Source organism: Aegilops tauschii, chromosome 6 (genome assembly GCF_002575655.3).
Source record: "Aegilops tauschii subsp. strangulata cultivar AL8/78 chromosome 6, Aet v6.0, whole genome shotgun sequence".
NCBI classification, from domain to species: Eukaryota; Viridiplantae; Streptophyta; class Magnoliopsida; order Poales; family Poaceae; genus Aegilops; species Aegilops tauschii.
In genome coordinates, this window is record NC_053040.3 from 108316442 (window position 1) to 108388530 (window position 72089).

The window sequence follows — 72089 nt, forward strand, 5'->3', positions numbered from 1 at the left end:
AGACGAGATACGCGCGGCTACTATCAGGGTGTCGACACACCGGGAGGCTTTGCTGGATTAGTTTTACCATTGTTGAAATGTCTTGTGCACCGGGATTCCGAGTCTGATCTGAGGGTCCCGCGATGGAGGATTGTCTCCGCGGATCGTGAGCTTGTCATGGGCTAAGTTGGGACACCCCTGCAGGGTTTAATCTTTCGAAAGCCGTGCCCGTGGTTACGTGGCAGATGGAAATTTGTTAATATCCGGTTATAGAGGACTTGAAGTAAACTCAACTAAAATACACCAACCGCGTGCGTAACTGTGACTGTCTCTTTTCGGGGATGTTCGAGAGGAGAACACGGTTGGGTTATGTTTGAACGTAAGTAGTTCAGGATCACTTATTGATCATTACTAGTTTGCGGCCGTTGCGTAGTTCTCATCTTACTCTTGTACTCGTAAGTTAGCCACCATACATTGCTTAGTCGCTGCTGCACCCTCACCACTTATCCATCCCATACCCATTAAGCTTTGCTAGTCTTGATACCCATGGTAATGGGATTGCTGAGTCCTCGTGGCTCACAGATTACTACAACCACAGTTGCAGGTGCAGGTAATGCGATGATCATGACGTGAGAGCGATGTTTACATGTTTTGGAGTGCTTCTTCTTCTTCGTCGATCTTGGGATAGGTTCCTGGTCGGCAGCTTGGACTAGCAGGGTGGATGTCGTTTGAGTTTCTGTTTGTGTTTCATTTGTAGTCGGATGTTATTCTCATGTATGATGTTTGATGTATTCATGTGGCATTTGTGTGCCTTTGTATGTATCCCCAACTATTATGCAATGGTACGATGTAATGATATCCACCTTGCAAAAGTGTGTCAATATGCGGTTCTATCCTTGGTGGGACCTTCGAGTTCCTTTAGGATAGAGTCGCATATTGGGCGCGACACCCGAGGTATTTGGTTTTACCCGTAGCTTGACCTATCCGGAAATGGCCTGAGACGAGATACGCGCAGCTACTATTAGGGTGTCGACACGCCGGGAGGCTTTGCTGGATTAGTTTTATCATTATCGAAATGTCTTGTGCACCGGGATTCCGAGTCTGATCGGAGGGTCCCGCGATGGAGGTTTGTCTCCGCGGATCGTGAGCTTGTCATGGGCTAAGTTGGGACACCCCTGCAGGGTTTAAACTTTCGAGAGCCGTGCCCGTGGTTATGTGGCAGATGGGAATGTGTTAATATCCGGTTGTAGAGATCTTGAAGTAAACTCAATTAAAATACACCAACCGCGTGCGTAACCGTAATTGTCTCTTTTCGGGGAAGTTCGAGAGGAGAACACGGTTGGGTTATGTTTGAACGTAAGTAGTTCAGGATCACTTCTTGATCATTAATAGTTGGCGACCGTTTGCGTAGTTTCTCATCTTACCCTTGTACTCGTAAGTTAGCCACCCTACAATGCTGAGTCGCTTGCTGCAACCTCACCACTTATCCATTCCATACCCATTCAGCTTTGCTAGTCTTGATACCCATGGTAATGGGATTGCTGAGTCCTCGTGGCTCACAGATTACTACAACAACAGTTGCATGTACAGCTAATGCGATGATCATGACGTGAGAGTGATGTTTACTTGTTTTGGAGTTCTTCTTCTTCGTCGATCTTGGGTTAGGTTCCTGGTCGGCAGCCTGGGCTAGCAGGGTGGATGTCGTTTGAGTTTCTGTTTGTGTTTCATCCGTAGTCGGATGTTGTTCTCATGTATGATGTTTGATGTATTCTTGCGGCATTTGTATGCCTTGTATGTATCCCCAACTATTATGTAATGGTACGATGTAATGATATCCACCTTGCAAAAGCGTGTCAATATGCGGTTCTATCCTTGGTGGGACCTTCGAGCTCCTTTAGGATAGAGTCACATATTGGGCGTGACAAAGTATCTTAAGATTTTCTCACTAACCCTGTCCAGGTTAACATTGGGAACAATGATCAGCTGGTTGCAAATAAGTCAATCACTCAGGTAATAAAAAATGAATTTTTCTGCAAGGAAAAAATGCTATTTTCTTGATTGAGGTATATTTTGCTTCATTGTTCAGAAGCACTCCTAGTTTGTTACACTTTGCGGTATGTGGAAGTTGCCACACCTATCGAGAAAGGGAGGCATCTTGATCATGTCTTGAGATCACAGGAGCCTGGATTGAAGGTCATTATAGTTTGCTCCACGAAGAGGATGTGTGATCAGCTGTCTTGAACCCTATCACAGCAGTATGGTACTTCTGCTATTCATGGTGATAAATCAAAGGGTGAGAGGGACTCTGTGCTGAGTGAATTTCTAACCGCCAGGTGCCCAATACACATTTTAGTAATCTGCAGTTTTTAAATGTGATCTCATCTTTCATGGTACGGAAGATAGTAGGAGAATTTCCAGGGTTGGTCTCAATTCACTGAAATGATTTTCACATTCTGTAGACAAAATATCATGATTACTGTTGTTGATGATATTTGGTATCCACATCAATCAATTATTATGCCACAGCTCCATGTTTTCAAGGTGTGCCAAACTGGTATGATATGGAATGTGTAGGACCAATCTCTTGATTCAGACTAAACAACATATTTTTTCTTTCATAGTCACGTTTTACTTTGCGGATGTCGATAAAGTTCCACATGTTGTGATAAAAAAAGGAATACAAGTGTAAGTCTACAAATTTGAGCTTGCCTTGGTCACTCCATTTTGAAGGCGAGATTTGAGTACTAATCAATTGGTTCACAATGATTCTGATATCATCAGACCAATTTATTTCATTTATGTCATGACTCCCATCTGTCTGTGCGTATACCTTTAGAAAATGCCCACTATTCAGATAATGCCATATTTATATTTGAAGTTCTGCCTTATTCACTTTATGATTAATGAAATTATAAATTTATTATGACGGCTCTCGTATTCATTTTCAGTTATGGAAGGAAGAAGTGATAGGAGGTGAAAGCACAAGTGCTCCCTAGGTGATTTTGGTAATTAATGTCAACATATCTCTTGTTGGACTAATATTTTTTCATCTAGTATATTTCAGATGAGTTCAACAGTGGAGTGGCAGGACAGGAGGATGTGGAACCCCTTCAAAATGCTAAGGACACATATTGGCAAAAGCTCAAGACTCTACATTTTCATTTTAGTGATCCAAGATCACATTGAGTCCATAGGAAAAGCCAATACTATTAAAAGGGGACGAGGTGTTGCTTAATGGCTTGCTTGCTCAAAGTGCTTAGTGATATGCTCCAAAGCCCTCAACCACTTTCTCAATTCCAAATATGTCCTAAACCTAAAGTCAAACTCGGCCCCACCGATTTGATCTATCCGGCGCCAGCGAGTTCACTTGACATAGCCACTGCCAGAAACCCTAATCAGTTCGATCTCGCCGATGGGATCTCGGTCTCACCGAGATGGCCCTGCAAACTCTCTGTTACCTATTGCAGTTACTTTGATCTCATCGAGATACGCAGTCGGTACCTGATGTCTACTACACAACCTTCTTCTTGTAGACGTCACTACTAGGAAAAGGGCTATAGATGGAATGGCCACTAATGGCGCACCAGACATGTGGTGCGCCATTGCTATATAGCAATGGCGCACCATGTGCTGGTGCGCCATTAGTGTGAAAGACACTAATGGCGCACCAGACAAACGGTGCGCCATTAGTAACAATTTTTTTTTATTTTGCCAGACATACTAATGGCGCACCAGGACGTAGTGCGCCATTACTAGTTGTAACTAGTAATGGCGCACCAGTAACATAGTGCGCCACTAAAATAATTTTTTTATTTTTTACTTTTTTGCAAAACTACTAATGGCGCACCTGGTGCAGTGCGCCATTACTAGTTTAAGCTAGTAATGGCGCACTGCTCCCCGTGCGCCATTAGTGTTTTTTTGCAAAACTACTAATGGCGCACCACCAGCAGGTGCGCCTTTAGTAACCAGGGTTACTAATGGCGCATTTTGTGGTGGTGCGCCATTAGTAACCTGGGACGAGCTAGATATTTTGGACAGCCACACCTACCCACTCACTTTCCCCACTTCATTCTCTCCTCCCTCCTCCAAGCTTGTCTCGGCTGCCTCCTCCTCCTCACCTCATTTGCACCATAAATTCATCCAAATTACGTGGTTAAAGCCCCTTTTTTTATAGGTAAGTAAGGGGGAAGCTATCTTTATGTTGTTCTCCCTCCAACAACGTGCACATGCACTTTTTATGTCCTAGCTAGATCTATGTATGTTTGTGGTGTTGCATATGTTTGTGGTGTTGCATATATGTTTGTGTTTGCAGGTACCGGTATTTGAAATGCGATAGTTGCCAATATTTTGCCGGAATGTTGATTCATTTCCGTTTCGGCGAGAATTTTGGCACTATGCATTCTTTTTGGTCCTATTTTTAGGGAAAGTCATGCCAAATTTTTTCTTGGTTCTAAAATATCGTTTTGCTCTACCTCGCAGGTGACCATGGTCCGCACGATGACCGAAGGCATCGTGAATAGGTTTTTGAGCTCCGCGAAGGCCGAGATGCTTGAAAAGAACGAGACGGAGATAAGATGTCCATGTCGAAGATGCAAGCTGAAGAGCCTTATTGCGGACCCGGATTCCGGGCAGGTGCGGGACCACCTGCTCTTGCGTGGTTTCATGGATGGCTATCGGTGGCAAGGTGATGAAGATGACTATGAAGTCGTCCATGGGGGTTGGGCAAGAAATGAGGATGGGCAGCAAGACAACCACCGCGGCTCGGGTGGGCGAGAAGACGAAGAATCTCCAGGACATGATCACGACGGTGATGCTGTACACAGTCATCATGTAGAAGATGCCGGACATGATGATGAGGAAGATGCGGGAGCAGACGAAGGGCATGATCATGAAGATGAAGATGCCGGCGGAGCAGACGACGATGGACCATCGATGGGCTGGGTGCAGGACCCTCATATTCAAGAGCTGCTTCTCAAGCAGACGGATAACGCAAGAGCTGCCGCCCGAGAGAAAGCCAAGCTGGATCAACTGGAGATAGACGCGGTTACTCCATTGTATGAAGGATGCAGGCCCGAGGATACCCGCCTGAAAGTAACGCTCATGGCTCTGGAGATGAAGGTAAAGCACAAAATGACCGACGCATGCTTCGACGAGAACATGTCATTCTGGCACGAACGTCTTCCCAAGGGGAACAAGTGCCCGACCAGTTTCGAGGAGGCGAAGAAAATCGTGTGTCCTCTGGATTTACCGCACGTGAAATACCATGTGTGCATGAACAATTGCATCATTTATCGGGATGAGCACACGGAGTCTACCATATGTCCGGTGTGCGGCGTCACTCGATACAAGAAGAGGAAGAAAGCTCCTCGAAAAGTGGTGTGGTACTTTCCGATCACTCCTCGTCTGCAGCGGTATTTCGCGGACCCTAAGGTAGCAAAGCTCCTGCGTTGGCACGCGGATAGGGAGGAGAAGAAGCGAGAAGATGACGCAAATGATCCGGAGATAAATATAAAAGACAAGATGCTGAGTCACCCTAAGGATGGGAGCCAGTGGCAAGCGTTGAACTTCGAACACCCAGAATTTGGGAACGATCCAAGGAACATCGTGGTGGGCGCGAGCACCGATGGAGTCAATCCGTTTGGCAGCCAGAGAAGCACACATAGCACCTGGCCTGTGTTTGTGTGGATGTACAACCTTCCCCCCTGGTTGTGCATGAAGAGGAAGTACATTCACATGAGTATGCTAATTGAAGGGCCGAAACAACCAGGGAACGACATCAATCTGTATCTGGGCCTGCTGGAAGAGGAGCTAGACACGCTGTGGAAAACGCTAGCCAATACGTGGGACGCCGCAGAGAAAGAATATTTCCCTATGAGAGCCGCACTGCTCACGACGGTGCACGACTATCTCGGTTTCGGATATCTCGCGGGGCAGGTGGTCCACGGATTTTCTGGATGTGTCAGGTGCATGGATGACACAACGTATCGCCAGCTAGATAGAGATCCTGGGTCTTCAAAAACCGTGTTCATGGGACATCGAAGGTGGCTTCGCGGCGATGACCCGTGGAGGAAACGCAAGGATCTGTTCGATGGTGAAACCGAACCCCGAAGACGCCCGCGTACGAGGAGCGGCGAGGAAATAGACGAGCTGTTGAAAAATTGGAAAGATTGCCCACTGCCGGGAAAGAAGCAAAAGGCGCCAGATCCGGGAAAGAAGCGAAAGGCGCCAGAGCCACTGCTGAAGGTATGGAAAACGAGGTCTGTTTTCTGGGACTTGCCATACTGGAAGATCCACCATGTGCCTCACAGCCTTGATGTCATGCATATCACGAAGAACGTGTGCGAGAGTCTGCTTGGTACCCTGCTCAACATGCCAGAGAGGACCAAAGATGGGGCGAAAGCAAGGGCAGACTTGAAATCAATGGGCATCAGGGAGGAGCTTCACGCTAATGATGATGATGATGATGATGAGGCGAAGCAGGACACGGAAAGTCGTCGCAAAGGCAAAAAGGCCAAGAAGATCGGAAATGACTTCCCTCCCGCGTGCTTCACTCTAAGTCAGGAGGAGATCGATCAGTTTTTCACCTGCCTCGTAGGAGTAAAACTTCCTTACGGTTACGCTGGGAAGATAAGCAGATACCTAGACTCAGTGAAGCAGAAGTTCAGCGGGATGAAGTCTCATGACTGTCACGTGCTGATGGCACAGATACTTCCAGTTGCAATCCGTGGGATCATGGACGCGCACGTCCGTGAAACGCTATTTGGCCTATGCAACTTTTTCGACGTCATCTCTCGGAAGTCGGTTGGCGTGAGGCAACTCAGAAGGCTACAGGAAGAGATCGTGGTGATACTATGCGAGCTTGAGATGTCCTTCCCTCCCGCATTCTTCGACGTTATGGTGCATCTGCTGGTCCATATCGTGGAGGATATCATCCAACTCGGGCCGACGTTCCTGCACAGCATGATGCCGTTCGAAAGGATGAATGGTGTCATCAAAGGATACGTTCGCAACATGTCACGTCCAGAGGGAAGCATAGCCAGGGGCTTTCTGACCGAAGAGTGCATCTCCTACTGCACGAATTATCTAGGCATCGAGAACCCCGTTGGTCTGCCCGTCAACAGGCACCTCGGCAGGCTCGCTGGATGGGGTCACCGTGAGGGTCGCCGCGAAATGCATGTCGACTTCGATGGTCGACTCGCCGACTTTGAAAGAGCAAACCTAGTCGCGCTACAACACATAGACGTGGTCGATCCTTGGGTGGTAGAGCACAAAACGTTTATTGAGAAGACGTACAATGACCGAGGCCAACAGAGGACAGACGGAGATATAATCAAAGAGCACAACTCATGTTTCACGCGTTGGTTCAAGCAGAAGCTTCTGTCGTACCCTTTACATGAGGATTCTTCCGCGGAAGAACAACTCATATTCGCCTTGTCAGAACCTGATGACATATGAGGCGTACGATATCAACGGCTACACATTCTACACCGAGGACAAGGACATGAAGAGCGATGGTTATCAGAACTCCGGGGTAATGATGGAATCCTACACCGGTAACGACAAGGATAGATACTACGGAAGGATCGAGGAGATCTGGGAGCTGAGCTACGCTGGAGAGAAGGTCCCGATGTTCCGTGTCAGATGGGCCAAGAGCGTCATAAAAGAAGACCGGTATTTCACCACCATGGTTATACCCGAAGCCAAATCCAAGACCGCAGGCGCGAACGTCACCGCGAAAAATGAGCCATGGGTACTGGCTTCCCAAGTGGACCAATGCTTCTTCATTACCGACCCATCAAAGCCTAGTCGTGTTGTCGTGAGGAGAGGCAAAAGGAAGATCATCGGAATGGATGGAGTCGCCAATGAGCAAGACTTCGACAAGTACGGCGACCCGAAGATGGAACATGACGACGACGATGAAGTATTAGCATACACCACAAGAAGAAGCAGGACCACCCTACCTAAAGGACGTCCGTTCAAGAGAAGAACTCCATTTACGAAAAATAAGGGCAAGAAGATTGTGAACAGATAGCTAGCTAAGATCGATTGTATTTAAATTGTAGCCTTCATTTCTCGATTGTATTTCATGGGCACTTTTTGAACTCATGAATGTTTTTAAATTTCATGGACACTCGATTGTATTTCTCGATTGTAGCCGACCCCCCGCACCCTCCCCCGCTCCACCGGCCGCCGCCGCCGACCCCCGGCCCCCGGCCCGCACCCTCCCCCACTCCACCGTCGCCGACGACCCACCGCACCCTCCCCCGCTCCACCGGCCGTCGCCGACGACCCCCCGCACCCTCCCCGGCCCGCTCCACCGTCACAAATGAATGCAACTAAATTTGCAAAAAAAAGCATAAAAAATTATTACTGTTATGATTTAAACAAGTTTGAACATATTTAAACACAAATAAATATCAAACAGCATTTTAAATGCATAAAAATAAAAATTGGGGAGCCTGGGAATCGAACCCAGGACCTCCTAGTGTGTGTGCTGCGTGCTGACCAGTCGGGCTAGTGGGCGTGTTCTGATGGAGATAGGGTTAGGTGGGATATAACCTGACCAGTCGGGCTAGTAAGTAAAACCAAATTCTAATGGCGCACCAGGGGGAGGTGCGCCATTAGAATAGACATACTTGTTCCCTGGCCTCGCACTGTCGCCTCCCTCCCTCCCTCGCTCGCCAGATCCCCCACTCCTCGACCCCAACCGTACGCCGCCGCCCCCTTGCTCCGCCCCCTCCGTCCGCCGCGCCTGCACGCCGTCCACCGGTGTGCTCTTGCGCTGCCTCAACGCCGCCGCCCCGACCCCCGCGGGACTCCACCCCCGCCGCCCCCGCGCCCCCCGAACGGGATCGGCCGAGCGCGCGCCGCCCGCTCCTCTCCTCTCCTCCTCCCTCCGACGAGTGAGGGCCTCCTCCGGCCCCTGCAGCAGCCGGCGAGCGCGGCCCTGACGCGCCCATCCCGCCTGCCCCTGTCGTCCTCCGCCACCGGCCCCTGCTCTCCTTCGACCGCGGCCCCGACCCCGACCCCTCCGGCGACCAGGTACCTCTCCTCCTTCCTCCTTCCTCTGTCACCATCATTCAACACTCTGCTTGCTTGATGTAGTATTAGCCTAGAAAACAATTGTTGGTGTAGTATTAGCAAATCTGGGTCACTAGATCAAAAAAATAAACGGTCCAAAATAACTTGTTGTACTGTAAAAGGTCTCTTTTTTATGCCTAGAAAACAATTTTTCTTTCCTTTTCTTTTACAAGATGGAACATACTGCTAGGAGAATATACTTTACACTACTCTGTCATCATCACTGTTATAGGAAGTAACTCCAAATTTAGCAAAAAGTGTATATTGTTATTTTCTTGTCATATTCTTTAGTTTGTATGCAATTTTTTTTAGCAAAATTACTGCCAACTTATACTCTAGTTATTTTCTTGTCATATTCTTTAGTTGTATTGGCAGGGGTCACCGAAATTATTATTTTTCTGTCTTAAAATTAATTTTCATTTATATTATATCCTATAACACTATCAAGTAGCTGAGCACTTAGATCTTCATCTCATATGTTGGAAAATGAACTAGACATTCACAGAGGCCAGTTGGTCTAGAATTATCCAAATTATGTCAGTTTTTAGATGCCAAAGGAAAATTCAGTTATGGCATCTAGAATTATGTCAGTTTTGTTTTGTAACTAGAAGACCAAAGTGTTAGGAATTCTGTCCAAACTGTAGTTTTCAGTATTCTATCCAAACTGAAAACTGTTAAAAAGACCATGTGTTTTTTGGTCAAAATCTGCATATATATGGGTGAAACTTCACTTGTTTTTAGGCTAGTGCAGGGTGTTGCTTTATTGTGATGCCTCTGAATTACTTGTGACATGAGTATTTGGCCTTCCCATCATGTTTTGTCTCCGACCATTGTGTCGTGATGAATTTGCAGGTACCCCGAGAGGCCCTTGAGTTTGCTGGAATGTCGATTAACTTCCGTTCCGGCAAATTCGGGTACTCCATATGTCCTATTTTCAGCAAAGGTCATGCTGAAATTTTCCCTATGAGATTTAGCATGACTTTGCTAAAAATAGGACATATGGGGTACTTGCGACTAATGCATGGGCCGGGGTATCTTAGTACTTAGTTAAGTAGGATCGACTGCCCCGCCATTCTTGCTGCATTAAACCATAGGTGGCAATAGAGCCAAGTGATTACGCCCAACTTAGAATTCTCCTTAACATCGATAAACCCTAGATGATAAACCCAACATAGGTGGCAATAGAGCCAAGTGATTAGTGCCAAGTGATTAGCCCCAACCTAGGGTGCCTCGGCATCGATAAACCCTAAATGATGAAAACTTAACTTAACATTTAGGGTGCCTCGGCGTCGACAAACCCTAAATGATGAAACCTTGGCTTCTATAGGGTGCCTCGGTGTCGATGAGAACCTAAATGATGTATGCTTAGGCTTTTAGGGTGCCTCGGCGTCGACAAACCCTAAATGATAAAAGATTAGCTTTTAGGATGCCTCGGTCTCGACAAACCCTAAATGATGAGACCATGATCTTGTTCCTTGACAATAACCAACTTTTTGACCAAACTTTTTTCCTATTTAGAGCGAAACATGGCCCACAACGATGAGGCCGGCGGTTCGGGCGGCAAGCAATTCTGGGAGCTGTCCCAGGAGATGGAGGAAGAACCTCACCGCTATCGAGACGATGCCGCGGAAGACACCGATCCTAACTACACAACCCCTAGTGGGGTCGGGGATGACACCACTGATGGTGCCGCCGAGGATGCCACCACTGATGATGGCGGCGCACACACAGATGGCAGCCAACCGAAGAGGCAACGGAAGGACCGGCGCCCGAACATGCTCGGCACCGTCAAGGAGGAATTTACTAAAGTGAACTCCGACGGGCATCCAACGGCGCCCAAACATGTAGTCAAGGGGTACTCGGTTCAGCTCGGGTGCATTCTCCGGAGCACCGTCTCGATCAACACCGAGAACCTAAGGCATAAGGATCGAGGGAATTTGCGCTGCCTCCTCTTCACGAAGCTGCACGAACGATACAAGTTCCCCAATGAGTTTGCAAACACACGCCTCTCAGGGAATAAAGTGAACAGTGCCGCCCTCACGAGGATGAGCACGGCCCTGTCTACATGGAGAAGCACGGTGAAGGCAATGATTGAAAAAGGTGATAGTTATGAGAAGATCGAGGTGAAATATCCTTTGATGAGCGAAGATGACTACAAGGAGTTCAAGATCAAGTGCGAGAGCAGCGCAACCTCCGAATCAAGTCAGTGGGGGAAAGAAATGCGGCAGTTGAACTTAGGGGTCCACCAACTCGGTCCCGGCGGTTATAGAGTGGCGGAGCCTATATGGGACAAGGAGGACGCGGAGCGTGCCGAGCAAGGCCTACCGCCCCGCTTCGAGAAATTCCCTGACAAGCAGACCAGGAACTTTGTCAGGGCCCGGTACAAGGAGGACCCGGTAACAAAGGAGCTTACCACGGATCCGAAGACCAAGGCACTTGAGAAAGTTCTGGTAAGGAATACACCCCCGCGTAATTAGCTACATATATGGTTGCATTCTAGTTAATGAAGCCAAATTTCTAAATGGTTCACATTCCTTCCGCAGGAGGCTGAAAGCAGTAGCGCGGGGTCATCTCAGAGCTCCCCTTTTGACACCCCTTTAAATAGGGCGTTGAACGTAATGAAAAACAAGGATAAGCTCAGTAAGCCGTCGTCAGCTGGTCGTGTGGCCGGCAAAGGCTTGTCCACAAAATGGTCGTCATACTATACCGCTGGTGGGCGAAAGGAGAAAAAGACCAGCTCGGAAAGCCAGTCGTGCGAGGTTCAAGAACTCAAGGCACAAGTGGCGCGGATTCCGGAGATTGTCCAAGAGCAAGTGCAACAACAACTGGGAACGACGCTCACCGCCATTGTGCCTACCTTGATCCAGGGGCTGACGACGTGGATTGCGGGCGGCCAACAGGGGCCTCCCCCGGTTCCCAGCTTCACGGCCAGCAACTCGCACAACGCGCAGGCGGCGCCATTGGTGTCTCCGGCGGAGGCGGTATTCGTGTCTCCGGCGCCGGCACGGGCATTGGAGCTTAATGCACCTGGGTGTACGCCGGCCGGCACCTCGCCAGCAAGCGGCCCCTCCGTCAGTTGCACGCGCACGCCCGCCGTTGGCGGTGCCTCGACATTAGCCGAGCTCGACGGCATCACGGTAACTAAGCCTCTCGGCCGATGACTTCATCTCCTTGCCTTTGACTGGGCATCCCTGACGCCCTACATGTTTTCGCAGGGCGCCACCGATGTTCCTTGCACTCTCCTGCACTTCGTGGGCGGCGAGTTGGTCGATGTCGCCAAGGGCAGAATCGTTCAACCGGGCAACCACGTGTTCCACGGTAATCCGATGCCACCCACCTTCTATAGGGTTGAACTGGTTCGGGTACTACCAGGCTGCGACGAGTTGTTACCTTCGATTCGACCCGCTGGGGCCGACGAAGATGATATGATGACCCTCAGCGCCTGTGTAAGCTGGCCCCTGCTTTGGCCGAAGAGCCAGATTCGTTTGGGGGCAGGGGACACCACCCCACAGACAAGACCGCCAGTCGTGCCAGCGCCAAGCCATGGCAAGAACGCCGCAACGCTACCGGACCTGCCGGACATCCCTATGGCACAGGATCCGAACATGCATATGGCACAGGATCCGGACGACGACGACAACGACGACGGTACATTTACCAACGTCGATAAGTACTTTGCCGAGCATGGGTACGGTGACGAGTTCTGCGGGCCTCCTTCTCAAGAACCCAACCCTCAAAAAGACGACCGCGATCTAGCTGGTACGACGGAGAAACCCAATTGTAACAGGCATCGTCTGGCGTTCAGTTCTCAGGAGACGCCTCCAGCTGCCGCCTTCACCGAGCCTCAGATAGCTGAGGTGCCAAATATTATCAGCCCCAACACGCTCAAGAAGGCGGTCTGTGAGCAGAACTCGATCCCATTACAGCAGATCAAGAAGAAGGGACGGAAACGAAAGACTAACAAGGGCGCCAGTGCGAGCCAACCGGCACCGAGTACGATCCGTGCTCAGGACGGACCACCTTCACCTAAGGATATCTCGAGGAGGGTGCATGTGGCGGGTAGGCCGATGCTACCGACAAATATGCTCAATGCTGCAACCGGTGCTATGCGGAGTCTGCATGACAGTGTTCTTTCTTTGGAGAAGCGGCATCTCAGAGAGACTGATGTGGCATACCCGGTTTTCGTGGCCAAGGTGCCAGAGGGCAAGGGCTTTGTGGATAGCGCCGTCGGGGGTACGATCGTCCTGCGATTTGATGACATCTTTGCTATGCTTAACCTTCATCCGCTGCACTACACCTTCGTTCGGCTGTTTTCGCTGAGTATGGAGATGCAGATCACTAGAGACAAGACCCCGGACATTGTGATAGTCGACCCCTTCTACATGTGTGCCAAGATCTTGGGCAGCGCTGCGGACCGGCAAGTCGCGAGTTCACACATCGAAGGCGTCATTCTGGCAAACCCAGATAAGGATAACTTCCTCGTGCCTTACTTTCCTGAGTAAGTCATCTCCTAACCGCCCCGTAACATATGATTTCTTAGATTTCGATCGTTCTTTTTTTTCTAACATTCCGTGTTCTGTGCAGTGACACACATTGCACACTCATCCTCTTAAGCCCGAAATATTCCATGGCCACGTATCTCGACCCGGACCGTGACTCCAAGATAGACTACACAAATATCAAGAAAGTTCTTGATGATGCTCTCCCCGGCTACGCCGCATCTGGAGGCACCTTTAAGAGGCCAGTTCGTAGGTACGGCAGGCACGTGTTCACCCACAATACGACGTTCCCCTGCGTCAAGCAGCCGCCTGGCGGTCAGAAGGATGCCTACTACGCCCTCCATCACATGCGGGCGATCGTGCGGGACCATAATCACCTTCTGCTACCAAATAATCTCAAAGATTGGGCCGCAAGCTTGGCGGCAATCCAGGACGCGGACATCCGACAAGAATTCTTTCGCATCCAGTCGGAGTTTGCAGAAATCATCCATCAAGATGTCCTTCGTACCTCGGGGCAGTTCTACCTCAAATTTCAACCGTCCAACAGCGAGATAGACACAACGCTACAAATGCAGGCTGACAACGCCCGCGACTTCATGACCATCACGACAGACGGCAGCTTCATCCACGCTCCGGTCCCATGAGTCGAGTCGAAAGTTGTGATGCTATGTGTAGTTCTGAAACATTCATTAGCTCATGTTGTAATTAAACTCTAGTGAACTTGTTTGTCTCTTTGGTTTGGACAGTCGTTCAACTTAGATGTAATCGATGCTATTTGTTAGTAGGACCATGAATCGTGCTATGGATGTCTTGCTTTTCTCTTCCGATCCTTTTGTTGCATACTTATATATTGCTTATGTATTGTCTGTTGTTTGGCTTGTGCATAGAGATGTCGTCGTATGTCGTGTACAAGGGTAAGGTTCCCGGAGTCTACGACGACTGGGAGGAGTGTCGGAGACAGGTTCACCGTTTCAGCGGTAACAGTTACAAAGGGTACACCACTAGGGCGGAGGCGGAATCTAGATACGCGCGCTATCTAGCGGGAGAGAGGAGGGAGCGTTGGAGGAACCGGATGAAGACCAGTTTCATCGCGATGATGCTCATCGTGATGACCACATCTCTCTTCTATGTGATGGTAGTTTAGATGATCGATATCGACTTGTAATGTGAAGACAAACTCGCTACTCGCGGTCTCGAGACTTGTAATGTTCTATCTTCGTTCGGTCTTTTGAATTCGGAGACTAATATGATGAATTGTATTCGGAGACTAATCTTCTATTGTATTCGATGAATCTGCTGTTGCTGTGTCCTGCTGCTTAATTTCTGTCCAATAATATATTTTGTAATCTGTGCAAAAATCAGAACAGAAAAAAATAATAATCCCTAATATACATACTAATGGCGCATCACGCCAACGTGCGCCATTAGTATGCCAAAGGATACTAATGGCGCATCCCAGAGCAGTGCACCATTAGTATGCCAGAGGGTACTAATGGCGCATCACCCAGCAGTGCGCCATTAGTATGCCGAAGGATACTAATGGCGCATCACACTGCAGTGCGCCATTAGTATGGCAAAGCACATGGGTATATATGGCCCCCTGGGAGGCATACTAATGGCGCACCGTGGCCTATACTAATGGCGCACTGCTCGGTGCGCCATTAGAGTACCTGATACTAACGGCGCACCAGCGGTGCGCCATTAGTAAAAATTACTAGTGGCGTGATGCTAGTGGCGCACCAGTAGTGCGCCATTAGTAGGCAAAACTGGTGCGCCACTAGTAAGCCTTTTTCTAGTAGTGCGTTGTTGGGCCTCCAAGTGCAGAGGTTTGTAGGACAGTAGCAAATTTCCCTCAAGTGGATGACCTAAGGTTTATCAATTCATGGGAGGCGTAGGATGAAGATGGTCTCTCTCAAGCAACCCTGCAACCAAATAGCAAAGAGTCTCTTGTGTTCCCAACAAACCCAATACAATGGTAAATTGTATAGGTGCACTAGTTCGGCAAAGAGATGGTGAGACAAGTGCAATATGGATGGTAGATATAGGTTTTTGTAATCTGAAAATATAAAAACAGCAAGGTAACTATTGATGAAAGTGAGCACAAACGGTATTGCAATGCGTTGAAACAAGGCCTAGGGTTCATACTTTCACTAGTGCAAGTTCTCTCAACAATAATAACATAATTGGATCATATAACTATCCCTCAACAAGCAACAAAGAGTCACTCCAAAGTCACTAATAGCGGAGTGATACGTCTCCAACGTATCTATAATTTATGAAGTATTCATGCTATTATATTGTCCTTCTAGGATGTTTTATATGCATTTATATGCTATTTTATATGATTTTTGGGACTAACCTATTAACCTAGAGCCCAGTGCCAGTTTCTGTTTTTTCCTTGTTTTTGAGTTTTACAGAAAAGGAATACCAAACGGAGTCCAATTGACATGCCAATTTTTGATGATTTTTATGGACCAAAAGAAGCCTCCAGAGCAAAAGAGTTGGGCCAGAAGAGTCCCGAGCTGTCCACGAGGGTGGAGGGCGCGCCCACCCCCCTGGGTGTGGGCCCCTGCCTCGTGGACGGCTTGGAGACCCCCCTGACGTGAGACCTATGCCAAAAATTCCTATAAATACAGAAACCTCCAGAAAATAACCTAGATCGGGAGTTCCGCCGCCGCAAGCCTCTGTAGCCACCAAAAACCAATCGGGACCCTGTTCTGGCACCCTGCCGGAGGGGGGGGTCCCTCACCGGTGGCCATCTTCATCATCCTGGCGCTCTCCATGATGAGGAGGGAGTAGTTCACCCTCGGGCTGAGGGTATGTACCAGTAGCTATGTGTTTGATCTCTCTCTCTCGTGTTCTTGATGTGGCACGATCTTGATGTATCGCGAGCTTTGCTATTATAGTTGGATCTTATGATGTTTCCCCCCTCTACTCTCTTGTAATAGATTGAGTTTTCCCTTTGAAGTTATCTTATCGGATTGAGTCTTTAAGGATTTGAGAACACTTGATGTATGTCTTGCATGTGCTTATCTGTGGTGACAATGGGATATTCACGTGATCCACTTGATGTATGTATTGGTGATCAACTTGTGGGTTCCGTTTGTGAACTTATGCATAGGGGTTGGCACACGTTTTCATCTTGACTCTTCAGTAGAAACTTTGGGGCAATCTTTGAAGTACTTTGTGTTGGTTGAATAGATGAATTTGAGATTGTGTGATGCATATCGTATAATCATACCCACAGATACTTGAGGTGACATTGGAGTATCTAGGTGACATTAGGGTTTTGGTTGATTTGCGTCTTAAGGTGTTATTTTAGTATGAACTCTATGATAGATCAAACGGAAAGAATAGCTTCGTGTTATTTTACTATGAACTCTTGAATAGATCGATCAGAAAGAATAACTTTGAGGTGGTTTCGTACCCTACAATAATCTCTTCGTTTGTTCTCCGCTATTAGTGACTTTGGAGTGACTATTTGTTGCATGTTGAGGGATAGTTATATGATCCAATTATGTTATTATTGTTGAGAGAACTTGCACTAGTGAAAGTATGAACCCTATGCCTTGTTTCCTAGCATTGCAATACCGCTTACGCTCACTTTTATCATTAGTTACCTTGCTGTTTTTATATTTTCAGATTACAAATACTCATATCTATCATTGATATTGCACTTGTATCACCATCTCTTCGCCGAACTAGAGCACCTATACAATTTACCATTGTATTGGGTGTGTTGGGGACACAAGAGACTCTTTGTTATTTGGTTGCAGGGTTGCTTGAGAGAGACCATCTTCATCCTACGCCTCCCATGGATTGATAAACCTGAGGTCATCCACTTGAGGGAAATTTGCTACTGTCCTACAAACCTCTGCACTTGGAGGCCCAACAACGTCTACAAGAAGAAGGTTGCGAAGTAGACATCAAGATCTTTTCTGGCGTCGTTGCCAGGGAGGTGAGTGCTTGAAGGTATATCTTTAGATCTTGCAATCGAATCTTTTAGTTTCTTGTTTTATCACTAGTTTAGTCTATAAAAGAAAAACTACAAAAAAATGGAATTAAGGGTGCCTCATATGCTTCTTCTTTTTAATGTCTTTCGTGAAAATGATGGGAAGGAAAATTTTGCTCAAGTACTAGAAGAAGAATTACATAGAATGCTTGGCATAAAATATGTGAATGATGAGCATGATTGCAATGTTGTTAGTATGAATTCCTTGAATATCTATGATGCTAATGATATGCAAAGCCACAAGCTTGGGGAAGCTATGTTTGATGAAGATGATATTTTTTGTCCCCCAAGTTTTGATGATCAAATTTATTATGATGAAAGTGGATTTGGAGAGGTCATGACTTTATTTAGTGATGAATCCACTATTTCAGAAGAGGTTCCAATTGATTATGATAACAAAGTTGCTATTTATGATGATTATTGTGATGACATGTATGCTATTAAGAATAATGATAACCATGAAACTTGTCATCATGATTTTAGTTTTCAATTGGATTATGCTTCACATGATAGTTATTTTGTTGAGTTTGCTCCCACTATTCCGAATGAGAAGAATTTTGCTTATGTGGAGAGTAATAAATTTTCTATGCTTGTAGATCATGAAAAGAATGCTTTATGTTCTGGTTATATTGTTGAATTTATTCATGATGCTACTGAAAATTATTATGAGGGAGGAATATATGCTTGTAGGAATTGCAATAATAACAAGTTTCCTCTCTATGTGCTTAAAGTTTTAAAGTTATGCTTGTTTTGCCTTCCTATGCTAGCTGATTATTGTTCCCATAAGTTGTTTGCTCACAAAATCCCTATGCATAGGAAGTGGGTTAGACTTAAATGTGCTAGTCATATTCTTCATGATGCTCTCTTTGTGTTTCAATTCTTAACTTTTATGTGAGCATCATTGAAATCATCATGCCTAGCTAGGGGCGTTAAACGTTAGCGCTTGTTGGGAGGAAACCCAATTTTATATTTGTTCTTTGCTTTTTTCTCCTTATTAGTAATAAATAATTCATCTAGCCTCTGGTTATATGTGGTTTTATGTTTTAATTAGTGTTTGTGCCAAGTAAGACCTATAGGATCTTCTTGGATGATAATTATTTGATCTTGCTGAAAAAGACAGAAACTTTCTGCTCACGAAAACAATTGTTAAAAATCACCAGAAAGTGATAAAATACTGATTCCAATTGCAGTAGATCAATAATCAAATTATATAGGTCTTCCTATTTTGGCAGATTTTTATGAGTTCCAGAAGTTTGCGTTTGATACAGATTACTACAGACTGTTCTGTTTTTGACAGATTATGTTTTCTATGTGTTGTTTGCTTATTTTGATGAATCTATGAGTAGTATTGGAGGGTATGAACCATAGATAAGTTGGAATACAGTAGATATTACACTAATATGAATTTAGAATGAGTTCATAACAGTACCAAAAGTGGTTTTATTTTCTTATACTAACGGAGCTTACGAGTTTTCTGTTGAGTTTTGTGTTGTGAAGTTTTCAAGTTTTGGGTAAAGATTCGATGGAATATGGAATAAGGAGTGGAAAGAGCCTAAGCTTGGGGATTCCCAAGGCACCACAAGGTAATATTCAAGGACAACCAAGAGCCTAAGCTTGGGGATGCCCCGGATGGCATCCCCTCTTTCGTCTTCGTTCATCGGTAACTTTACTTGGAGCTATATTTTTATTCACCACATGATATGTGTTTTGCTTGGAGCGTCATTTTATTTTGTTAGTATTTGCTTGCTGTTATTTAGAATAATGTTTTGCATCTCTATTTTCAATAAAAATGTCAAGGATAGCCTTTACCATGCTTATTTTGCAAGTATACATGTTGCTGTTTCAAAACAGAAAGTTTACCGATGTTGCAAAAAATCCCTAGAAAAGTCAGAATATGATAAAATGTTGAAACTTTTTGCATATTGAGCTCTGATAAATTTTCTACAGTGTGGTAGAATTTCATAATGTTTGGAGTTAGGGAAGTATGATGAATCTTGCATTCTTTACAGAATGTACTGTTTTGGCAGATTGCTGTTATGTTTGCATTGTTTGCATATGTTTGCTTTGTTTAATGATTCGATTTGAGGATAGGAGTATTAAATATGCAGAGGAATTTAGTATGCAATGTTGAATAATAATTTTAGTGATTTGTTACAGTAGAAAATGATAAGGTTTTTTGCATTGGTTTATACTAACTTATCTCACGAGTTCTTGTTGAGTTTGGTGTGGATGAAGCTTTCGAGATTTAGGAAACCGTGATATGAGAGGAATTAAGGAGACACAAAAGCTCAAGATTGGGGTTGCCCAAGGCACCCCAAGATAATATTTCAAGAAGTCTCAAGCATCTAAGCTTGGGGATGCCCCGGTAGGCATCCCACCTTTCTTCTTCAACAATTATCGGTTAGTATCGGTTGAGCCTAAGATTTTGCTTCTTCACATGATGAGTGCTATCCTTGAAATGTCGTTTTATTTTGTTTTGCTTGCTGTTTTGAATAATATCCCAAGATCTGAAATTCTTAAATGAGACAGAGTCTTCACATAGCTACATAATTATTTAACTACTCATTGATCTTCACTTATATCTTTTTAGAGTAGTTTGTCATTTACTCGTGTGCTTCACTTATATCCTATGAGTAAATGGTTGAATGATTTGAATGTCATAAATCTGAAATTATATATGTTTCATATGTCTTTCCCATGGGGAGTAATGCCTTCACATATAAGAAGTAGAGGTGGTAAATTTATTGAAGGTTAGCAAACATTGTATTGGTCACTTGAACAATTCATGAAAGAATATTGAAGGAAGAGAGATTTCACATATAAATATACTATCTTGGACATCTTCTATGATTGTGAGCCCCATTAATTATTTTCAAACCTGAGCAAATTAGTTGAAGTTGGACAAGGAAGACAACATAATGAGTTATGCTTGGGTATATTTGTATAGAAGTTATATTGTTATGGATCCTCTAACATGTGGTGCTTGCTATTTAGAATCCTTTGCTAGCCAAAATGTCTGTACTAAGCGGGAATACTGCTTGTGCATCCAAATTACTTGAACCAAGTTTTTTCCATGAGTGTCCATCATATCTACCTATATGCGGTATTTACCTGCCGTTCCAAGTAAATTTGCATGTGCCAAACTCTAAACCTTCAAATAATAATCTGTTTTGTATGCCCGAATTGCTCGTGTAGCGACTAGGGGCTATCAGTATCTTCCATGCTAGGTGGGTTATTCTCACGATGAGTGTGACTCCGCTCATCATTCACGAGAAAATGGCTGGTAACTGGGATGCCCAGTCCCATGATCAATAGATCAAAAACAAAATCGCAAATAATTTAAACAAAACTCCCCCAGGATTGTTGATAGTTGGACGGCACCCGTTGTTTCGGACAAGCCGTGGAGTGTGATTGTTGGTGGAGGGGGAGTAAAATCTTTACCTTTCTGTTTGGGAACCGCCTATAATGTATCTTGTATGGAAGACATTGGGAACTCTTGGTCGTTATGTTGACAATGAAAGCATACCTATCAAAATTATTTTCATCTCTGTTTTAGCTTCGAGCTCTGGCACCTCTGCAAATCCCTGCTTCCCTCTGCGAAGGGTCTATCTTTTACTTTTATGCAAGAGTCAGTAGTATTCCTTCTCATTCCAACCTACTCTTTAGTTGGCAAGCATCATGTGGTGGAGAAAGATCTAAGCATATATGGCCATTCAAATATATTTGATCATGAATTATTATTGTTGACAATTATCTATATGATAAATAAGTTGGGAGGCGAAACATTAAGCCTCTATCTTTCTCTGTGTTCGATGGATGCTATTTGTTCTAAGAATATGCTTTGAGTGGTAGCAATCATGGAAGACTATATGATGGTTGAGTATGTGGGATTTGCTAAATCAAAGCTCTTACATAGACCCTTCCTGAAAATAAGATGAATTGCAATTGTTTGATGACTGAGAACATAGTTTGTTAGTTTTCAAGAAAGTTTATGGTCTATGCTTTAACATGTGAATAGCTTGTTACTTGATCATGAAAAGTTTTATGAGTTGAGCTACTGTTATGACATATAATGATGCTAGAAAAGGTGATTGAAATTATCATTGATCAAACTTGTGCACCTGCTAGAATTCACACTTCATAAATTATTTCTTTTATCATTTACCTACTCGAGGAAGAGTAGGAATTCAGCTTGGGGATGCTGATACGTCTCCAACGTATCTATAATTTATGAAGTATTCATGCTATTATATTGTCCTTCTAGGATGTTTTATATGCATTTATATGCTATTTTATATGATTTTTGGGACTAACCTATTAACCTAGAGCCAGTGCCAGTTTCTGTTTTTTCCTTGTTTTTGAGTTTTACAGAAAAGGAATACCAAATGGAGTCCAATTGACGTGCCAATTTTTGATGATTTTTTATGGACCAAAAGAAGCCTCCAGAGCAAAAGAGTTGGGCCAGGAGAGTCCCGAGCTGTCCACGAGGGTGGAGGGCGTGCCCACCCCCCTAGGTGTAGGCCCCTGCCTCGTGGACGGCTCGGAGACCCCCCTGACGTGAGACCTACGCCAAAAATTCCTATAAATACATAAACCTCCAGAAAATAACCTAGATCGGGAGTTCCGCCGCCGCAAGCCTCTGTAGCCACCAAAAACCAATCGGGACCCTGTTCTAGCACCCTGCCGGAGGGGGGATCCCTCACCGGTGGCCATCTTCATCATCCCGGCGCTCTCCATGACGAGGAGGGAGTAGTTCACCCTCGGGCTGAGGGTATGTACCAGTAGCTATGTGTTTGATCTCTCTCTTGTGTTCTTGATGTGGCACGATCTTGATGTATCGCGAGCTTTGCTATTATAGTTGGATCTTATGATGTTTCTCCCCCTCTACTCTCTTGTAATGGATTGAGTTTTCCCTTTGAAGTTATCTTATCGGATTGAGTCTTTAAGGATTTGAGAACACTTGATGTATGTCTTGCATGTGCTTATCTGTGGTGAAAATGGGATATTCACGTGATCCACTTGATGTATGTTTTGGTGATCAACTTGCGGGTTCCGTTTGTGAACTTATGCATAGGGGTTGGCACACGTTTTCGTCTTGACTCTTCCGTAGAAACTTTGGGGCACTCTTTGAAGTACTTTGTGTTGGTTGAATAGATGAATTTGAGATTGTGTGATGCATATCGTATAATCATACCCACGGATACTTGAGGTGACACTGGAGTATCTAGGTGACATTAGGGTTTTGGTTGATTTGTGTCTTAAGGTGTTATTCTAGTACGAACTCTATGATAGATCGAACGGAAAGAATAGCTTCGTGTTATTTTACTACGGACTCTTGAATAGATCGATCAGAAAGGATAACTTTGAGGTGGTTTCGTACCCTACAATAATCTCTTCGTTTGTTCTCCGCTATTAGTGACTTTGAAGTGACTCTTTGTTGCATGTTGAGGGATATTTATATGATCCAATTATGTTATTATTGTTGAGAGAACTTGCACTAGTGAAAGTATGAACCCTAGGCCTTGTTTCCTAGCATTGCAATACCGCTTACGCTCACTTTTATCATTAGTTACCTTGCTGTTTTTATATTTTCAGATTACAAATACTCATATCTATCATTGATATTGCACTTGTATCACCATCTCTTCGCCGAACTAGAGCACCTATACAATTTACCATTGTATTGGGTGTGTTGGGGACACAAGAGACTCTTTGTTATTTGGTTGCAGGGTTGCTTGAGAGAGACCATCTTCATCCTACGCCTCCCATGGATTGATAAACCTGAGGTCATCCACTTGAGGGAAATTTGCTACTGTCCTACAAACCTCTGCACTTGGAGGCCCAACAACGTCTACAAGAAGAAGGTTGCGAAGTAGACATCACAGAGAACAAAAGAAGAGATTATTGTAGGGTATGAAACCACCTCAAAGTTATCCTTTTTGATCGATCTATTCAAGAGTCCATAGTAAAATAACACGAAGCTATTCTTTCCGTTTGATCTATCCTAGAGTTCGTACTAGAATAACAGCTTAAGACACAAATCAACCAAAACCCTAATGTCACCTAGATACTCCAATGTCACCTCAAGTATCCACGGGTATGATTATACGATATGCATCACACAATCTCAGATTCATCTATTCAACCAACACAAAAGAACTTCAAAGAGTGCCCCAAAGTTTCTACCGGAGAGTCAAGACAAAAACATGCGCCAACCCCTATGCATAGATTCCCAAGGTCACGGAACCCGCAAGTTGATCACCAAAACATACATCAAGTGAATCAATAGAATACCCCATTGTCACCACGGGTATCCCACGCAAGACATACATCAAGTGTTCTCAAATCCTTAAAGACTCAATCCGATAAGATAACTTCAAAGGGAAAACTCAATCCATTACAAGAGAGTAGAGGGGGAGAAACATAATAAGATCCAACTATAATAGCAAAGCTCGCGATACATGAAGATCGTGCCGAATCAAGAACACGAGAGAGAGAGATCAAACACATAGCTACTGGTACATACCCTCAGCCCCGAGGGTGAACTACTCCCTTCTCATCATGGAGAGCGCCGGGATGATGAAGATGGCCACCGGTGAGGGATCCCCCCTCCGGCAGGGTGCCGGAACAGGGTCCCGATTGGTTTTTGGTGGCTACAGAGGCTTGCGGCGGAGGAACTCCCGATCTAGGTTATTTTCTGGAGGTTTCTGTATTTATAGGAATTTTTGGCGTCGGGAACAAGTCAGGGGGGTCCCCGAGTCGTCCACGAGATAGGGCGGCGCGCCCCGGGGGCTTCTTTTGGTCCATAAAAAATCATCAAAAATTGTCATGTCAATTGGACTCCGTTTGGTATTCCTTTTCTGTAAAACTCAAAACAAGGAAAAAAACAGAAACTAGCACTAGGCTCTAGGTTAATAGGTTAGTCCCAAAAATCATATAAAATAGCATATAAATGCATATAAAACATCCTAGATGGATAATATAACAGCATGGAACAATTAAAAATTATAGATACGTTGGAGACATATCAGTACCACTGAGTTTGCTTGACCAAGTCTCTGTTTGCTTATTGCTGAAATCGGTCTCACCGAGTTCATGCAATCGGTCTCACCGAGATGAGGTTTGCCCTAACCCTAGCACATCGGTCCCACTCAGTTGACCTTGTCGTCCCACCGAAAAGCCTAATGTTCACATTTTGAACCAGGTCGGTCTCACCGAGTTTTACTATTCGGTCTCACCGAGTTTCACTATTCGGTCCCACCGAGTTTGGTAAATTGTGTGTAACTGTTAGATTTTGTGTGGCCCCTCCACCCCCTTCTCCATTTGAGAGAGAGCCATCAGAACGTGCCTACACTTCCACTACTCATTTTCTGAGAGAGAACCACCTACTCATGTGTTGAGATCAAGACATTCCAATCCAACCACAAGAATCTTGATCTCTAGCCTTCCCCAAGTTGCTTTCCACTCAAATCATCTTTGCACCATATCCAAATCTGTGAGAGAGAATTGAGTGTTCGGGAGACTATCATTTGAAGCACAAGAGCAAGGAGTTCATCATCAACACACCATCTATTACCTTTTGGAGAGTGGTGTCTCCTAGATTGGTTAGGTGTCACTTGGGAGCCTCCGTCAAGATTGTGGAGTTGAACCAAGGAGTTTGTAAGGGCAAGGAGATCGCCTACTTCGTGAAGATCTACCCAAGTGAGGCAAGTCCTTTGTGGGCGATGGCCATGGTGGGATAAACAAGGTTGCTTCTCCGTGGACCCTTCGTGGGTGGAGCCCTCCGTGGATTCGCGCAACCGTTACCCTTCGTGGGTTGAAGTCTCCATCAACGTGGATGTACGAAGCACCACCTATCAGAACCACGCAAAAAATCTCCGTGTTTCCTATTGCATTTGCACACTCCAATCCCATTCCTTTACTTTCTTGCAACTTGCATGCTTTACTTTCCGCTGCTCATATATTCTTGCCATGCTTGCTTGAAATGTATTGTGAATGTTTAAACTTGTACTAAAACTCCACCTTAACTTGAAGAAATTAAAAACTGCTACTTTTCTTTGTTGAGGGTCTAATCACCCCCTCTAGACATCTTTTCTCGATCCTTTCAATTGGTATCAGAGCTTTGGTCTCCATTGCTTTGGTTTTAATCACCATTGAAGGAAGATGAATGAGTCTACGATGGGGAGTCTTAGACATAGAGTGCCCATACTTGATGGAGAGTTCTTTAATGCTTGGAAAAATGAGATGCTTGAGATTTTCAATGAATATCAATTGAACAAGTACATTACTAGCCCTTGTGCGCCCCTTGTTGATCCTTTGCATCCTACCCCCGACGAGTCTCTCGACATGATTCGCAATCTTAGAACTGTCAATCTTATTACTAGAGGTTTGCCTAGAAATTTGATAGCATGCTTGCCTACTCTTGATTGTGAATATACCATGTGGATATTCCTTGAGGAACGCTTTCCAGACTATTTCTTGAAAAATCTAGATGTGATTCTTCAAAAGTCCACTGCTTTAAATAAGATGAATTCTAAAGATCCTATGTTTGGTGATTGTCTATTTGAGCTTCGTGATCTTATGCGTGCCAAAGGAGATGTTGGAATCATTAGTAATATCATCTCGGAAGTCATTAGAATTCATAAAGATGAACATTGTCATGATCATAAATCTAATGAATCACTCTTTCTAGATGATGATCAATTACAAGACGATGTCGAACATGGATACTATGATGTCGAACATGGACACAGGGATACTTTTTTTTGAGACACGGTAATGTTGAGTACCGAAAAAGGCTTTCGCCTCGCTTTATATATAAAGCAAAGATCACCAACAACCCAGTACAACACACGCCACCAAAACACACGCACACACCCAAGGCAGGATACATAGGTGCTGAGCGCAGCAACACCACCCCTAGCACTACAAGAGCCACCGGGGGCCTCAACCGTGAACACGCCACCGCGAAGAGAAGAAGCTACATACGACGCACCGTGGGCTCCAAGGCGGTGCCTACAGGAAGGTTACGACACCAAAGTGCCGCCACCGCCCGACCCAAGGATCAGAGTTTCCCCCGGAGCAACACGACGGGCAGCGAGAGTCGCGGCGACGCCTTCAAGAAGGGAACGAGCTTCGCCGTCGCCGGTCAATCCGAAGATAGAACATGTTTTCACCCCGACCAATATTCACCGCCACCGAACGCCACACCCTGGCTACCACGCCGCCCACACGGCCATGGCCACCAGGCAGCATCAAGTCGCGGGCTTTGCCCAGGAGCACCGCGACACCACCACCAGGGCCGCCGCCCCAGCATCCAGGACCTTGACGCCACCTCACCCGCCGCCCACCGCTACCCCAATCAAAGAGACGAATGAAAAGGAACCGCCTTTCTCACTCCTGAGTAGTCCCCAGCGTCGAGACCCGATAGACCGGCCAAAACTGGCCACCATCGACCTGTCCTGCTGCCGGGCGCGAGACGAGTCCGATCCTGCTGCCGGGCGCGAAACGAGTCCAGTCCTGCTGCCGGGCGCGAGACGAGCTCGGTCTTGCCGCCGGGCGCGAGACGGGCGATGGGCGCCGCTGGGAGAGGGCCAACCCTCCGATGAAGGTAGCGCCCGAACGACAGGGAGAGGAATCGAAGGTCGCCAAGACCGCTCACCGATAAGCAGACGCCGAAGAAGTCCAGCCGCCGCCGTGAAGCGACCCAGACCACCGCCATGGGCCACCACCACGCCGTGGCAGCCCACATCCACGTCGGGACCCCGAGGGGCAGCCCCGAACCATCGCCACCACCCTCGCCGCCAACAGCCGCCACACGCAAGGTCGGCCGAAGCCCACACCGCCGCCAGCGCCACCACCAGCACGAACCACCACCTCCACCACCACGCTGCCACTTCACCTATCACCGCAGAGATGGCCGACCGCGGCCCAAGCTGCCCACAGAGACCCAGCCCACGCCGCCCGCCAGATGTGGCAGCCGCTGCATCCGCCGCCGCCAGCGCAAGGACGGGCACGCTACCGCCGGCGCCGCTGACCAAGCCCCTGCGCCAGATCGAGCAGATCTGGGCAGAGCCTCGCCCGCGCGCCGCCTCCCGAGCCGGAGCACCGCAGCGCTGCGCTTCACCATGACGCGTCGCCGACGCGCCGCCTCCGACCGCCGCACCACGCGCTCGCCGCCGCGCCGCAGGGCCCCGCAGCAGCCCCGCGCCGCCACCAGGAGCCGCCGTCCTGCGCCGGCCACTCCGAGCAGAGGAGAAGAAGGGGCCCCGCCGCCGCCGCGCCACCCGGGCTTTGCCCGTCAGCACCAGCCGGCGGCGGCGGGGGAGGAGGGGGAGAGGTGGGGATGAGGGGACCGGCGGCTAGGGTTCCCCCCCCCCCCCGGCGCTCGCAGGAGCGTCGCGGGAGGGGAGGAGGGAGGGGTCTCGTTGGATTCTTTTCTCATCGGTAATGTTGAGTACTGGATCGATGTTTGGTGTCCGGCAGCGTGTCCATTTGGGCCCAGACGCTGCAGCCCAGCCCAGACTCCTTTCTCTCCCTCACCCAGCCCTTGCCTTGTCTCAAAAGAAAAAAAAACAGCCCTTGCTCACGTATCGCTTCGCGAGGCAGGAAGTAACGCCGCCGCCATGAAAACTGGTCGCCGCCGCCATGGAATCTTCTCGCCGCCGGAGGATAGGTAGGCGGGGCCGCGGGGGTTGCTCTTCCGCCGCTGGAGACCCGGGACGGCCTCCTGGCTCTCCCCGGTGGTGGATCCGCCACTGCGTCCTCGTGCGGTGGCCGGAGACCAAGCACGCAGGTGTTCGACGCAGGCCCGACCGGCGCATCCCGCGACCCTTGATTGCTGGTCTGCTCCCGAATTTCGAGGTAAATGAATCGAAACAATCTCCTGGGGAAATCACGGAGCAGCTGCCTAACTCGTGCGCCATTGTAGTGCACTAGTGCTATCTAGCATCTCCGTTTGATAATTTCGTGGACATTTCTGAATTTTCCTCTCAGCGCATGTTGTTTGATCCTGGATTGGGTTTGAGTTAGATGCAACTCCATCGAGCTCTAGGATTCCATCTTGTTTTGCCTATGCTTAATTATAATCTATCAATGCACAATCTGCTTAATTGGTTAAATCTCAATTTCATGCTAATTACAGTAGTTTGCTAAACTGCAAATTGCCAATGGTTGTATGGTTCCGGTGTCAGTGTCGGTTTTGCGTGTTTTGTATCCAACCCTGACTCCCTGAGCCTAGGAAAAGCAGTCTATCACTCCTCGAATATGTATCTTAGTAATACTGAACAAATAGTTACACACTGTTGACCTTTCTCACTCACTAATTATTTCATTTACATGGAATACAGATTAAACTTCAATAACTAGAGATGCCAGGCTTGCCAGGGATGTTGATTTTGCCGAAGCTGGAGACACAGACTTATTCATCTGAATTGAGAACCACTTTAGATTATGTCACAGTTCATGGCAGTGATAACAATTGCCATGGTTTAGCCAAAATATCTAGCTAAAACCATCTGATCATATAGCACTCCGACTCCAAAGAAAACACCAAAAGAGATCGCGAAGATGACCTTACATCTGAACTCTTTTCTGTAGGAAGTGGAGGTTGGACCTGCTCCTGCTGAGCCACAGCGGCTTAGAGTCATAGGACCACACAGTTTTGAGTTTCCATCAAAGCTCGAATCCGGAAACGTGCTAAGCTGGCCCCCGGTTGGAATAGGGCCTTCTAGGTCATTATTAGAAATGTCAAACTCAGAAAGGAAGTTCAGATTGTTTAGTGCTGCTGGAATTACACCAGTAAGATGGTTAACAGATAAGTCGAGCACCTGCAGGTTCCTGAGGTTGCAGATTGCTTGAGGGATCTCTCCAGATAACTCATTTGAGCTTAAATTGAGTGCGACGAGTCCTTTTAACTGACCGATCTCCTCCGGAATCACACCAGTGAAATTATTGATGGCTAGATTAAGCACCTTAGGAAAAGCACTGAGCATGAGGTATTGCATAAATGTGTTCTTGTTCCAAACAGGCAGCTCAAAGAAGACCTTTGGTGCAGTCTTATCTGATTCTAGCATTGGCATCTCCATTAAGGCACTCGGAATTTCCCCTGTAAGGCTGTTGTTTGATATATCTAGATGGAAGAGCAAGTGTAGGTTGCTGACCCAGTCAGGTATTGGTCCAGTTAGTTGGTTGTTTTTGCAAAAATAGCATCCCCAAATTAGCGAGCTTTGATAACCAGTCAGGTATTGTTCCAGACAATGAACAATCATTCACGGAAAGAACCTGGAGATTCTCAAAACCATCAATGTTGTCATCCTCTGGCATGATCTCATGCAGGAAGTTGAACCCAATATAAAGGATGGTGAGGCTCCTAGAACTCCTAAGGATCTGAAGTGTTCTTGTGATATTTGTAAGAGAGCAATGAGCAAGTGATAAGAATGAGAGGGACTTCAGATCGCCTATTTTTTCTGACAGTTGAACATTAAAATGATTGTAAGATAGCCTTAGTGCAGTCAGCTTGCTGCAGGAGTATATGCTTTCTGGAATTGTGCCGGTGAAGTCGTTGAAAAGAAGATCTATTTTTTTTTAGTTTGGGCAGGCTTATGAAGTTGACCTTGGTAAGTTTTCCACTGAAGTGGTTGCTCTTGAGGTCAATTGTTACAAGATTTGTGCAGTTGCTTAGAGCTGTTGGCAGCTCCCCTGACATGTTGTTGTGGTCCAAATGCAGCTCCTCCAATCTCTTCAGATCACCTATAGACTCTGGAATATTGCCGATGAACTCATTCCCCCCAAGATCAAGGGTGACCAGATTTGTGAGCTTGCTGATGCCATTGAGATCTCCTTCTAACCAATTGCTATGTAAAGAGAGGTGCTCTAACGAGCTAACATTGAAAAGCTCATCTGGAAGATATCCACTGAGATTGTTGTAGCCAACGCTGAGCAATTTCAGCATGGAGCAATTACTGAGCCCCTGAGGGATGTTTCCACTTAATTGGTTAAAACTGAGTTCAAGCACAGCAAAAGATGGCGCAGTAACACAGGGGGTAGTTGGTATCTGTCCAGTAAAACTGTTGGTGCTGGCATTGAGTGAGACCAGGCTCTTCATCACCTCCCATATAGTGGATGGAAACCTTCCTGTAAACAAATTGCTTGAGATGTTCAGTACCTGCAGAGGCTGTGGAGGGGTTGAAGATGGCAGCTCACTCAGACCTCCTGTCAGGCGGTTGAAGCTGACATCAATAACAAGGATGCTGCTGGATGACACCAATTTCAATGGCAAGCCACCGGACAGCGAGTTGCGCGACAGGTTGATGTGTAAGAGGCCAGTGAGGTTGCCAAGGAACGGCGAGATGAACCCCTCAAGGCCTTGAGAAGCCAGCAAAACATCGGTGACCTTCCTATCTTGGTTGCAGGTGATCCCTTTCCATGTGCAGCAATCGGTGTTGTGCTGCCACGACACCGTGAGGCCACCGTCCCGCGAGAGCCCAGCGAGAAACTGGAGAAGCGAGCTCTTCTCGTGCTCCGTGCTAGAGCTGGTGTGAGAAGCCAAGGAGACCAGTAGCACAATAACCAAACCAAAGAAAGGTATGGGAAATCTAATCCAGCTTGAGCGACTGAGTAGCTGCATGGTGTTCTCAAGAAATTAGCATGAAAACCAGAGGCTTAAGCTTTGGTCTGCCAGATAAAGCACTAGTTTCTTGTGAAAGAAAGCTCTGGTCTCCGTTTCATCATGATGAAAACAAGGGTCAAGGATTAGTTTTTTTTTTTGAGGGAATGGGTCAAGGATTAGCTGGTATTGGTGAATTGCATATGCACTGTAATTTATTCATGGGTCTGACTTCCAAGCACAAATTGGTGTGTTAATACTTAATCTGACTTCTTCTACTACCAGTTTTACAATTACATTCCATCATTGATGTTAGCATCAATTTGAGTCAAGAATTAGTTGGTATTGGCGTATTGTATATCCACTGTAATTTATTTGTGAGCATGACTTCCAAGCACAAATTGGTGTGTTAATGTTTAATCTGACCTCTTCTAACCAGTTTTACAATTACATTCTACCATCAATGTCAGGGTCGATACACGTACATGATTTGGACAAGAGCATGTGGAGGTATGTGAAGGGGTTCTTATTGAACATTGTATGCAGTTTTTTACAATTTAGGTTATCATGTCGATGGAATAGGTGCAACCACAGTAAAAAATGCTTCCTCTGTAACTTAATATAAGACGTTTTTTATACCATCATGGACTCTAAAAACGTCTTAGAGCAAGTACAACAAGCTTATGTAAGCAGGCTATAAGAGTTAAAATATTATTTTTCTGTTGACATGGAGGGGAGAAAATAGGAGAGAGAAGAGGAGCGGCTACAGAATAAGAGCCAGCTGTAGCACGTGCTCCTAGGCACTATGTGAGGATGAAAGGTGGGCCATGTATTTATAAAGTAGCACATCTTTATATCTAACTATTGTACTTGCCGGCTATAAGGTTGGCTACAGATGACATGGCAACATCATATAGCCATCAGGTGGTTGTACTATTAACATGCTCTTATGAAAAGTTACAGGAGGGAGTAGCTATCAGCAGTGAGTGGTCATTGCACATAGTTTCTTGTAACTATGATCTGCAAGTGACCAGTGCAGTTGGTTGATGGCATAATGGGTTATAACTATCTCCATATGGCCTTGCGCAGCCTGTTTATGCTGCTCAAAACCTAGTTCTTCTTCTCGGCATCCGGACTACCATCACTTCTATTTGCAGGGTAGATGCCATGCAAGCTAGCTTGATCACATGATTTCCCCAGAAGTCCTGTCCTAGCTTTCTAATTTCATCTAGTCAGTGTCATTTCGTTATATTTTAACACATGTATAAAGACAATGCTGAAGCTATGCACACCTACCCACAACATCAACATCAGGTATATTGTTGGGGTTAATTGGGTTTGACTTGTTCTGGCCTGAACTTTTTCTAACCTATTTAATGAGAGTTACATCTTTTTTCTTAAACACAAACAATAGCATCCAGTAGTTGCAACTGAATCTGCTGGAGGTTAAATTTCTGCGCCATCTATCTAATTCTGTATAATAAACAAGTGGTGTCATACTTTTTTTTTTTAGATTGAATGAGAAGCAGCCTCATCTATTCTAATCCATGATAAGGACAAGACATACTCCTAGTGTTTTCTTTAGATTATAATCATACAAATGAAATAACCAGCATAGGAAAATTTCCTATGGGTTTAAATTGCTTTCAAGTGTTTTGGTTGATAATGTTTTGATGCTCTTTAGTATGTGTAGCGTCACTTCAATTCATTTCTAGTTGTTAATTAGCACAGAGGTATATGCAGTTAACCCCATCAAATATTTTTCTCTTTGCCTGGAACTCGACGGGCAGGGCCGGACCTGACATTTCGACGGCCCAGGTGTCGTTGCTAAAACCGGCGAATCTCGGGTAGGGGGTCCCAAGCTGAAGATCTAAGCTAGATAGTAACAGGAAGAAGGGGGACACGGTGTTTATCCAGGTTCGGGCCCTCTCAAAGAGGTAAAACCTTACGTCATGCTCTTGTTATATTGATTGTGATGGGTACAAAGTACAGTATGATCTACCTCGAGATCGTATGAATGAGTTCCTAGCTCTAAGACCTTGAAATCGTGCCTCTACAGACTGAACCCCACGGTTTATATAGCCACCGAGGGTATCTAGGGTTTACACATGGTCGGTTACCATCTAGGAATAAACATTCCTTTTATTTAAATACGCCTTCAAGTGTACGCCAGGTCTTCGGAGAACTCCATCTTGATCACGCCGAGGGCCAGGGTACACGGGCCCATTCTTCAGTTCTTGATGGGTCCTCGGCCCAGCCCATGAATGACGGGCCGACGTGGTGTGCACCCCTTAATCCGGGACACCAACAGTAGCCCCTGAACTAGTCTTCAAGCCGAGGACATTTGGTTTCTTCCATGGAACAACTTCATCATTTTAAGTCTTCGGCTTAGTGGACGAGTTATGTCTCTTACCTCGGCTTCCGATTCCAAGGACATGCTTGGTTTCGAGGTCCTTCTGGCTTTCTCTATTGTAACTATGTGTTTTTATGTGACAATTGACCCTGGAAAATAGGGGATATCAAGAGCCTCCTTGACCTAACTTATCATTCAACGGGATGGAAGTCTCCGTTAGCTTAGCCAACAAGAACGCCTTAATCCACGTGCGCATATACTACATGATGTATTGGGAACTGGCGATTTTTTTGCGAGGCAGGGCGACCCTTGGCCTTTTACTGACCTATATAGAGGGAGAGGGTAATTGATTCCATTTACGCTTCCATTCTCCTCTCCACCGCCCAAGCCTCTCGAGAGCTCAAACGTTCCAAGATTCGCCCGAGGAGTGCCTGGTAGCCACTTCAAAAGGGTGCTACTTCGAAGATTAACTCCTCACTGCGAGAGTTCTCGGCATGCTGGATACTACCTCCAATGTAATGCTTCCCAAGCCGCGTGCCTCCACTCCCAGCATGATACCTTTAAATATGGTACTATTGGGTTTGATGCTTGTCGGATCGATATGCATTTCCTTGAGGATGTCGGCATAGATCATATTGAGGCTGCTGCCGCAATCCATCAGGACATGGGTTAAATGAAACCCGTCCACAATGAGATCCAGTACCAATGCGGCCATGCCTTGCTGATGGGGGCTTGCCAAGTGGTCTCGTTGGTCAAATGTGATAGGAGTTTCGACCATTTGCTATGCCTAAGCAGTGCTGACTTGATGTAGCGGGGTGACCATACCCTTCCCTTTTTGACATGAGTACAATATATCATGTTGAGTATAATATACTTGTTACCGCTTTCATCACGTACCTCGGAGGTTCCTTGATTGCCAGTGTGGTTGCTTCGACGAGCCAGCCAGTTGTCCTCACCTGCGCAAAATCGAGTCATCAGGTGTGCGAGGGCTGCCATCAACCGAGGCTTTTCTTGCCCGAGCTCTCTAGCGAGCCGCTTATCGCGGATGCTGTGCTTGAAGGCAGCTATTGCTTTCGTGTCCGGGTAGTTGACTATTTGGTTTTCCTTGGTCAAGAACCGTTTCTAGAATTTTCTGGCTGACTCCCCTGGCTCCTGTACGACATGACCGAGGTCATCGGCATCTGGAGGTTGGACATAGGTCCACTGAAAGTTAGCTCGAAAAGCATCATCAAGGTCCTCCCATCTGCCAATCGAGTTGTCAGGTGGATGGTTAAGCCAATGCCGAGCCGATCCTTTAAGCTTCAGGTGTAAGTATTTGACGGGGTGGAGGTCATCGCCTCGGCCATGAGGAAGTCCTCAATCCATATCGCTGGGTCTGTAGTTCTGTCGCACTGCTCGATGTTGATGGGTTTAAACCCATCTGGGAACTGGTGCTGCATCACCTCGTCTGTGAAGCACATGGGATGGGCTGCTCCTTGGATCTGAGCGGTAGCATGCCGAACGTCAGATGTCGTCGTGGTTCGATTTCGTATATAATCACGCGGGTTACTGTATTTAGCCAACCAAGGCAGATATTGTGCCTGTTCGGCTGGTGGACGCTTCTTTGATCTGTAGATGGATCGGGGCAGGGTGGCTGGCATTGGTGCTGATTTCTTCTGTGAATCATACCGAGGCGGAAGTGGATCCTTGTCGTGACGGCGAGGTATCTCGCGCGGGGGGGGGGGGGGGGGGGGGGAGGATATCCACCAGTTGGCCTGGCTTGGCCCCGAGGAGGACGGTCGAGATTTTTGGCCCAACCATGCGTTGACAGCGGGCTTCCAGTGACCTCGTCGAATTCTTGGAGCAACACCCTTCGCGGAGCATATTGATTATTCCCTCCTAACATTTCCTTGAGCTCTTGCTTGCCATTGAGGACCTCGGTCCATTTTTCATTCAGTTTGTTTTGTTAGGCTTGAAGCTTCTGGGACTTTTGCTTCATGCTTTTGGCGGTGCTAATTAGCCGCTGGCGGAAAGCCTGGAGCCAGGATTATCTAGTGGTTCCTCGAGGATATCAAATTCATCGGTCTGAGGCTTAATTCTTCCTCGGACTCGGGATAGTAGTCGTAGTCCTCGGCATCATCATCGTCCCCGTTGGATGTGGCGCCGTCGACGGGACCATCGTCGGTGTCGTCGCTTGCGTTCTGATCTTTAGTGCCGTCTGGGGTGGCACTGTTATCGGTGGTGTCCCCGTTGTCAGTAGCTCCATGGCTAGTGGCCCCGTTGCCCATGCCTTTATTATGACTTCGACGTCGGCGTTTGGGGGGCTCTTCATCTTTTTGATCATCCTTAGGAGTATCTAGCATGCAGACGTCGTGGGTGGAAGTAGCCGCCCAGTTGCCGGTATAACCGGTTGGTAAGGGTGATGCCTGTATGACATATCATCGGCATCCTCGTCCATGTCATGGCCTCCTCGGAGGTGTAGTCCAATACGTCGGTTAAGTCTTCGACTGTAGCGACTAGGTGGGTGGGACGAAAGTTTCCGCACCTCCGGATTTACATCCGATCTGCTCGTCTGAGGTGCCAAGGCTCTGGATTCGATCCAGCATCTCGTTCAGAGCGGTGAGGTCGGCTTTGCCCATCTCTTGACAGTAGGCGGGGCTGACTTGGAGTTTAGTCGAAGTACTGCCTGACGCGGCCTCGGGGTTTACGCTGGTAGGGCTTAATGCTTGAGCCAGCGAGGTAGTATTTAGATCCGAGCATGAGGCCGAATTCGAGGTACAGATTGCATCATGAACCTGCTCTGAGATCAAATCTGGTGCTCGGTCGACGACATAATGCTTGAGCCAGCGAGGTAGTATTTGGATCCGAGCTTGAGGCCGAATCCGAGGTACAGATTGCATCATGAACCTGCTCTGAGATCAAATCTGGTGCATGGTCGACGGCATCAGTGGAGTTCTCAGGTAGGTCTGCCAGCCATCCTGAGAAGGCGAGCTCGCCGCATGGATCCGCGACGTACTCGATATTGCCGAACCGGATAATATGGCCCGGGGCGAGGTTCTCAAGTTGGCCCAGATGGCCAGTCCAGTCGGCGTGTAGCAAGATGCTGCCAAAGGCGAAAAGCTGGTCGGGGACGAAGATATCCCCACAGCCAATGCTATCATTGATCCGAAGATTCAGTATCGAGCTCTTATGATCGCACAGCAGGACCTGCATGGGCCGCTAATGTCGGTGCTAAAACCGGCGGATCTCGGGTAGGGGGTCCCTAGCTGATGATCTAAGCTAGATGGTAATAGGAAGAAGGGGAACACGGTGTTTGCCCAGGTTCGGGCCCTCTCAAAGAGGTAAAACCCTACGTCCTGCTCTTATTTATTGATTGTGATGGGCTACCAAGTACAATATGATCTACCTCGAGATCGTATGAATGAGTTCTAAGCTCTAAGACCTTGAAACGTGACTCTACGGACTAAACCCCACGGTTTATATAGGCACCGGGGGTATCTAGGGTTTACACATGGTCGGTTACCATCTAGGGATAAACATGCCTTTTATTTAAATATGCCTTGAAGTGTACGCCAAGTCTTTGGAGAACTCCATCTTGATCACGCCGAGTGCCAGGGCACACGGGGCCCATTCTTCAGTTACTGATGGGTCCTCGGCCTGGCCCATGAATGACGGGCCGACGTGGTGTGCATCCCTTAATCCGGGACACCAACACCAGGGTGAAACTAGAAACACAGGTCCCCTTAATATGAACATCAAAATAATAATCTTACTGATTATGAAGCAATTGTAAACTATCGCAAAGCTACAAAGTTAATGAATCGACTCAATAAAATTTTACTTATTATCACGCCAAACTCACAAATCCGAATAATATCCACACTAAACAATGTCCAATCAGTGACCCAATTGCAATGATGAAGACTCAATATTAATTGTCATTTATAAATATTTATCAATTGTCGTAGCAAAATCACATAGGAGTTAAGCTACCTATAGATACAGACATACCTCTAGTTCTCCCTTCTTCCTAATCGGCTAATCCTATTCCTTTCAACAATGAACGACCAAAGAGCAATGGCCTGGAATCACACCTTCATGGGGCAGAGCCAGGATTTTGACCTTGAGGGGGGCAAAGAAAACAATGCTCACGCAACGACATAGAATATACTATAACACAAGAATATAGTGTCTTAAATACATCATCTATATTAAATAAATATGTTAATGTACAAAATTAATGGCGTCTTTCTCTTAATTCTCGAAGCACTTTTTTGAAAAGAAAATAGATATTACTTCCAGTTAATTGCTTGCTTCTGCCTCATTCAAATTTATGGTAGTATGCAGACCAAAATATAAGTTGTAGTCGATCTAATAACTAATTAGTAGTCTATATAAAACTCATTGACGTTGAAGGTGAGTGGCATGCCCAGCTGATAATAGATTAGGGTTAATAATATAAATCTCATTGACGTTGATGTTGAAGGTTGATTAGTCCACTGGTATAATGCAGTCCGAGCAGATCAATAAATTAGGGTGGACCAGGTGATAATTATCTTGTCAAATCTGGGCTTACTTCCTACCTGCTCTTCTGTCAGTGATCAGTGTACAATGACAAAGAAAGAGGAATATCACTGTACACATGGCTACTAATGTTTCATTTATGGTTGAGAAAAAAATATGTCCGTGCATATTTGGCTAATAATATTTCTGTTCTGATTGAGAGAAGCTTCAAGTGGGTGGCACTCTGTTCCTTGTGAGTACACTGAGTAGGACCCACAAAACTGAACTGACATGAAGATGGCAGAGTATTATCTGCCAATATTTTTGAACTCCATTATCCAAAGTGTTACAGGTCCATTAAGTTCTTGAAGTTCAATCCCTGCAAACCCAAAGAAGCCGCGTCACTCAGTGAAAAGAGAAACAGAAGTCACATAGTTGGACTACATGATGTATTGTCATTTGCTTTGATTTCTTTACCGTCGATGCAACTCAGATGATTGCATGATACTCCCTCCCGTCCCGAATTACTTGTTGCGGAAATTGATAGAAATGGATGTGTCTAAAACTACAAATATGTCTGCGACAAGTAATTCCGGACGGAGGGAGTACTAAGCTGAATTACATATTACAGAAAGTAAACTTGTGGCTGAATTAGAAACATCGAATAAAGAGTTGCAGAATCTCTGAAACTGATAATCATTACACAGTGCTGAAGTTGCCCACCTTCTAATCAATTCCCAAGTATCTAGTTAAAGATTATTTCCACCTATCCACCGATTGGTCCATCGCTTCAGTTCGTTCCAATTTCTACTTTTTTTTATTAAGTCCAGAGGTTAGACCGAAGGTTGGTCACGGAACAAGGACTCAGGAGATCAAGTTTGTCAGGGATCTTGATCTTGCTGCGGTCTTTCTCAAGTGATCTCAACTATTTATCATCATATTTTTAATTTTCTGTGCAATTTTTTCCTTTCTGAAATTTGCCATGCAGTATTGTTAGTACAGCTTTTGGCATGAAAGGTTGGTCATGAAATTTGCTGTCCATGATGTTTGATATTATTTCTTCATGTTGCTTCATTCCACGTCACTAAATTACATGGAAGTGTCGGTATGTGTTTCGGCACAATATAAAATAAATAAATAGTGTTGCCTTTTTTTTCTAAGAATAAATGGCGTTGTCTTTGTAGAGTTCAAAAGGAAAAACGGAAACAGTGGTCTTGGCCCATATTCATGGCTCGGCTCACTTCCTGTCACACGAAGATGAAGCAGAATCCCCTTGGGAAAAAAGATGAAGACGAAGAAGAGGCAAATCCTCGCACGCGGCAACCCAGTGCGGCGGCTTGGCGACATCGGCGCTCCAGCATCATTGGCCGGAGACTGGGCAGGCCGATGGCCAGGCGGCACATCCCGTGACCCGGCTGCTTTCCTCTTGGCTTCCGAGGTAAATGCCTCTAATTAAGCTCTTGTACAAATTACTGAGCAACATTGTGTACCAATTCGAGCATCTCTGTTTGATAACTTTGTGTAAATTTTTGAAATTTTCTCTCAGCGTGTGTTGTTTGAGTTCGATGGCAGCTGTATTGAGTTATAGGGTTCCACCCTGTTTTTTCCATGATAAATTAATTAATCTATTAAATTGCCAGTCTGCTTAATTGGTTAAGTCTCAACTGCATGTTAGTATGCTAAACTGCAATTTTCTCATGGTTGTATGCTGTCCCTGGCGATTTTGCATGATATGTATTCATCACTGATCCTGGATGAACATCCAATCACCTTTAACAAAGTAAATAGTGAAAGACTGGTTATATATTCTCTACAAAAAATAGTAGGATTACACACTCTTGATATTTCCTAACTCGCTAACTATTTTCATTTACATGCTGTACAGATTGAATGCCTGTAACTCGAGATACCGGATTTACCAGGGATGTTGATCTTGCTGGGGCAGGAGCCACAGACATCGTCTTGCTGAACTGAGAACCACTTGAGCTCACACGGTTTGGGCAGTGAGAACAAATTACAAGGCTTTAGCCAAAATATCTGGCTAAGACTATCTGATCATATAGGACTCCTACACCAAAGAAAATACCAAAGGCGATCGCAAAGATAACCTCATTACCAATGTGTTTTGTGGAGACCGGACCTGCTTCTGCTGAACCACAATGGTTTGTGATCATAGGGCTACACAGTTTCGGGTTTCCACCAAAGCTAGAATCCGGAAATGTGCTAAACTGGCCCACGTTTGGAATAGGGCCTTCCAGGTCATTATTAGAAACATTGAATCTGGAAAGGAAATGCAGATTCTTCAGTGCAGCTGGAATTGTACCAGTGAGTTGATTGCCAGACAAGTCAAGCACCTGGAGGTTCGTGAGGTTGCAGATCTGTTCTGGCATCTCTCCAGATAATCTATTAGAGCTCAGGTTCAGTGAAATGAGTCCTTTTAACTGTCCGATCTCCTCTGGGATCACACCAGTGAAATTATTGATGGCTAGATTAAGCACCTTAGGAAAAGCACTGAGCATGAGGTACTGCATAAATGTGTTCTCGTTCCAAACAAGCAGCTCAAAGAAGACCTTTGGTGGAGTCTTGTCTGATCTTAGCATTGGCATCTCCATTAAAGCAGGTGGAATTTCCCCTGTAAAGCTGTTGTTTGATATGTCTAGATAGAAAAGCAAGTTCAGGCTGCTGATCCAGTCTGGTACCCGTCCAGTTAGTTGATTGCTTTGCAAAAATAGCATCCCTAAATTTTTGAGCTTTGATAACCAATCAGGTATTGTTCCAGACAATGAACACTCGCTCATGGAAAGAACCTGAAGATTCTCAAAACCATCAATGCTGTCATCCTGTGGCATGGTCTCATCCAGGAAGTTGCAACCAATATAAAGGGTGGTGAGGCTCTTGGAACTACTAAGGATCTGAAGTGTTCTTGTGATATTTGTAAGCGAGTTATTAGAAAGTGATAGGAATGAGAGGTACTTCAGATTGCTTATTTTCTCTGACAATTGACCATGGAATCGGTTGTAAGATAGCCGTAGTGCAGTCAGATTGGTGCAGGAGTATATGCTTTCTGGAATTGTGCCGGTGAAGTCGTTGAAGAGAAGATCTAATTTTCTTAGGTTGGACAGGCTCGCGAACTTGACCTTGTTAAGTTCTCCACTGAAGCGGTTGGTGTTGAGGTCAATTGTTACGAGATTTGTGCAGTTGCTTAGAGCTGTTGGTAGCTCCCCTGACATATTGTTGTGTTCCAATTGCAGCTCCTCCAATCTCTTCAGATCACCTATAGACTCTGGAATGTTGCCAGTGAAACCATTCTCCCCAAGATCAAGGGTGACCAGATTTGTGAGCTTGCCGATGCCATTGACCGCTCCGTCTAACCAATTGTTAGGCAAAGAGAGGTGCTCTAATGAGGTAATATTGAAGAGCTCGCCTGGAAGAGTCCCACAGAGGTTGTTGTAGCCAGCGCTGAGCATCTTCAGCACAGAGCAATTACCGAACCCTGGAGGGATATTTCCACTGAATTTGTTAAAACTGAGTTCAAGCACGGCCAAAGATGGCGCGCTCGCACATGGCGTCGTTGGTATCTGCCCAGTAAAGCTGTTGTTACTGGCATTGAGTGCGACCAAATTCTCCATTGCTTTCCATGTGGTGGATGGGAACTGTCCTGTAAATAAGTTGCTTGAGATGTTGAGTACCTGCAGAGGCCGCGCAGGGGTTGAAGATGGCAGCTCATGCAGCGCTCCTGCCAGGCGGTTGAAGCTGACGTCAAGGACGATTATGCTGCTGGACGACACCAACTCCAGCGGCAAGGCGCCGGACAGCGAGTTGCGCGACAGGTTGAGGCGCAAGAGGCCGGTGAGGTTGCCGAGGGACGGCGAGATGGACCCCTCAAGGCCTCGAGAAGCCAGCGAAACGTCGGTGACCTTCCTATCTTGGTTGCAGGTGATCCCTTCCCATGTGCAGCAGTCGGTGTTGCTCCGCCACGACGTGGCGAGGCCGCCATCCCTCGAGAGCCCGGCGAGGAGCTGGAGAAGGGAACTCTTCTCATGCTCTGAGCAGGAGGAGCTGGCCGGAGAGATCAAAGAGGCGAGCAGCATAAGAGCCAAGCCAAGGGAAGGCATGTGGAATTTCTTGGTGTGATTGCTGTGTGGAGAAGTAGAACAGAGTTGGCTGCGGTGTGGTGTGGTGAAAGCTAGCGTGGAAACCGGATTCTTGCTGTGCGGTGAGGTCTAATGAAGAAGGAAGAGCATGACAAGTTGAGAACGGGAGTGCCATAGATTTTCTGATCCAATCAAACCTCTATCGTGGGCAAAGGGAACTTGCCATTTCTGTTGAATAGATTATTCTTCGGTGATGTCGTCTTTGTGGTGGTCGTGCCCCAGCAAAGTCGCGCGGTACCCAGGCAGGAAAGTCGCGCGTGGGTGGGTGGGTGTGGATCACGTGCAGATGGCTTTGCTGCTAGCCTCCTTCCTACTCGGATGCGATCTTCTATTTGAAGATTGCAGCTGCTCACCTACCACTCACACTCACTGTCATCGTTCCATTTTAGGATTTTTTGGAGGTCTCAGGTTCCTCGTTATCTGAGAGCTACCGAGCTACTCCAAATCTTCTTGTTTGTTTTCTATGAAAAGTCCACCTCGCGCTTTCCCACTTGGCCACTTGGATGGAGTCATGGAGACGATCCTCAGTTGACGGGCTCCTACTTCTCTCCGTGGCCGCAAAGTCACTTTGCGAGGTAACGTTACTTTTTTTTGCGCGGTGACATTACCTAGCGGTACATCTTCATTCATTTTCTCTAAGATCTGTGCGATTAGGGTCCACTGCGTTTGTACATACTCCCTCCGTTCCTAAATAGATGGCTCAACTTAGTACAAAATTAGTACAAACTTGGGTCATCTATTTTGGAACGGAGGGAGTATAAGTCTTTCTAGAGATTTCAATATAAACTACATACGGATGTATATGAACATAGTTTAGAGTGTTGATTCACTCATTTTGCTTCGTATGTAGTCCATATTGAAATCTTTAGAAAGACTTATATTTAGGACCGGAGGGAGTATATGTTTGCACATTTCACCTTTTACGTATTTCAAGTCAAATCACTGCGCAACTTCTACCATAGTCAAGAAAAAGGACACATGTATAGTACACATTTTTCTCCATTTTCTGACTGAAGCACAGACTCCCCCTCTGTAAAATCCATCACTTTAATTTTTCTCTCTCCATATTTTGGATGATTCATATCTCTTAAACAAAAAATATTTCTATTTTTTAATAAATTTGAACTCCATGCGCCAAGACCTTCAGAACAAGATCAATCCTTGATACATTGAAACACATTTACTTTTTGACATTTCACATTCCATATGTGAAACAAACCTATATTTCACTAGAAAAATGTGAAACAAACCTATTTCACTAGAAAAATGTGAAACAAACCTATTTCTCTAGAAAAATGTGAAACCAACTGATTTCACTCGAAACCTATTTACCCCAAATATGAAACTCAAATGTCAATTTGTGAAATTGATTATTTGAAAATGTGTAACAGTTTTTTTCAAAAGAGTGAAATATGTTATTTTAAAAATGTGCAACTGAAATAGGTGTGATTTTTGTGAAATAAGCAGTGCAAAGTGAAATGTGGGTTCTTAAAATGAAAACAATATGAAACTGAAATATCAACTTGTGAAAGTGATTATTTTAAAATGTGTAGAAGTTTATTTGAAAAGAGTGAAATATGCCATTTCAAAAATATGTAATTGAAATAGATGCGATTTTTGTGAAACAAGTCAGTGAAAAGTGAGATATGTCTTCAGAAAATAAAAATAATATGAGATTAAAATGTTTACTTGTGAAACTGATTATTTGGAAATGTGTAACAATTCATTTTAAAAGAGTGAAATATGTTATTTCCAAAATGAGAAATTGAAATAGATCTGATTTTTGTGAAACAAACAATGAAAAGTGAAATGTGGCTTCTAAAAATGAAAACAATATGAAACTGAAATGTCAACTTCTGCAACAGATTATTTGAAAATGTGTAACAGTTTATTTTAAAATATTGAAATATGTTTTTTCAAAAATGTGGAATTGAAATAGATATGATTTTTCTGAAATATGTGTCATGATTTTTTTAAACATGAGACATTAAGCATAGATGGTGGGAGTACTTCGATAAGCTATTCAATGGGGAGAATGAGTTCTACTATTCAACTGGACGACTTCTTTGATGATACCGGCTGGAATTTTGTGAGGCGGATTCAGGAGTCTAAGGTCAATGAGACTTTAGAAAGGATGAAAGGAGGCAAGGCGATGGGCCCTGATTGTATCCTCATTGAGGTATGAAAAGGCCTCGGGGACATAGAGATAGTATGGCTAACCAAGCTTTTCAACCTCATTTTTTGGGCAAACAAGGTGCCAGAAGAATGGAGACGAACTATAATAATACCAATTTTCAAAAACAATGGGATGTTCAGAGTTGTACTCCCTCCTTCCCAATATCTTGGGCGTATTAGGTTCTGGCACGAAAATTAACGTAGGTCGTTTGTTACTTCAGGCGTACAGGACGCATGGAGGGAGGCATGCACGATCTAATTTGATCAGGTCTTGTTTGGTTGAAACTGGGCGCCCTACTATGTGGGATTGCATGCCAATGTTGATTTTAAAAATTTTCCTGCGCTCACGCAAAATCTATCTACGAGATGCATAGCAACGAGAAGGGGAGAGTGTGTCCATGTACCCTCGTAGACCAAAAGCGGAAGCGTTAGGTTAACGCGGTTGATGTAGTCGAACGTCTTCACGATTCAACTGATCTAGTACCGAACGTACGACACCTCTGAGTTCAGCACACGTTCAGCTCGATGACGTCCCTCGAACTCTTATCCAGCAGAGGGTCGAGGGAGAGTTCCGTCAGCATGATGGCGTGGTGACGGTGATGGTGATGTGATCCGCGCCAGGCTTCGCCTAAGCACTACGACGCTATGACCGGAGTAAACTGTGGAGGGGGGCACCGCACACGGCTAAGAGAACAATTGATGTGCCTTTGGGGTGCCCCCCACCCCCGTATATAAAGGAGGAGAGGGGAGGCCGGCCGGCCCTAGGGGCGCGCCAAGTGGGGGGAGTCCCACTAGGACTCCTAGTCCTAGTCGGCTCCCCCCTTCCTTCCAACGGAGAGGGGGAAAGGGGAAAGAGAGGGAGAGGGAGAAGGAAAGGGGGGCAGCGCCCCCCACCCCTTGTCCAATTCGGACTGCCATTGGGGGGGGCGCCACCTCTTGTGGCCTGCCTCCTTCTCTCCACTATGGCCCATGAGGCCCATTAACTTTTCCGGGGGTTCCGGTAACCTCCCGGTACTCCGAAAAATCCTCGAACCTTTTCGGAACCATTCCGGTGTCCGTACATAACCTTCCAATATATCAATCTTTACCTCTCGACCATTTCGAGACTCCTCGTCATGTCCGTGATCTCATCCGGAACTCCGAACAAACTCCGGTCACCAAAACACATAACTCATAATACAAATCGTCATCGAACGTTAAGCGTGCGGACCCTACGGGTTCAAGAACTATGTAGACATGACCGAGACACATCTCCGATCAATAACCAATAGCAGAACCTGGATTCTCATATTGGTTCCTACATATTCTACGAAGATCTTTATCTGTCAAACCGCATGACAACATACATTATTCTCTTTGTCATCAGTATGTTACTTGCCCGAGATTCGATCATCGGTATCCTCATACCTAGTTCAATCTTGTTACCGGCAAGTCTCTTTACTCGTTCCGTAATGCATCATCCCGCAACTAACTCATTAGTCACATTGCTTGCAAGGCTTATCATGATGTGCATTACCGAGAGGGCCCAGAGATACCTCTCCGGTACTCGGAGTGACAAATCCTAATCTCGATCTATGCCAACCCAACAAACACCTTCGGAGACACCTGTAGAGCATCTTTATAATCACCCAGTTACGTTGTGACGTTTGATAGCACACAAGGTGTTCCTCCGGTATTCGGGAGTTGCATAGTCTCATAGTCAAAGGAATATGTATAAGTCATGAAGAAACCAATAGCAATAAAACTGAATGATCAACATGCTAAGCTAACGGATGGGTCTTGTCCATCACATCATTCTCATAATGGTGTGATCCCGTTCATCAAATGACAACACATGTCTATGGTCAGGAAACTTACCCATCTTTGATTAACGAGCTAGTCAAGTAGAGGCATACTAGGGACACTTTGTTTTGTCTATGTATTCACACATGTATCAAGTTTCCGATGAATACAATTCTAGCATGAATAATAAAAATTTATCATTATATAAGGAAATATAAATAACATATTTATTATTTCCTCTAGGGAATATTTCCTTCAGTCTCCCACTTGCACTAGAGTCAATAATCTAGTTCACATCGCCATGTGATTTAACACCAATAGTTCACATCGTCATGTGATTTAACACTCTATAGTTCACATCGCCATGTGATCAATACCCAAAGGGTTTACTAGAGTCAATAATCTAGTTCACATCGCCATGTGATTAACACTCAAAGAGTACTAAGGTGTGATCATATTTTGCTTGTGAGAGAAGTTTAGTCAACGGGTCTGCCCATTCAGATCCGTATGTATTTTGCAATTTTTATGTCTACAATGCTCTGCACGGAGCTACTCTAGCTAATTGTTCCCACTTTCAATATGTATCCGGATTGAGACTTAGAGTCATCCGGATCAGTGTCAAAACTTGCATCGACGTAACCCTTTACGGCGAACTTTTTGTCACCTCCATAACTGAGAAACATATCCTTATTCCACCAAGGATAATTTTGACCGTTGTCCAGTGATCCACTCCTGGATCACTATTGTACCCTCTTGCCAAACTCATGGTGAGGTACACAATTGGTCTGGTACACAGCATATCATACTTTATAGAACCGATGACTGAGGCATAGGGAATGACTTCTCATTCTCTTTCTATTTTCTGCCGTGGTCGGGTTTTGAGTCTTTACTCAACTTCACACCTTGCAACACAGGCAAGAACTCCTTCTTTGACTGTTCCATTTTGAACTACTTCAAAATCTTGTCAAGGTATGTACTCATTAAAAAAACTTATCAAGCGTCTTGATCTATCTCTATAGATCTTGATGTTCAATATGTAAGCAGCTTTGATGTCTACTGCGCAACCTTCTTCTTGTAGACGTTGTTGGGCCTCCAAGTGCAGAGGTTTGTAGGACAGTAGCAAATTTTCCTCAAGTGGATGACCTAAGGTTTATCAATCCCTGGGAGGCGTAGGATGAAGATGGTCTCTCTCAAGCAACCCTGCAACCAAATAACAAAGAGTCTCTTGTGTCCCCAACACACCCAATACAATGGTAAATTGTATAGGTGCACTAGTTCGGCGAAGAGATGGTGATACAAGTGCAATATGGATGGCAGATATAGGTTTTTGTAATCTGAAAATATAAAAACAGCAAGGTAACAAGTAATAAAAGTGAGCGTAAATGGTATTGCAATGTGTTGAAACAAGGCCTAGGGTTCATACTTTCACTAGTGCAAGTTCTCTCAACAATAATAACATAATTGGATCATATAAATATCCCTCAACATGCAACAAAGAGTCACTTCAAAGTCACTAATAGCGGAGAACAAACGAAGAGATTATTGTAGGGTACGAAACCACCTCAAAGTTATCCTTTCTGATCGATCTATTCAAGAGTCCGTAGTAAAATAACACGAAGCTATTCTTTCCGTTCGATCTATCATAGAGTTCGTACTAGAATAACACCTTAAGACACAAATCAACCAAAACCCTAATGTCACCTAGATACTCCAGTGTCACCTCAAGTATCCGTGGGTATGATTATACGATATGCATCACACAATCTCAGATTCATCTATTCAACCAACACAAAGAACTTCAAAAGAGTGCCCCAAAGTTTCTACCGGAGAGTCAAGACGAAAACTTGTGCCAACCCCTATGCATAAGTTCACAATGTTACGGAACCCGCAAGTTGATCACCAAAACATACATCAAGTAGATCACGTGAATATCCCATTGTCACCACAGATAAGCACATGCAAGACATACATCGAGTGTTCTCAAATCCTTAAAGACTCAATCCGATAAGATAACTTCAAAGGGAAAACTCAATCTATTACAAGAGAGTAGAGGGGGAGAAACATCATAAGATCCAACTATAATAGCAAAGCTCGCGATACATCAAGATCTTGCCGAATCAAGAACACGAGAGAGAGAGAGAGAGAGAGAGATCAAACACATAGCTACTGGTACATACCCTCAGCCCCGAGGGTGAACTATTCCCTCCTCGTCATGGAGAGTGCCGGGATGATGAAGATGGCCACCGGTGAGGGATCCCCCCTCCGGCAGGGTGCCAGAACAGGGTCCCGATTGGTTTTTGGTGGCTACAGAGGCTTGCGGCGGCGGAACTCCCGATCTATTCTGCTCCCCGATGTTTTTAGGGTATATGGACATATATAGGCGAAAGAAGTCGGTCAGGGGAGCCATGAGGGGCCCACGAGGGTGGGAGGCGCGCCCAGGGGGGTAGGGTGCGCCTCCCTGCCTCGTGGCTCCCTCGAAGCTTCCCTGACGTCTACTCAAGTCTCCTGGATTGCTTCCGTTCCAAAAATAACTCTCCCGAAGGTTTCATTCCGTTTGGACTCCGTTTGATATTCCTTTTCTTCGAAACACTGAAATAGGCAAGAAAACAACAATTTGGGTTGGGCCTCCGGTTAATAGGTTAGTCCCAAAAATAATATAAAAGTGTATAATAAAGCCCATAAACATTCAAACAGATAATATAATAGCATGGAACAATCAAAAATTATAGATACGTTGGAGACGTATCCAGCTTCACCGAGGTCTTTCATTGAAAAATTCTTATTCAAGTATCCTTTTATGCTATCCAGAAATTCTACATCATTTCCAATCAACAATATGTCATCCACGTATAATATTAGAAATGCTACAGAGCTCCCACTCACTTTCTTGTAAATACAGGTTTCTCCAAAAGTCTGTATAAAACCATATGCTTTGATCACACTATCAAAGCGTATATTCCAACTCTGAGAGGCTTGCACTAGTCCATAAATGGATCGCTGGAGCTTGCACACTTTGTTAGCACCTTTAGGATCGACAAAACCTTCTGGTTGCATCATATACAACTCTTCTTTAAGAAATCCATTAAGGAATGCAGTTTTGACATCTATTTGCCAAATTTCATAATCATAAAATGCGGCAATTGCTAACATGATTCGGACAGACTTAAGCATCGCTGCGGGTGAGAAGGTCTCATCGTAGTCAACTCCTTGAACTTGTTGAAAACCTTTCGCAACAAGTCAAGCTTTGTAGACAGTAACATTACCGTCAGCATCAGTCTTCTTCTTGAAAATCCATTTATTCTCTATGGCTTGCTGATCATCAGGCAAGTCAACCAAAGTCCACACTTTGTTCTCATACATGGATCCCATCTCAGCTTTCATGGCTTCAAGCCATTTTGCGGAATCTGGGCTCATCATTGCTTCCTCATAGTTCATAGGTTCATCATGGTCTAGTAACATGACTTCCAGAACAGGATTATCGTACCACTCTGGTGCAGAACGTACTCTGGTTGACCTATGAGGTTCGGTAGTAACTTGATCTGAAATTTCATGATCATCATCATTAACTTCCACACTAATTGGTGTAGGCATCACTGAAACTGATTTCTGTGATGAACTACTTTCCAATTCGGGAGAAGGTACAATTACCTCATCAAGTTCTAGTTTCCTCCCACTCACTTCTTTCGAGAGAAACTCCTTCTCTAGAAAGGATCCATTCTTAGCAACAAATATCTTGCCTTCGGATCTGTGATAGAAGGTTTACCCAACAGTTTTCTTTGGGTATCCTATGAAGACGCATTTCTCCGATTTGGGTTCGAGCTTATCAGATTGAAGCTTTTTCACATAAGCATCGCAGCCCCAAACTTTAAGAAATGACAACTTAGGTTTCTTGTCAAACCACAGTTCATATGGTGTCGTCTCAACGGATTTAGATGGTGCCCTATTTAACATGAATGCAGCCGTCTCTAAAGCACAACCCCAAAACGATAGCGGTAAATCAGTAAGAGACATCATAGATCGCACCATATCTAATAAAGTGCGGTTACGACGTTCAGACACACCATTGCGTTGTGGTGTTCCGGGTGGCGTGAGTTGCGAAACTATTCCGCATTGTTTCAAATGAAGACCAAACTCGTAAATCAAATATTTTCCTCCACGATCAGATCGTAGAAACTTTATTTTCTTGTTACAATGATTTTCCACTTCACTCTGAAATTCTTTGAACTTTTCAAATGTTTCAGACTTATGTTTCATTAAGTAGATATACCCATATCTGCTTAAATCATCTGTGAAGGTCAGAAAATAATGATACCCGCCGCGAGTCTCAACACTCATCGAACCACATACATCAGTATGTATTATTTCCAACAAGTCTGTTGCTCGCTCCATTGTTCCGGAGAACGGAGTCTTAGTCATCTTGCCCATGAGGCATGGTTCGCAAGCATCAAGTGATTCGTAATCAAGTGATTCCAAAAGCCCATCAGCATGGAGTTTCTTCATGCGCTTTACACCAATATGACTTAAACGGCGGTGCCACAAATAAGTGGCACTATCATTATTAACTTTGCATCTTTTGGCTTTAATATTATGAATATGTGTGTCAATACAATCGAGATTCAACAAAAATAGACCACTCATCACGGGTGCATGACCATAAAAGATATTACTCATATAAATAGAACAACCATTATTCTCTGATTTAAATGAATAACCATCTCGCATCAAACAAGATCCAGATATAATGTTCATGCTCAACGCTGGCATCAAATAACAATTATTCAGGTCTAAAACTAATCCCGAAGGTAGATATAGAGGTAGCGTGCCGACGGCGATCACATCAACCTTGGAACCATTTCCGACGCGCATTGTCACCTCGTCCTTAGCCAATCTTCGTTTAATCTGTAGCCCCTATTTCGAGTTGCAAATATGAGCAACAGAACCAGTATCAAATACCCAGGCGCTACTACGAGCATTAGTAAGGTACACATCAATAACATGTATATCAAATATACCTTTCACTTTGACATCCTTCTTATCCGCCAAATACTTGAGGCAGTTCCGCTTCCAGTGATCAGTCCCTTTGCAGTAGAAGCACTCAATTTCAGGCTTAGGTCCAGACTTGGGCTTCTTCCCAGGAGTAGCAACTTGCTTGCTATTCTTCTTGAATTTCCCCTTCTTCCCTTTACCCTTTTTCTTGAAACTAGTGGTCTTGTTAACCATCAACACTTGATGCTCCTTCTTGATTTCTACCTCCGCAGCCTTAAGCATCACGAAGAACTCGGGAATTGTCTTTTCCACAACATACATGTTATAGTTCATCACGGAGCCTTTATAGCTTGGTGGCAGCGATTCAAGAACTCTGTCAATGATACTATCATCAGGAAGATTAACTCCCAGCTGAGTCAAGTGGTTATGGTACCCAGACATTTTGAGTATATGTTCACTGACAGAACTGTTCTCCTCCATCTTGCAGCTATAGAACTTGTTGGAGACTTCATATCTCTCAACTCGGGCATTTGCTTGAAATATTAACTTCAATTCCTGGAACATCTCATATGCTCTATGACGGTCAAAATGTCTTTGAAGTCCCGATTCTAAGCCGTAAAGCATGGCACACTGAACTATCGAGTAGTCATCAGCTTTAGTCTGCCAGACGTTCATAATGTCCGGAGTTGTTCCTGCAGCGGGCCTTGCACCTAGCGGTGCTTCCAGGACGTAATTCTTCTGTGTAGCAATGAGGATAATCCTCAAGTTACGGACCTAGTCCGTGTGGTTGCTACCATCATCTTTCAACTTAGCTTTCTCTAGGACCACATTAAAATTCAAGGAAACGGTAGCACGGGCCATTGATCTACAACAGCATAGATATGCAAAGACTATCAGGACTAAGTTTATGATAAATTAAAGTTCAATTAATCATATTACTTAAGAGCTCCCACTTAGATAGACATCCCTCTAGTCATCTAAATGATCACGTGATCCATATCAACTAAAGCATGTCCGATCATCACGTGAGATGGAGTAGTTTTCAATGGTGAACATCTCTATGTTGATCATATCTACTATATGATTCACGTTCGACCTTTCGGTCTCAGTGTTCCGAGGCATATCTGCATATGCTAGGCTCGTCAAGTTTAACCCGAGTATTCTACATGTGCAAACCTAGCTTGCACCCATTGTATGTGAACGTAGAGCTTATCACACCCGATCATCACGTGGTGTCTCGGCACAGCGAGCTGTAGCAACGGTGCATACATAGGGAGAACACTTATACCTTGAAATTTAGTGAGGGATCATCTTATAATGCTACCGCCGTACTAAGCAAAATAAGATGCATAAAAAGATAAACATCACATGCAATCAAAATATGTGACATGATATGGCCATCATCATCTTGTGCCTTTGATCTCCATCTCCAAAGCACCGTCATGATCTCCATCGTCACCGGCTTGACACCTTGATCTCCATCGTAGCGTCGTTGTCGTCTCGCCAACTATTGCTTCTACAACTATCGCTACCGCACACTGATAAAGTAAAGCAATTACATGGCGATTGCATTTCATACAATAAGGCGACAACCATAAGGCTCCTGCCAGTTGCCGATAACTTCTACAAAACATGATCATCTCATACAATAATGTATATCACATCATGTCTTGACTATCACAGCACAAAATGTCCTGCAAAAACAAGTTAGACGTCCTCTACTTTGTTGGTGCAAGTTTTACGTGGCTGCTACGGGCTTCTAGCAAGAACCGTTTTTACCTACGCAAACCACAACGATTTTTCGTCAAGTGTGCTGTTTTAACCTTCAACAAGGACCGGCCGTAGTCAAACTCGATTCAACTGAAGTTGGAGAAACAGACACTCACCAGCCACCTGTGTGCAAAGCACGTCAGTAGGATCGGTCTCATGAACGTGGTCATGTAATGTTGGTCCGGGACGCTTCATCCAACAATACCGCCGAATCAAAGTAAGACGTATGTGGTAAGCAGTATGACTATTATCGCCCGCAACTCTTTGTGTTCTACTCGTGCATATCATCTACGCATAGACCTGGCTCTGATACCACTGTTGGTAAACGTAGAATGCAATTTCAAAAAAATTGCTACGCTCACGCAAGATCTATCTAGGAGATGCATAGCAACGAGATGGGGAGAGTGTGTCCACGTACCCTCGTAGACTGGAAGCGGAAGCGTTAGGTTGACACGGCTGATGTAGTCGAACGTCTTCACGATCCAACCGATCTAGTACCGAACGTACGACACCTCCGATTTCAGCACACGTTCAGCTCGATGACGTCCCTCGAACTCTTGGTCCAGCAGAGGGTCGAGGGAGAGTTCCGTCAGCACGGCGGCGTGGTGACGGTGATGGAGATGTGATCCGCGCAGGGCTTCGCCTAAGCATTACGACGCTATGACCGGAGGAGTAAACTGTGGAGGGGGCACCGCACACGGCTAAGAGAACAATTGATGTGCCTTTGGGGTGCCCCCCGCCCTCGTATATAAAGGAGGAGATGGGAGGCCGGCTGGCCCTAGGGGCGCGCCAAGTGGGGGGAGTCCCACTAGGACTCCTAGTCCTAGTCGGCTCCCCCTTCCTTCCGACGGAGAGGGGGAAAGGGGAAAGAGAGGGAGAGGGAGAAGGAAAGGGGGGCCGCGCCCCCCACCCTTGTCCAATTCGGACTGCCATGGGGGGGCACCACCTCTTGTGGCCTGCCTCCTTCTCTCCACTATGGCCCATGAGGCCCATTAACTTTCCCGGGGGGGGGGGGTCTCCCGGTACTCCGAAAAATCTCTGAACCTCTTTGAAACCATTCCGGTGTCCGTACATAACCTTCCAATATATCAATCTTTACCTCTCGACCATTTCAAGACTCCTCGTCATGTGCATGATCTCATCCGGGACTCCGAACAAACTCCGGTCACCAAAACACATAACTCATTATACAAATCGTCATCAAACGTTAAGCCTGTGGACCCTACGGGTTCGAGAACTATGTAGACATGACCAAGACACATCTCCGGTCAATAACCAATAGCGGAACCTGGATGCTCATATTGGTTCCTACATATTCTATGAAGATCTTTATTGGTCAAACCACATGACAACATGCGTTATTCCCTTTGTCATCGATATGTTACTTGCCCGAGATTTGATCGTCGGTATCCTCATACCTAGTTCAATCTCGTTACCGGAAGTCTCTTTACTCGTTCCGTAATGCATCATCCCACAACTAACTCATTAGTCACATTGCTTGCAAGGCTTATCATGATGTGCATTACCGAGAGGGCCCGGAGATACCTCTCCGATACTCAGAGTGACAAATCCTAATCTTGATCTATGTGAACCCAACAAACACCCTCGGAGACACCTGTAGAGCATCTTTATAATCACCCAGTTACGTTGTGATGTTTGATAGCACACAAGGTGTTCCTCCGATATTCGGGAGTTGCATAATCTCATAGTCAAAGGAATATGTATAACTCATGAAGAAAGCAATAGCAATAAAACTGAACTATCAACATGCTAAGCTAACGGATGGGTCTTGTCCATCACATCATTCTCCTAATGATGTGATCCTGTTCATCAAATGACAACACATGTCTATGGTCAGGAAACTTAACCATCTTGCATCAACGAGCTAGTCAAGTAGAGGCATACTAGGGACACTTTGTTTTGTCTATGTATTCACACATGTATCAAGTTTCCGGTTAATACAATTCTAGCATGAATAATAAACATTTATCATTATATAAGGATGTGACGCCCCTGATTCAATCGTACACTAATCATACATGCAAACGTGTACGATCAAGATCAGGGACTCACGAGAAGATATCACAACACAACTCTAAAAATAAATAAGTCATACAAGCATCATAATACAAGCTAGGGGCCTCGAGGGCTCGGATAGAAGTGCTCGATCATAGACGAGTCAGCGGAAGCAACAATATCTGAGTACAGACATAAGTTAAACAAGTTGCCATAAGATGGCTAGCACAAACTGGGATACAGATCGAACGAGGCGCAGGCCTCCTGCCTGGGATCCTCCTAAACTACTCCTGGTCGTCGTCGACGGCCTGCACGTAGTAGTAGGCACCCGCAGTGCAGTAGGATTCGTCGTCGACGGTGGCATCTGGCTCCTGGGCTCCAGCATCTGGTTGCGACAACCGAGAAGAAAGGAAAGGGGGAAAAGGGGGAGCAAAGCAACCGTGAGTACTCATCCAAAGTACTCGCAAGCAAGGATCTACACTACATATGCATGGGTGTCTGTGTAAAGGGGCAATATCGGTGGACTGAACTGCAGAATGCCAGAATAAGAGGGGGATAGCTAGTCCTGTCGAAGACTACGCTTCTAGCAGCCTCCATCTTGCAGCGTGTAGAAGTGAGTAGATGGTAAGTTCACCAAGTATCATCGCATAGCATAATCCTACCCGGCGATCCTCCCCTCGTCGCCCTGTGTGAGAGCGATCACCGGGTTATATCTGGCACTTGGAAGGGTGTGTTTTATTAATTATCCGGTTCTAGTTGTCATACGGTCAAGGTACAACTCGAGTCGTCCTTTTACCGAGGGACACGGCTATTCGAATAGATAAACTTCCCTGCAGGGGTGCACCACATTGCCCAACACGCTCGATTCCTCTGGCCGGACACACTTTCCTGGGTCATGCCTGGCCTCGGAAGATCAATACGTCGCAGCCCCACCTAGGCACAACAGAGAGGTCAGCACGCCGGTCTAAATCCTAAGCGCCCATGGGTCTGGGCCCATCGCCCATTGCACACCTGCACGTTGCGAGGGCGGCTGGTGAGCAGACCTAGCAACCTCCATTACAAAGGAAGTTGTGTTACGCAGTCCAACCCGGCGCGCGCCGCTCAGTCGCTGACGTCAAGAAGGCTTCGGCTGATACCACGACGTCGAGTGCCCATAACTGTTCCCGCGTAGTTGGTTAGTGCGTATAGGCCAGTGGCCAGATTCAGATCAAATACCAAGATCTCGTTGAGCGTATTAATTGAAGTATCCGCGGACGCCGACCAGGGCCAGGCCCACCTCTCACCTAGGTGGTCTCATCCTGCCCTGTCGCTCCGCCACAAAGTAACAGTCGGGGGCCGTCGGGAACCCAGGCCCACCACTACCGGGATGGAACCACCTGTCCTTTCAGCCCCCACATCGGAATCACTTGCGGGTACTCTACGAGCCGACCCGACTTTAGTCACCACAATGTATCATGTATAAAAGTGTAGTATGTATATACCCGTGATCACCTCCCGAGTAATCACGACCCGGTAGTATAGCATGGCAGACGGACAAGAATGTAAGGCCACTGATGGAATACTAGCATCCTATACTAAGCATTTAGGATTGCACGTAAGGGTAACAACTGTAGCAACAATGACAGGCTATGCAGCAGAATAGGATTAATCGAAAGCTTACTCTAATGCAAGCAGTAGAGAGAAGGAATAGGCGATATCGGGTTGATCAGGGGGGGGGAAGGCTTGCCTGGTTGCTCTGGCAAGGAGGGGTCGTCAACAACGTAGTCGATCGGGGCACCAGCAGCGTCGTCAGTCTCGTAGTCTACCGGAGAGAAGAGGGGGAAGAAACAATGAATACAATGCAAACAGATGCATATCGATGCATGACATGACCAGTAACGGTGCCACGTGTGCCCTAACACAGTAGGAGGTGATACTGGCGAAGGGGAGAAACATCTAGGAAAGTATCCCCGGTGTTTCGCGTTTTCGGACAGATGAACCGGAGGGGGAAAGTTGCGTGTTCACTATGCTAGGGATGTGTGGCAGATGAACGGGCTTCGTATCCGGATTTGTCTCGCCGTTCTGAGCAACTTTCATGTACAAAGTATTTTCATCCGAGTTACGGTTTATTTTCTATGATTTATCAAAGTTTTATGCATTTTTGAAATTTATTTAATTATTTAAATCGAACATTATCCGGAACAGTAAAAGGTGATGTCAGCATGACATCACCATGACGTCAGCAGGTCAAACCCAGCTGACCAGAGTCAAACCTGGCATGTGGGTCCAGTGGGACCCACCTGTCATAGACTAAGGCTAACTGACAGGTTTAATTAGTTTAGTTAATTGATTAGGATAATTAAAAACAATGAATTAAGTTAATTAATTAAGTTAATTAATTTAATTTAATTAATTAATTATTTTTTGTATTTTTAATTCCTTTTTTATATCTTTTTTTAAACGTTCTAGGGGCTGGGCCCCGCGTGTCATTGGCCCTAGGGACCAAACGGGCGCTGCTTAGCGGGCGCGGGCGCTGGGCTAACCGGGGCTTCGCCCCGGTGGTGCAGGCGCGTGCGTCGGGCACTGGAGTGCGCGGCCAGGGGGGAAGGGGCCGGCGCGTGGCCCTGCGCCGACGACCGCGGCCGGAGGGGGGCGGCGCGGCGAGGTTGGCCGGAGCGGAGGGGAGGGTAGGTGGCATGTGCGCGGGGCGCCAGAGGCCCAGTCAGAGGCGGCGCTGCACGCGGGGGCTTGCGGCGAGCAGCGCAGCGGCGGGCGGAGCTGGGCCGCGCGGGCGAGGCGGTGAGCAATGACAGCAGCAGGGCAGGCTCGGCAAGTGGGCGAGCAGCAGGGGACGAGGCCGCGTCGGGGGCGCGTGCGCGAGCTGCCGACGGTGCAGGCGAGCGTGTGCGCGCGCGGGCGGCTCGAGCTGTTGGGGATCGTAGCAGAAATTTAAAATTTTCTACGCATCACCAAGATCCATCTATGGAGTTTACTAGCAACGAGAGGGAAGGAGTGCATCTACATACCCTTGTAGATCGCCAGCGGAAGCGTTCTAGTGAACGGGGTTGATGGAGTCGTACTCGTCGTGATCCAAATCACCGATGACCGAGCGCCGAACGGACGGCACCTCCGCGTTCAACACACGTACGGAGCAGCGACGTCTCCTCCTTCTTGATCCAGCAAGGGGGAAGGAGAGGTTGATGGAGATCCAGCAGCACGACGGCGTGGTGGTGGAAGTAGCGGGGATCCCGGCAGGGCTTCGCCAAGCGCAAACGGGAGGGAGAGGGAGGCGCCAGGGGCTAGGGTACTGCTGCCCTCCCTCGCCCCCACTATATATAGGCCCCCTGGGGGGGCGCCGGCCCTGGGGATCCCATCTACATGGGGGGGGGCGGCGGCCAAGGGGGGAAACTTGCCCCCAAGCCAGGTGGGGCGCCCCCCACCCCCAGGGTTTCCAACCCTAGGCGCAGGGGGAGGCCCATGGGGGGCGCACCAGCCCACCAGGGGCTGGTTCCCCTCCCACTTCAGCCCATGGGGCCCTCCGGGACAGGTGGCCCCACCCGGTGGACCCCCGGGACCCTTCTGGTGGTCCCGGTACAATACCGATAACCCCCAAAACTTTCCCGGTGGCCGAAACTGGACTTCCTATATATAATTCTTCACCTCCGGACCATTCCGGAACTCCTCGTGACGTCCGGGATCTCATCCGGGACTCCAAACAACTTTCATATTTCCGCATACTAATATCTCTACAACCCTAGCGTCACCGAACCTTAAGTGTGTAGACCCTACGGGTTCGGGAGACATGCAGACATGACCGAGACGACTCTCCGGTCAATAACCAACAGCGGGATCTGGATACCCATGTTGGCTCCCACATGTTCCACGATGATCTCATCGGATGAACCACGATGTCGAGGATTCAATCAATCCCGTATACAATTCCCTTTGTCAATCGGTACGTTACTTGCCCGAGATTCGATCGTCGGTATCCCAATACCTTGTTCAATCTCGTTACCGGCAAGTCACTTTACTCGTACCGTAATGCATGATCCCGTGACCAACCACTTGGTCACTTTGAGCTCATTATGATGATGCATTACCGAGTGGGCCCAGAGATACCTCTCCGTCATACGGAGTGACAAATCCCAGTCTCGATCCATGTCAACCCAACAGACACTTTCAGAGATACCTGTAGTGTACCTTTATAGTCACCCAGTTACGTTGTGACGTTTGGTACACCCAAAGCACTCCTACGGCATCCGGGAGTTACACGATCTCATGGTCTAAGGAAAAGATACTTGACATTGGAAAAGCTCTAGCAAACGAACTACACGATCTTTGCGCTATGCTTAGGATTGGGTCTTGTCCATCACATCATTCTCCTAATGATGTGATCCCGTTATCAATGACATCCAATGTCCATAGCCAGGAAACCATGACTATCTGTTGATCAACGAGCTAGTCAACTAGAGGCTTACTAGGGACACGTTGTGGTCTATGTATTCACACATGTATTACGATTTCCGGATAACACAATTATAGCATGAACAATAGACAATTATCATGAACAAGGAAATATAATAATAACCATTTTATCATTGCCTCTAGGGCATATTTCCAACAGTCTGCCACTTGCACTAGAGTCAATAATCTAGTTACATTGTGATGAATCGAACACCCATAGAGTTCTGGTGTTGATCATGTTTTGCTCTAGGGAGAGGTTTAGTCAACGGATCTGCTACATTCAGGTCCGTGTGTACTTTACAAATATCTATGTCTCCATTTTGAACACTTTCACGAATGGAGTTGAAGCGACGCTTGATATGCATGGTCTTCCTGTGAAACCTGGGCTCCTTGGCAAGGGCAATAGCTCCAGTGTTGTCACAGAAGAGTGTCATCGGGCCCGACGCATTGGGAATCACCCCTAGGTCGGTAATGAACTCCTTCATCCAGATTGCTTCTTGTGCTGCCTCTGAGGCCGCCATATACTCCGCTTCACACATAGATCCCGCCACAACGCTTTGCTTGCAACTGCACCAGCTGACCGCCCCACCATTCAAAATATACACGTATCCGGTTTGTGACTTAGAGTCATCCAGATCTGTGTCGAAGCTAGCATCGACGTAACCCTTTACGATGAGCTCTTCGTCACCTCCATAAACGAGAAACATATCCTTAGTCCTTTTCAGGTACTTCAGGATGTTCTTGACCGCTGTCCAGTGTTCCATGCCGGGATTACTTTGGTACCTTCCTACCAAACTTACGGCAAGGTTTACATCAGGTCTAGTACACAGCATGGCATACATAATAGACCCTATGGCCGAGGCATAGGGGACGACACTCATCTTTTCTCTATCTTCTGCCGTGGTCGGGCATTGAGCCGTGCTCAATTGCACACCTTGCATACAGGCAAGAACCCCTTCTTGGACTGATCCATATTGAACTTCTTCAATATCTTGTCAAGGTACGTACTCTGTGAAAGACCAATGAGGCGTCTTGATCTATCTCTATAGATCTTGATGCCTAATATATAAGCAGCTTCTCCAAGGTCCTTCATTGAAAAACACTTATTCAAGTAGGCCTTTATACTTTCCAAGAATTCTATATCATTTCCCATCAAAAGTATGTCATCCACATATAATATGAGAAATGCTACAGAGCTCCCACTCACTTTCTTGTAAACACAGGCTTCTCCATAAGTCTGTGTAAACCCAAACGCTTTGATCATCTCATCAAAGCGAATGTTCCAACTCCGAGATGCTTGCACCAGCCCATAGATTGAGCGCTGGAGCTTGCATACTTTGTCGGCATTCTTAGGATCGACAAAACCTTCCGGCTGCATCATATACAATTCTTCCTTAAGAAAGTCGTTAAGGAATGCCGTTTTGACGTCCATTTGCCATATCTCGTAATCATAGAATGCGGCAATTGCTAACATGATTCGGACGGACTTCAGCTTCGCTACGGGTGAGAAAGTCTCATCGTAGTCAACCCCTTGAACTTGTCGATAACCCTTAGCGACAAGTCGAGCCTTGTAGATGGTCACATTACCATCCGCGTCTGTCTTCTTCTTAAAGATCCATTTATTTTCTATGGCTCGCCGATCATCGGGCAAGTCAGTCAAAGTCCATACTTCGTTTTCATACATGGATCCTATCTCGGATTTCATGGCTTCTAGCCATTTGTTGGAATCTGGGCCCGCCATTGCTTCTTCATAGTTCGAAGGTTCACCGTTGTCTAACAACATGATTTCCAAGACAGGCTTGCCGTACCACTCTGGTGCGGAACGTGTCCTTGTGGACCTACGAAGTTCAGCAGTAACTTGATCCGAAGCTTCATGATCATCATCATTAACTTCCTCCCCAATCGGTGTAGGCACCACAGGAACATCTTCCCGCGCTGCGCTACTTTCCGGTTCGGAAGGGGTGACTATCACCTCATCAAGTTCCACTTTCCTCCCACTTATTTCTTTCGAGAGAAACTCTTTCTCCAGAAAGGACCCGCTCTTGGCAACAAAGATCTTGCCTTCGGATCTGAGGTAGAAGGTATACCAATGGTTTCCTTGGGGTATCCTATGAAGACACATTTCTCCGACTTGGGTTCGAGCTTTTCAGGTTGAATTTTCTTGACATAAGCATCGCATCCCCAAACTTTTAGAAACGACATCTTAGGTTTCTTCCCAAACCATAATTCATACGGTGTCGTCTCAACGGATTTCGACGGAGCCCTATTTAAAGTGAATGCGGCAGTCTCTAAAGCATAGCCCCAAAATGAGAGCGGTAGATCGGTAAGAGACATCATAGATCGCACCATATCCAATAGAGTGCGATTACGACGTTCGGACACACCATTTCTCTGAGGTGTTCCAGGCGGCGTGAGTTGTGAAACTATTCCACATTTCCTTTAGTGTGTGCCAAATTCGTGACTTAAATATTCTCCCCCACGATCTGATCGTAGGAACTTTATTTTCCTGTCACGTTGATTCTCAACCTCACTCTGAAATTCCTTGAACTTTTCAAAGGTCTCAGACTTGTGTTTCATTAAGTAGACATACCCATATCTACTCAAGTCATCAGTGAGAGTGAGAACATAACGATAGCCACCGCGAGCCTCAACACTCATTGGACCGCACACATCGGCATGTATGATTTCCAATAAGTTGGTTGCTCGCTCCATTATTCCAGAGAACGGAGTCTTGGTCATCTTACCCATGAGGCATGGTCGCACGTGTCAATTGATTCATAATCAAGAGACTCCAAAAGTCCATCTGCATGGAGCTTCTTCATGCACTTGACACCAATGTGACCAAGGCGGCAGTGCCACAAATATGTGGGACTATCGTTATCAACTTTACATCTTTTGGTATTCACACTATGAATATGTGTAACATCACGTTTGAGATTCATTAAGAATAAACCATTGACCAGCGGGGCATGACCATAAAACATATCTCTCATATAAATAGAACAACCATTATTCTCGGATTTAAATGAGTAGCCATCTTGAATTAAACGAGATCCTGATACAATGTTCATGCTCAAAGCTGGCACTAAATAACAATTATTGAGGTTTAAAACTAATCCCGTAGGTAAATGTAGAGGTAGCATGCCGACGGTGATCACATCGACCTTGGAACCATTCCCGACGCGCATCGTCACCTCGTCCTTCGCCAGTCTCCGCTTATTCCGCAGCTCCTTTGGTGTTGCCGGCCTTCTTGTCCGCTAAGTATTTGGGGCAGTTCCGCTTCCAGTGACCACTTCCTTTGCAATAAAAGCACTCAGTCTCAGGCTTGGGTCCATTCTTTGGCTTCTTCCCGGCAACTGGCTTACCGGGCGCGGCAACTCCCTTGCCGTCCTTCTTGAAGTTCTTCTTACCCTTGCCTTTCTTGAACTTAGTGGTTTTATTCACCATCAACACTTGATGTTCCTTTTTGATCTCCACCTCCGCTGATTTCAGCATTGAATATACCTCAGGAATGGTCTTTTCCATCCCCTGCATATTGAAGTTCATCACAAAGCTCTTGTAGCTTGGTGGAAGCGACTGAAGGATTCTGTCAATGACCGCGTCATCCGGGAGATTAACTCCCAGCTGAGTCAAGCGGTTGTGCAACCCAGACATTTTGAGTATGTGCTCACTGACAGAACTGTTTTCCTCCATCTTACAACTGAAGAACTTGTCGGAGACTTCATATCTCTCGACCCGGGCATGAGCCTGGAAAACCATTTTCAGCTCTTCGAACATCTCATATGCTCCGTGTTGCTCAAAACGCTTTTGGAGCCCCGGTTCTAAGCTGTAAAGCATGCCGCACTGAACGAGGGAGTAATCATCAGCACGCTGCTGCCAAGCGTTCATAACGTCTTGGTTCTCTGGTATTGGTGCTTCACCTAGCGGTGCTTCTAGGACATAATCTTTCTTGGCAGCTATGAGGATGATCCTCAGGTTCCGGACCCAGTCCGTATAGTTGCTGCCATCATCTTTCAGCTTGGTTTTCTCTAGGAACGCGTTGAAGTTGAGGGCGACGTGGGCTATTTGATCTACAACACATATTGTAAAGATTTTAGACTAAGTTCATGATAATTAAGTTCATCTGATCAAATTATTCAATGAACTCCCACTCAGATAGACATCCCTCTAGTCATCTAAGTGAAACATGATCCGAGTCAACTAGGCCGTGTCCGATCATCACGTGAGACGGACTAGTCAACATCGGTGAACATCTTCATGTTGATCGTATCTTCTATACGACTCATGCTCGACCTTTCGGTCTTCCGTGTTCCGAGGCCATGTCTGTACATGCTAGGCTCGTCAAGTCAACCTAAGTGTATTGCGTGTGTTCCGAGGCCATGTCTGTACATGCTAGGCTCGTCGACACCCGTTGTATGCGAACGTTAGAATCTATCACACCCGATCATCACGTGGTGCTTCGAAACAACGAACCTTCGCAACGGTGCACAGTTAGGGGGAACACTTTCTTGAAATTATTATAAGGGATCATCTTACTTACTACCGTCGATCTAAGCAAATAAGATGTAAAACATGATAAACATCACATGCAATCAAATAGTGACATGATATGGCCAATATCATTTTGCTCCTTTGATCTCCATCTTCGGGGCGCCATGATCATCTTCGTCACCGGCATGACACCATGATCTCCATCATCATGATCTCCATCATCGTGTCTTCATGAAGTTGTCACGCCAACGATTACTTCTACTTCTATGGCTAACGCGTTTAGCAATAAAGTAAAGTAATTTACATGGCGTTATTCAATGACACGCAGGTCATACAAAAAATAAAGACAACTCCTATGGCTCCTGCCGGTTGTCATACTCATTGACATGCAAGTCGTGATTCCTATTACAAGAACATGATCAATCTCATACATCACATATATTTCATTCATCACATCCTTTTTGGCCATATCACATCACAAGGCATATGCTGCAAAAACAAGTTAGACGTCCTCTAATTGTTGTTGCAAGTTTTTACGTGGCTCCTATAGGTTTCTTAGCAAGAACGTTTCTTACCTACGCCAAAACCACAACGTGATATGCCAATTTCTATTTACCCTTCATAAGGACCCTTTTCATCGAATCCGTTCCGACTAAAGTGGGAGAGACAGACACCCGCTAGCCACCTTATGCAACTAGTGTATGTCAGTCGGTGGAACCTGTCTCACGTAAGCGTACGTGTAAGGTCGGTCCGGGCCGCTTCATCCCACGATGCCGCCGAAACAAGATAAGACTAGTAGTGGTAAGAAAATTGACAACATCTACGCCCACAACTGCTTTGTGTTCTACTCGTGCATAGAAACTACACATAGACCTAGCTCATGATGCCACTGTTGGGGATCGTAGCAGAAATTTAAAATTTTCTACGCATCACCAAGATCCATCTATGGAGTTTACTAGCAACGAGAGGGAAGGAGTGCATCTACATACCCTTGTAGATCGCAAGCGGAAGCGTTCAAGTGAACGGGGTTGATGGAGTCGTACTCGTCGTGATCCAAATCACCGATGACCGAGCGCCGAACGGACGGCACCTCTGCGTTCGACACACATACGGAGCAGCGACGTCTCCTCCTTCTTGATCCAGCAAGGGGGAAGGAGAGGTTGATGGAGATCCAGCAACACGACGGCGTGGTGGTGGAAGTAGCGGGGATCCCGGCAGGGCTTCGCCAAGCGCAAACGGGAGGGAGAGGGAGGCGCCAGGGGCTAGGGTACTGCTGCCCTCCCTCGCCCCCACTATATATAGGCCCCCTGGGGGGGCGCCGGCCCTGGGGATCCCATCTACATGGGGGGGGCGGCGGCCAAGGGGGGAAACTTGCCCCCAAGCCAGGTGGGGCGCCCCCCACCCCCAGGGTTTCCAACCCTAGGCGCAGGGGGAGGCCCATGGGGGGCGCACCAGCCCACCAGGGGCTGGTTCCCCTCCCACTTCAGCCCATGGGGCCCTCCGGGACAGGTGGCCCCACCCGGTGGACCCCCGGGACCCTTCTGGTGGTCCCGGTACAATACCAATAACCCCCGAAACTTTCCCGGTGGCCGAAACTGGACTTCCTATATATAATTCTTCACCTCCGGACCATTCCGGAACTCCTCGTGATGTCCGGGATCTCATCTGGGACTCCAAGCAACTTTCATATTTCCGTATACTAATATCTCTACAACCCTAGCGTCACCGAACCTTAAGTGTGTAGACCCTACGGGTTCGGGAGACATGCAGACATGACCGAGACGACTCTCCGGTCAATAACCAACAGCGGGATCTGGATACCCATGTTAGCTCCCACATGTTCCACGATGATCTCATCGGATGAACCACGATGTCGAGGATTCAATCAATCCCGTATACAATTCCCTTTGTCAATCGGTACGTTACTTGCCCGAGATTCGATCGTCGGTATCCCAATACCTTGTTCAATCTCGTTACCGGCAAGTCACTTTACTCGTACCGTAATGCATGATCCCGTGACCAACCACTTGGTCACTTTGAGATGATGCATTACCGAGTGGGCCCAGAGATACCTCTCCGTCATACGGAGTGACAAATCCTAGTCTCGATCCATGTCAACCCAACAGACACTTTCAGAGATACCTGTAGTGTACCTTTATAGTCACCCAGTTACGTTGTGACGTTTGGTACACCCAAAGCACTCCTACGGCATCCGGGAGTTACACGATCTCATGGTCTAAGGAAAAGATACTTGACATTGGAAAAGCTCTAGCAAACGAACTACACGATCTTTGCGCTATGCTTAGGATTGGCTCCATTCCATCACATCATTCTCCTAATGATGTGATCCCGTTATCAATGACATCCAATGTCCATAGCCAGGAAACCATGACTATCTGTTGATCAACGAGCTAGTCAACTAGAGGCTTACTAGGGACACGTTGTGGTCTATGTATTCACACATGTATTACGATTTCCAGATAACACAATTATAGCATGAACAATAGACAATTATCATGAACAAGGAAATATAATAATAACCATTTTATTATTGCCTCTAGGGCATATTTCCCACACGAGCGGGAGCACCAGGAGCGGCAGCAGCTTCAGCAAGCCGTAGCAGCAGCGCATCACGCAGGGGGGGGAGAAGGACCAGGGCGCGTCCTCGAGCGGTAGTGGTCCACGGGCGCGCGCGAGCATGGGTTGGCTGCGAGTGATGGCCGACGCGAGCGGTGGGGCAGAGCAAAGTGGGTAAGCGGGGTGATGGTTGCTGCAACTACGTCGGTATATCCCCCAAGAGGAAGGGATGTTGTAGCACAGCGACGGTAGGTATTTCCCTCAGTGATGAAACCAAGGTTATCGAACCAGTAGGAGAACCAAGCAACACAACGTAAACAGCACCTGCACACAAACAACAACACCTCGCAACCCGACGTTTTAAAGGGGTTGTCAATCCCTTTCGGGGTACGACGCCTCAAGATAGGCAAACGGACGTGAGGTAAATTGTAGTAGATTGATAGATCAAACGCCAAGTAAAATAAATAAAGATAAACGCAGCAAGGTATTTTTGTATTTTTGGTTAATAGATCTGAAAAAAACGCAAAGGAAAAGTAGATCACAAGGCAAATATATGAGAAACAAGACCCGGGGGCCGTAGGTTTCATTAGTGGCTTCTCTCGAGAAAAATAGCAAACGGTGGATAAACAAATTACTGTTGGGCAATTGATAGAACTTCAAATAATTATGACGATATCCAGGCAATGATCATTTTATAGGCATCACGTCCAAGATTAGTAGACCGACTCCTGCCTGCATTTACTACTATTACTCCACACATCGACCGCTATCCAGCATGCATCTAGTGTATTAAGTTCATGGAAAAACGGTGTAATGCAATAAGAACGATGACATGATGTAGAAAAGATCCGTTATCTATTGCGGCAAATAGGGATCCCATCTTTTTCTCCTTAGTAGCAAGGATACATACGTGTCAGTTCCCTTTCTGTCACTAGGATCAAGCACCGTAAGATCGAACCCACTACCGGGCACCTCTTCCCATTGCAAGATAAATAGATCAAGTTGGCCAAACAAAACTCAAATATCGGAGAAGAAATATAAGGCTATAAGAGATCATGCATATAAGAGATCAAAGAAACTCAAATAACTTTCATGGATATAAAAAGATATAACTGATCATAAACTCGAAGTTCATCAGATCCCAACAAACACACCGCAAAAAGAGTTACATCATATGGATCTCTAAGAGACCATTGTAATGAGAATTCAGCGAGAGAGAGAAAGCCATCTAGCTACTAACTACGGACCCGAAGGTCTACAAAGAACTACTCACGCATCATCGGAGAGGCACCAATGGAAGTGGTGAACCCCTCCATGATGGTGTCTAGATTGGATCTGGTGGTTCTGGACTCTATGGCGGCTTGATGAATATTTCGTCGACGCTTCTAGGGTTCTGGTATTTTTGGGGTATTTATAGAGCAAATAGGCGGTCCGGGGGGTGTGGGCACAACCCACCAGGGCGCGCCAGGGCCTCCTGGCGCGTCCTGGTGGGTTGTCCCCTCCTCGGGACTCCCCCCAGGTGCAACCAGGGCACATCTGCTTCCTTTTGGCCCATAAAAAAATCTCCGTAAGTTTCAGGGCATTTGGACTCCGTTTGATATTGATTTCCTACGATGTAAAAAACATGGAAAAAACAGCAACTGGCACTTGGCACTATGTCAATAGGTTAGTACCAAAAAATGATATAAAATGATTATAAAACATCCAAGATTGATAATAAAACAGCATGAAACAATAAAAAATTATAGATACGTTGGAGACGTATCAGCATCCCCAAGCTTAACTCCTGCTCGTCCTCGAGTAGGTAAGTGATAAAAACAGAATTTTTGATGTGGAGTGTTGTTCATCAAGTCATATCATATTCTTTTCTTTATAGAATGGACATTTGGACTTTATATGTGATTCAAAGCAATAGTCTAGTTTTGACATAATAATTTAGATACTCAAGCATATCAACAAGCAACCATGTCTTTCAAAATATCAACGCTAAAATAAGTTATCCCTAGCCCATCATGCTCAAACATTGATCCATTCATGAAACACACTCGAATATTAGCTACACCCAATGCTTAAGTACGATCATATTGCCTCTTAGTTGGTGCTTTTATAAGAGAAGATGGAGACTCAAATTAAAAAATAAAAATTGCATAAAGTAAAAGGAAGGCCTTTCGCAGAGGGAAGTAGGGATTTGTAGAGGTGCCAGAGCTCAAAGCGAAAAATTTGAGATAAAAAACATTTTGGGAGGTGCATCCATCCCACCAGAAAAAACGACGTAGAGCTACGAACACTTTCCATGCTAGATATGTCATAGGCGGTTCCCAAACAGAAAATAAAGTGTTCCTTTTTCCATCATTCTTTCACTTTCCATGGTTAGCCGTATCCACGGTTGCCCTCCATACCAACACTTTCCAAGGAATTTATTATTTGACAACATAAAGTAAATTCATTTTTGCATTTCGGGACTGGGAATCCCTAAAACCATTGCCTTAATCTCGTGCAATGACAAGTGAATAAACACTCATCGTGAGAATAACACATCCAGCATGGAAAATATTAGCCACCCGTTACCGTTCCGCGAGCGAAACAAACACACAAAAGAGAAGTTTATTTTGAAAATTAGAGATGGCACATGCAAATTTGCTTAGAATGGCAAAAGAATACCACATATAGGTAGATATAGTGGACTCATGTGGCAAAACTGGTTTAAAGGATTTTGGATGCACAAGTAGAGGTCATACTTAGTGCAAAATGAAGGATAGCAAAAAGATTGAGAAGCGAACAACCAAGAAACGAATAGTTTCGTAAAGCAAGCATTAAGCATAAGTAACACTGAATAGTGCACCATAAGTAGGATATAATTTTCATTGCATGATGATTGACTTTCGTGCATGCATAGGGAATCACAAACCTTAACACCAATATTCTTACTACAACACAATTACCCATCAACATAACTCACATATCACATCATCATATCTCAAAACTATTACTAAGAATCAAGTTTATGTTGTCCAATGATCTTCATGACATTTTTTTTCTTATTTTATCCTTCTTGGTTATCTATCACTTTGGGATTAATTTTCATGTGTTGCTTTTCATAAGCTCAAAGAAATATAAGTGAAGATCATGAGCATAATTTTTTTCTCTTTCTCTCAAAATAATTGAAGTGAAGCAAGAGAGAATTTCTTGAAAAAATTTCTAACTCTCAAATAAATCTAAGTGAAGCAAGAGAGCATTTCTTCAAAAATAACTAGCACACCGTGCTCAAAAAGATATAAGTGAAGCACTAGAGCAAGTCCTAGCTCATAAAAGATTTAAGTGAAGCATAGAGAGAAATTCTAACAAGTCATGATATAATTTTGGCTCTCTCAAATAGGTGTGTCCAACAAGGATTGATGACTTAAAACACAAAATAAAACAAGCAAAGACATATCATACAAGACGCTCCAAGCAAAACACATATCATGTGACGAATAAAAATATAGTCTCGAGTAAAATACCGATGGTCGTTAGAAGAAAGAGGGGATGCCACTCGGGGGCATCCCCAAGCTTAGTTGGTTGCTCATTCTTGGATAATAGCTTGGGATGCCGGGGCATCCCCAAGCTTAGGCTCTTCTATCCTTCTTTCATCCATCATAAGATAACCGAAAACTTGAAAACTTCAATCACACAAAACTCAACGAAATCTTTATGAGATCCGTTAGTAAAAGAAAGCAAACCACTACTATAAGTGTTGTATCAAACCAATTCATATTTTGTTTTTGTATTATATCTACTGTATTCCAACTTTTCTATGGCAAAAACTCATCAAAGAAAACCATAGAGCCATCAAAATAAGCACACAACACAAAGAAAACAGAATATGTCAAAACAGAACAGTCTGTAGTAATCTGACTTTGAGGAATACTTCTGTAACTCCAAAAATTCTGAAAAATTAGGACAACCAGGGTATTTTGTATATTGATCTACTGCAAAAAGAATTGGCATTTTATCACGTTCTGGTGACTTTTAACAATTATTTTCGTGAGCACAAAGTTTCTGTTTTTTCAGCAAGATCAAACAACTATCACCCAAGAAGATCCTAAAGGCTTTACTTGGCACAAACACTAATTAAAACACAAAAAGCACAATCATACCAGAGGCATAATTGTGTAAACACACAAGAACAGAAAGCAAAAGCAAAAATAAATTTTATTCATTGGGTTGCCTCTCAACAAGCGCTATAGTTTTACGCCCTTAGTTAGGCGTAAGGCAAGGATCTAAGTTTTCTCATCCGAGGTTTTGGCAACTTTTGTAAGGGTTTTCTCAAACCCGGGAGACTCTTTACGCTTCCCTAAATTCTCCGGAAAAGAAACCATCTTAAGATCCAAAATATCCAATCGCTTGTTGCAAAGAGTAATCAAGGTATTCATGTGATTGATACTACCATTGAGGTGCTTGAGGGGTTCATTATATTTTTGTATTTCAACCATATGTTTCTGCAAATCACCAATTTTTTCCAACATTTGAACTCCCTCAGGGGTAAAGGAAAACCCCTTTGTCGGTGTACAAAAGTAGGGGCTCTCCTTTTGACCCCTTTACTTGTGCACGGGCAGTCAGAGCCGCGCGGTACGGCCACACTTAGCAGGGCAGAGGAGGGAAGCCGGAGAGAAGGCGAAGCACGAGACAACCAAGGCAATGCCAAGACCAGAAACACAGGAGAGCAAGAGGGCAAGGTGGACTCCCTTGGCAAGATCCTTGCCGAGGCAGCCTCTGCAGCCCTGGCAAGAGCCTTGCCAGGGCAACTTGCCCGACGCCAGCAGAGCAAGCCACCCTTGAGCCCATGGGTTCCAACACCACCAACTATCCACATTGGAACCAAGGCTCGGGAGGCGCCTCTGTGGTGGCATGCAGATCTTCGTCAAGATCATAAACATGTGAGATCAGATGAGGACCAGAAGACGGCGACCCTCGGCGGGATCCTAGCCGAAGAAATCCACAAGACCCCCGGCAAGACCCTTGCCGAGGACGACTGCAACGCCACGGCAAGACCCTTGCCGGGGACGACTGCAACGCCACGGCAAGACCCTTGACGGGCCCCCAGCAAGACCCTTGCCGAGGGCATCAGCAGGGCCACTGCCAGGCCGGCGGCAGCCAAGACTCCACCACCGTCCCCAAGCAGCTGCTAGCTCAACCAGCTGGGCATGCACCTGCATGGCGACGGGCGGCCTCTACACCGACTCAGCAAGCACCTGCGTAGTGGCATGCGACCCTTCGTGAAGGCTCCACCACCGCGCCAGCCCAGCAGCCAGCCAACGTGGCACCGCGATGCCTCATCAGCTCGAACGCGTGTCAAGGCCCGGCTAGGCGGCGACAGCTGGGACATGCTTCCTCGGCGTCCCCGATAAAGCAAGGGGGGCACGTCGGCAGCGCATTAAATGCGTTTGTCCGACGGACCCAGAGGATAGGCTTATCAACTGTAGACCTTTCCACCTCCTGTGTGCCACTGTGGCAAGCCCTTTTCTCTATAAAAGGAGGCCCGAGCCCACCAGGAGAGGGATTCGGCTCTTTTGGGCAAGTTGCACTCCGTAGCTAGCTCAAGAACACAAGAACACTCAAATACATCCACCAAAGCAGGACTAGGGTATTACACATCTTCGCGGCCCGAACCTGGGTAAACGATCCGTGTGCTTCTTGTCAGACC

At 45.8% G+C, this 72089-nt stretch overlaps 1 protein-coding gene, 1 long non-coding RNA gene and 2 pseudogenes across 3 annotated transcripts; 2 read left to right on the top strand and 2 right to left on the bottom strand.

The window, feature by feature from the left end:
* The window catches only part of LOC109783831 (DEAD-box ATP-dependent RNA helicase 14-like), a 17941-nt pseudogene extending 15592 nt beyond the window's left edge, over window positions 1-2349 (top strand).
* Window positions 2350-28111: 25762 nt separating this feature from the next.
* On the top strand, window positions 28112-40114 carry LOC120966225 (uncharacterized). Of its 2 annotated transcripts, none has more exons than XR_012187304.1 (5): window positions 28112-28434; window positions 28920-31155; window positions 31648-33114; window positions 39197-39450; window positions 39898-40114. It is a non-coding gene; the product is annotated as an uncharacterized lncRNA (long non-coding RNA). The 2 variants fall into 2 exon arrangements; XR_012187305.1 differs by having other exon boundaries at window positions 28139-28434; window positions 31648-31687.
* Window positions 28921-31639, bottom strand: LOC109783839 (uncharacterized; annotated as a pseudogene).
* Window positions 38122-42824, bottom strand: LOC109783841 (uncharacterized). The gene is made up of 2 exons (XM_040392057.3): window positions 39932-42824; window positions 38122-38391 (listed from the first exon to the last, which is right to left on the bottom strand). The coding sequence occupies exon 1, from the start codon at window positions 42125-42127 to the stop codon at window positions 40037-40039; it is 2091 nt and encodes a 696-aa protein (XP_040247991.1). The 5' UTR covers window positions 42128-42824; the 3' UTR covers window positions 38122-38391; window positions 39932-40036.
* Window positions 42825-72089: the final 29265 nt, after the last annotated feature.

What these genes read in the sequence shown, in the direction of transcription:
- LOC109783841 (XM_040392057.3), bottom strand. Translation starts at nt 42,127, where the DNA reads ATGCCTTCCCTTGGCTTGGCTCTTATGCTGCTCGCCTCTTTGATCTCT.